Below are 71,912 nucleotides of genomic sequence, written 5' to 3'. Positions count from 1 at the left end.
TCTGATGCCGCTGGGGCTATTCTGAAGCCGCTGATGCCCCTGGGGCTATTCTGAAGCCTCTGATGCCTCCGAGGCTATTCTGAAGCTTCGGATGCCTCTGGGGCTGTTCTGAAGCCTGTGGGGTTATTCTGACGCCTCTGATGCCTCCGGGGCTATTCTGATGCCTCTGGGGCTATTCTGAAGCCTCTGATGCCCCTGGGGCTATTCTGAAACCTCTGATACCTCCGGGGCTATTCTGAAGCCTCTGATGCCTCTGGGACTATTCTGAAGCCGCTGATGCCTCTGGGGCTATTCTGATGCCTCTGATGCCTCCGGGGCTTTTCGGATGCTTCTGGGGCTATTCTGAAGCCTCTGATGCCTCTGGAGCTATTCTGAAGCCTCTAGGGCTGTTCTGAAGCCACCTCTGGGGCTGTTGTTAAGCTTCTGGGGCTATTCTGAAGCCTCTAATACATCTGGGGCTATTCTGAAGCCTCTGGGGCTATTTTGAAACCTCTGGGGCTATTCTAAAGCCTCTAATGCCTCTGGGGCTATTCTGGAGCCTCTGGGGCTATTCTTAAACCTCTGGGGCTATTCTGAAGCCTCTAATGCCTCTGGGGCTGTTCTGAAGCCTCTGGGGCTATTCTGAAGCCTCTGATGCCTCTGGGGCTATTCTGGTGCCTCTGGGGCTATTCTGAAGCCTCTGATGCCTCTGGGGCTGTTCTGAAGCCTCTGTGGCTATTCTGAAGCCTCTGATGCCCCCGGGGCTATTCTGATGCCTCTGGGGATATCCTGAAGCCTGTAATGCCTCCGGGGCTATTCTGATGCCTCTGGGGCTATTCTGAAGCCTCTGATGCCCCCGGGGCTATTTTGAAGCCTCTGATGCCTCTGGGGCTATTCTGATGCCTCTAGGGCTATTCTGATGCCTCTGGGGCTATTCTCAAGCCTCGGATGCCTCTGGGGCTGTTCTGAAGCCTCTGGGGTTATTCTAAAGCCTCTGATGCCTCCGGGGCTATTCTGATGCCCCTGGGGCTATTCTGACACCTCTGATGCCTCTGGGGCTATTTTGAAGCCTCTGATGCCTCTGGGGCTATTCTGAAGCCTCGGATGCCTCTGGGGCTATTCTGATGCCTCTGGGGCTATTCCGAAGCCTCTGGGGCTATTCTGATGCCTCTGGGGCTATTCTGACACACCTGGGGCTGTTCTGAAGCCTCTGGGCTGTTCTGAAGCCTCTGGTGCCTCTGGGGCTATTCTGAAGCCTCTGGGGCTATTCTGATACCTCTGGTGCTATTCTGAAGCCTCTAAAACATCTGGGGCTATTCTGAAGCCTCTGGGGCTATTCTGAACCCTCTGATGCCTCCGGGGCTATTCTGAAGCCTCTGGGGCTATTCTGAAGGCTCTGACGCCTCTGGGGCTATTCTGAAGCCTCTGGGGCAATTCTGAAGCCTCTGATGGCTCCAGGGCTATTCTGAAGCCTCTGGGGCTATTCTGAAGCCTCTGATGCCTCTGGGGCTATCCTCAAGCCTCTGATGCCTCCGGGGCTATTCTGATGCTTCTGGGGCTATTCTGGAACCTCTGATGCCTCTGGGGCTATTCTGAAGCCTCTGATGCCTCTGGGGCTGTTCTGAAGCCTCTGGGGCTATTCTGAAGCCTCTGATGCCTCTGGGGCTATTCTGATGCCTCTGGGGATATCCTGAAGCCTGTAATGCCTCCGGGGCTATTCTGATGCCTCTGGGGCTATTCTGAAGCCTCTGATGCCCCCGGGGCTATTCTGAAGCCTCTGATGCCTCTGGGGCTATTCTGATGCCTCTAGGGCTATTCTGATGCCTCTGGGGCTATTCTCAAGCCTCGGATGCCTCTGGGGCTGTTCTGAAGCCTCTGGGGTTATTCTGAAGCCTCTGATGCCTCCGGGGCTATTCTGATGCCTCTGCGGCTATTCTGAAGCCTCTGATGCCCCTGGGGCTATTCTGACACCTCTGATGCCTCTGGGGCTATTTTGAAGCCTCTGATGCCTCCGGGGCCATTCTGATGCCTCTGGGGCTTTTCTGAAGCCTCGGATGCCTCTGGGGCTATTCTGACACATCTGGGGCTGTTTTGAAGCCTCTGGGCTGTTCTGAAGCCTCTGGTGCCTCTGGGGCTATTCTGAAGCCTCTGGGGCTATTCTGATACCTCTGGGGCTATTCTGAAGCCTCTAAAACATCTAAGGCTATTCTCAAGCCTCTGATGCCTCCGGGGCTATTCTGACGCTTCTGGGGCTATTCTGAAGCCTGTAATGCCTCTGGGGCTATTCTGGAACCTCTGATGCCTCTGGGGCTATTCTGAAGCCTCTGATGCCTCTGGGGCTGTTCTGAAGCCTCTGGGGCTATTCTGAAGCCTCTGATGCCTCTGGGGCTATTCTGATGCCTCTGGGGATATTCTGAAGCCTGTGATGCCTCTGGGGCTGTTCTGATGCCTCTGGGGCTATTCTGAAGCCTGTGATGCCTCCGGGGCTGGTCTGAAGCCTCTGGGGCTATTCTGAAGCCTGTGGTGTCTCTAGGGCTGTTCTGCAGCCTGTGGTGTCTCTGGGGCTATTCTGAAGCCTCTGATGCCTCTGGGGCTATTCTGATGCCTCTTGGGCTATTCTGAAGCCTGTGATGCTTCTGGGGCTGTTCTGATGCCTCTGGGGCTATTCTGAAGCCTCTGATGCCTCCGGGGCTATTCTGATGCCTCTGGGGCTATTCTGAAGCCTCTGATGCCCCTGGGGCTATTCTGAAGCCTCTGATGCCTCCGGGGCTATTCTGAAACCTCTGATGCCTCTGGGGCTATTCTGATGCCTCTGGGGCTATTCTCAAGCCTAGGATGCCTCTGGGGCTGTTCTGAAGCCTCTGGGGTTATTCTGATGCCTCTGATGCCCCCGGGGCTATTCTGATGCCTCTGGGGCTATTCTGAAGCCTCTGATGCCCCTGGGGCTATTCTAAAGCCTCTGATGTCTCCGGGGCTATTCTGAAGCCTCTGATGCCTCAGGGGCTATTCTGAAGCCTCTGGGGCTATTCTGATGCCTCTGGGGCTATTCTCAAGCCTCGGATGCCTCTGGGGCTATTCTGATGCCTCTGGAGCAATTCCGAAGCCTGTGATGTCTCCGGGGCTATTCCGATGCCTCTGGGGCTATTCTGAAGCCTCTGATGCCCCTGGGGCTATTCTGAAGCCTCTGATGCCTCCGGGGCTATTCTGAAGCCTCTGATGCCTCTGGGGCTATTCTGATGCCTCTGGGGCTATTCTGATGCCTCTGGGGCTATTCTCAAGCCTAGGATGCCTCTGGGGCTGTTCTGAAGCCTCTGGGGTTATTCTGACGGCTCTGATGCCTCCGAGATATTCTGATGCCTCCGGGGCTATTCTGAAGCCTCTGATGCCTCTGGGGCTATTCTGAAGCCTCTGATGCCTCCGGGGCTATTCTGAAGCCTCTGATGCCTATGGGACTATTCTGAAGCCGCTGATGCCTCTGGGGCTGTTCTGATGCCTCTGAGGCTATTCTGATGCCTCTGATGCCTCCGGGGCTATTCGGATGCTTCTGGGGCTAATCTGAAGCCTCTGAAGCCTCTGGGGCTATTCTGAAGCCTCTGATGCCTCTGGAGCTATTCTGAAGCCTCTAGGGCTGTTCTGAAGCCACCTCTGGGGCTATTGTGAAGCTTTAGGGGCTATTTTGAAGCCTCTAATACATCTGGGGCTATTCTGAAGCCTCTGAGGCTATTTTGAAACCTCTGGGGCTATTCTGAAGCCTCTAATGCCTCTGGGGCTATTCTGGAGCCTCTGGGGCTATTCTTAAACCTCTGGGGCTATTCTGAAGCCTCTAATGCCTCTGGGGTTATTCTGGAGCCTCTGATGCCTCTGGGACTATTCTGAAGCCTCTGGGGCTATTCTGATACCTTCGGGGCTATTCTGCAGCTTCTAATGCCCCTGGGGCTATTCTGAAGCCTCTGATGCCTCTGGGGCTATTCTGAAGCCTCTGGGGCTATTCTGAAGCCTCTGATGCCTCTGGGGCTATTCTGAAGCGTCTGGGGCTATTCTGAAGCCTCTGGTGCCACTGGGGCTATTCTGATGCCTCTGGGGCTATTCTGAAGCCTCTGGGCTGTTCTGAAGCCTCTGGGGCTATTCTGAAGCCTCTGATGCCTCTGGGGCAATTCTAAAGACTCTGATGCCGCTGGGGCTATTCTGAAGCCTCTGATGCCTCCAGGGTGGGGCTATTCTGAAGCCTGTGATGCCTCTGGGGCTATTCTCAAGCCTCTGATGCCTCCGGGGCTATTCGGATGCTTCTGGGCTATTCTGAAGCCTGTGATGCCTCTGGGGCTATTTTGGTGCCTCTGAGGCCTCTGGGGCTATTCTCAAACCTCTGATGCCTCTGGGGCAGGTCTGAAGCCTCTGGGGCTATTCTGAAGCCTCTGATGCCTCCGGGGCTTTTCTGATGCCTCTGGGGCTATTCTGAAGCCTGTGATGCCTCTGGGGCTGTTCTGCAGCCTGTGGTGTCTCTGGGGCTATTCTGAAGCCTCTGATGCCTCCGGGGCTATTCTGATGCCTCTGGGGCTATTCTGAAGCCTGTGATGCCTCTGGGGCTGTTCTGATGCCTCTGGGGCTATTCTGAAGCCTCTGATGCCTCCGGGGCTATTCTGATGCCTCTGGGGCTATTCTGAAGCCTCTGATGCCCCTGGGGCTATTCTGAAGCCTCTGATGCCTCCGGGGCTATTCTGAAACCTCTGATGCCTCTGGGGCTATTCTGATGCCTCTGGGGCTATTCTCAAGCCTAGGATGCCTCTGGGGCTGTTCTGAAGCCTCTGGGGTTATTCTGATGCCTCTGATGCCCCCGGGGCTATTCTGATGCCTCTGGGGCTATTCTGAAGCCTCTGATGCCCCTGGGGCTATTCTAAAGCCTCTGATGTCTCCGGGGCTATTCTGAAGCCTCTGATGCCTCTGGGGCTATTCTGAAGTCTCTGGGGCTATTCTCAAGCCTCGGATGCCTCTGGGGCTATTTTGATGCCTCTGGAGCTATTCCGAAGCCTCTGGGGCTATTCTGAAGCCTCTGAAGCCTCTGGGACTATTCTGAAGCCGCTGATGCCTCTGGGGCTATTCTGATGCCTCTGATGCCTCTGGGGCTATTCTGATGCCTCTGATGCCTCTGGGGCTTTTCTAATGCCTCTGGGGCTATTCTGAAGCCTCTGAAGCCTCTGGGGCTATTCTGAAGCCTCTGATGCCTCTGGAGCTATTCTGAAGCCTCTAGGGCTGTTCTGAAGCCACCTCTGGGGCTGTTGTGAAGCTTCTGGGGCTATTCTGAAGCCTCTAATACATCTGGGGCTATTCTGAAGCCTCTGGGGCTATTTTGAAACCTCTGGGGCTGTTCTGAAGCTTCTAATGCCTCGGGGGCTATTCTGGAGCCTCAGGGGCTATTCTGAAAGCTCTGGGGCTATTCTGAAGCCTCTAATGCCTCTGGGGTTATTCTGGAGCCTCTGATGCCTCTGGGGCTATTCTGAAGCCTCTGGGGCTATTCTGATACCTTCGGGGCTATTCTGAAGCTTCTAATGCCTCTGGGGCTATTCTGAAGCCTCTGATGCCTCTGGGCCTATTCTGAAGCGTCTGGGGCTATTCTGATGCCTCTGGGGCTATTCTGAAGCCTCTGGGGTGTTCTGAAGCCTCTGGGGCTATTCTGAAGCCTCTGATGCCTATGGGGCAATTCTAAAGACTCTGATGCCGCTGGGGCTATTCTGAAGCCTCTGATGCCTCCAGGGCTATTCTGAAGCCTCTGGGGCTATTCTGAAGCCTGTGATGCCTCTGGGGCTATTCTCAAGCCTCTGATGCCTCCGGGGCTATTCGGATGCTTCTGGGCTATTCTGAAGCCTGTGATGCCTCTGGGGCTATTCTGGAGCCTCTGAGGCCTCTGGGGCTATTCTCAAGCCTCTGATGCCTCTGGGGCTTGTCTGAAGCCTCTGGGGCTATTCTGAAGCCTCTGATGCCTCCGGGGCTTTTCTGATGCCTCTGGGGCTATTCTGAAGCCTGTGATGCCTCCGGGGCTGTTCTGATGCCTCTGGGGCTATTCTGAAGCCTGTGATGCCTCTGGGGCTGTTCTGATGCCTCTGGGGCTATTCTGAAGCCTGTGATGCCTCCGGGGCTATTCTGATGCCGCTGGGGCTATTCTGAAGCCGCTGATGCCCCAGGGGCTATTCTGAAGCCTCTGATGCCTCCGAGGCTATTCTGAAGCCTCTGATGCCTCTGGGGCTATTCTGATGCCTCTGGGGCTATTCTCAAGCCTCGGATGCCTCTGGGGCTGTTCTGAAGCCTGTGGGGTTATTCTGACGCCTCTGATGCCTCCGGGGCTATTCTGATGCCTCTGGGGCTATTCTGAAGCCTCTGATGCCCCTGGGGCTATTCTGAAACCTCTGATACCTCCGGGGCTATTCTGAAGCCTCTGATGCCTCTGGGACTATTCTGAAGCCGCTGATGCCTCTGGGGCTATTCTGATGCCTCTGGGGCTATTCTGATGCCTCTGATGCCTCCGATGCCTCCGGGGCTTTTCGGATGCTTCTGGGGCTATTCTGAAGCCTCTGATGCCTCTGGAGCTATTCTGAAGCCTCTAGGGCTGTTCTGAAGCCACCTCTGGGGCTGTTGTTAATCTTCTGGGGCTATTCTGAAGCCTCTAATACATCTGGGGCTATTCTGAAGCCTCTGGGGCTATTTTGAAACCTCTGGGGCTATTCTAAAGCCTCTAATGCCCCTGGGGCTATTCTGGAGCCTCTGGGGCTATTCTTAAACCTCTGGGGCTATTCTGAAGCCTCTAATGCCTCTGGGGTTATTCTGGAGCCTCTGATGCCTCTGGGGCTATTCTGAAGCCTCTGGGGCTATATTGATACCTTCGGGGTTATTCTGAAGCTTCTAATGCCTCTGGGGCTATTCTGAAGCCTCTGATGCCTCTGGGGCTATTCTGAAGCCTCTGGGGCTATTCTGAAGCCTCTGATGCCTCTGGGGCTATTCTGAAGCCTCTGGGCTGTTCTGAAGCCTCTGGGGCTATTCTGAAGCCTCTGATGCCTCCAGGGCTATTCTGAAGCCTCTGGGGCTATTCTGAAGCCTGTGATGCCTCTGGGGCTATTCTCAAGCCTCTGATGCCTCCGGGGCTATTCGGATGCTTCTGGGCTATTCTGAAGCCTGTGATGCCTCTGGGGTTATTCTGGTGCCTCTGATGCCTCCGGGGCTGGTCTGAAGCCTCTGGGGCTATTCTGAAGCCTCTGATGCCTCCGGGGCTTTTCTGATGCCTCTGGGGCTATTCTGAAGCCTGTGATGCTTCCGGGGCTGTTCTGCAGCCTGTGGTGTCTCTGGGGCTATTATGAAGTCTCTGATGCCTCCGGGGCTATTCTGATGCCTCTGGGGCTATTCTGAAGCCTGTGATGCCTCTGGGGCTGTTCTGATGCCTCTGGGGCTATTCTGAAGCCTGTGATGCCTCCGGGGCTATTCTGATGCCTCTGGGGCTATTCTGAAGCCTCTGATGCCCCTGGGGCTATTCTGAAGCCTCTGATGCCTCCGGGGCTATTCTGAAGCCTCTGATGCCTCTGGGGCTATTCTGATGCCTCTGGGGCTATTCTGATGCCTCTGGGGCTATTCTCAAGCCTCGGATGCCTCTGGGGCTGTTCTGAAGCCTCTGGGGTTATTCTGACGCCTCTGATGCCTCCGGGGCTATTCTGATGCCTCTGGGGCTATTCTGAAGCCTCTGATGCCCCTGGGGCTATTCTAAAGCCTCTGATGTCTCCGGGACTATTCTGAAGCCTCTGATGCCTCTGGGGCTATTCTGAAGCCGCTGATGCCTCTGGGGCTATTCTGATGCCTCTGATGCCTCCGGGGCATTTCTAATGCCTCTGGGGCTATTCTGAAGCCTCTGAAGCCTCTGGGGCTATTCTGAAGCCACCTCTGGGGCTGTTGTGAAGCTTCTGGGGCTATTCTGAAGCCTCTAATACATCTGGGGCTATTCTGAAGCCTCTGGGGCTATTTTGAAACCTCTGGGGCTATTCTGAAGCCTCTAATGCCTCTGGGGCTATTCTGGAGCCTCTGGGGCTATTCTGAAACCTCTGCGGCTATTCTGAAGCCTCTAATGCCTCTGGGGTTATTCTGGAGCCTCTGATGCCTTTGGGGCTTTTCTGAAGCCTCTGGGGCTATTCTGATACCTTCGGGGCTATTCTGAAGCTTCTAATGCCTCTGGGGCTATTCTGAAGCCTCTGATGCCTCTGGGCCTATTCTGAAGCGTCTGGGGCTATTCTGAAGCCTCTGGTGCCACTGGGGCTATTCTGATGCCTCTGGGGCTATTCTGATGCCTCTGGGCTGTTCTGAAGCCTCGGGGGCTATTCTGAAGCCTCTGATGGCTCTGGGGCAATTCTAAAGACTCTGATGCCGCTGGGGCTATTCTGAAGCCTCTGATGCCTCCTGGGCTATTCTGATGCCTCTGGGGCTATTCTCAAGCCTCTGATGCCTCCGGGGCTATTTGGATGCTTCTGGGCTATTCTGAAGCCTGTGATGCCTCTGATGCCTCTGGGGCTGGTCTGAAGCCTCTGGGGCTATTCTGAAGCCTCTGATGCCTCCGGGGCTATTCTGATGCCTCCGGGGCTGTTCTGCAGCCTGTGGTGTCTCTGGGGCTATTCTGAAGCCTCTGATGCCTCTGGGGCTATTCTGATGCCTCTGGGGCTATTCTGAAGTCTGTGATGCCTCTGGGGCTGTTCTGATGCCTCTGGGGCTATTCTGAAGCCTGTGATGCCTCCGGGGCTATTCTGATGCCTCTGGGGCTTTTCTGAAGCCTCTGATGCCTCTGGGGCTATTCTGAAGCCTCGGATGCCTCTGGGGCTATTCTGATGCCTCTGGGGCTATTCTCAAGCGCCGGATGCCTCTTGGGCTATTCTGATGCCTCTGGGCTATTCTGAAGCCTCTGATGCCCCTGGGGCTATTCTAAAGCCTCTGATGTCTCCGGGGCTATTCTGAAGCCTCTGATGCCTCCGGGGCTATTCTGAAGCCTCTGGGGCTATTCTGATGCCACTGGGGCTATTCTCAAGCCTCTGATGCCTCTGGGGCTATTTTGATGCCTCTGGAGCTATTCCGAAGCCTCTGGGGCTATTCTGATGCCTCTGGGGCTATTCAGACACATCTGGGGCTGTTCTGAAGCCTCTGAAGCCTCTGGGACTATTCTGAAGCCGCTGATGCCTCTGGGGCTATTCTGATGCCTCTGATGCCTCTGGGGCTATTCTGATGCCTCTGATGCCTCCGGGGCTATTCTGAAGCCTCTAGGGCTGTTCTGAATCCACCTCTGGGGCTGTTGTGAAGCTTCTGGGGCTATTCTGAAGCCTCTAATACATCTGGGGCTATTCTGAAGCCTCTGGGGCTATTTTGAAACCTCTGGGGCTATTCTGAAGCCTCTAATGCCTCTGGGGCTATTCTGGAGCCTCTGGGGCTATTCTGAAACCTCTGGGGCTATTCTGAAGCCTCTAATGCCTCGGGGGTTATTCTGGAGCCTCTGATGCCTCTGGGGCTATTCTGAAGCCTCTGGGGCTATTCTGATACCTCCGGGGTTATTCTGAAGCTTCTAATGCCTCTCGGGCTATTCTGAAGCCTCTGGGGCTATTCTGAAGCCTCTGATGCCTCTGGGGCTATTCTGAAGCGTCTGGGGCTATTCTGAAGCCTCTGGTGCCACTGGGGATATTCTGATGCCTCTGGGGCTATTCTGAAGCCTCTGGGCTGTTCTGAAGCCTCTGGGGCTATTCTGAAACCTCGGATGCCTCTGGGGCAATTCTAAAGACTCTGATGCCGCTGGGGCTATTCTGAAGCCTCTGATGCCTCCAGGGCTATTCTGAAGCCTCTGGGGCTATTCTGAAGCCTGTGATGCCTCTGGGGCTATTCTCAAGCCTCTGATGCCTCTGGGGCTATCCGAATGCTTCTGGGCTATTCTGAAGCCTGTGATGCCTCTGGGGCTATTCTGGAGCCTCTGGGGCCTCTGGGGCTATTCTCAAGCCTCTGATGCCTCTGGGGCTGGTCTGAAGCCTCTGGGGCTATTCTGAAGCCTCTGATGCCTCTGGGGCTATTCTGATGCCTCTGATGCCTCCGGGGCTATTCTGAAGCCTCTGATGCCTCTGGGGCTATTCTGATGCCTCTGGGGCTATTCTGATGCCTCTGGGGCTATTCTCAAGCCTCGGATGCCTCTGGGGCTGTTCTGAAGCCTCTGGGGTTATTCTGATGCCTCTGGGGCTATTCTCAAGCCTCGGATGCCTCTGGGGCTATTCTCAAGCCTCTGGGACTATTCTGAAGCCGCTGATGCCTCTGGGGCTATTCTGATGCCTCTGATGCCTCCGGGGCTATTCTGAAGCCTCTAGGGCTGTTCTGAATCCACCTCTGGGGCTGTTGTGAAGCTTCTGGGGCTATTCTGAAGCCTCTAATACATCTGGGGCTATTCTGAAGCCTCTGGGGCTATTTTGAAACCTCTGGGGCTATTCTGAAGCCTCTAATGCCTCTGGGGCTATTCTGGAGCCTCTGGGGCTATTCTGAAACCTCTGGGGGCTATTCTGAAGCCTCTAATGCCTCGGGGGTTATTCTGGAGCCTCTGATGCCTCTGGGGCTATTCTGAAGCCTCTGGGGCTATTCTGATACCTCCGGGGTTATTCTGAAGCTTCTAATGCCTCTCGGGCTATTCTGAAGCCTCTGGGGCTATTCTGAAGCCTCTGATGCCTCTGGGGCTATTCTGAAGCGTCTGGGGCTATTCTGAAGCCTCTGGTGCCACTGGGGCTATTCTGATGCCCCTGGGACTATTCTGAAGCCTCTGGGCTGTTCTGAAGCCTCTGGGGCTATTCTGAAACCTCAGATGCCTCTGGGGCAATTCTAAAGACTCTGATGCCGCTGGGGCTATTCTGAAGCCTCTGATGCCTCCAGGGCTATTCTGAAGCCTCTGGGGCTATTCTGAAGCCTGTGATGCCTCTGGGGCTATTCTCAAGCCTCTGATGCCTCTGGGGCTATCCGAATGCTTCTGGGCTATTCTGAAGCCTGTGATGCCTCTGGGGCTATTCTGGAGCCTCTGGGGCCTCTGGGGCTATTCTCAAGCCTCTGATGCCTCTGGGGCTGGTCTGAAGCCTCTGGGGCTATTCTGAAGCCTCTGATGCCTCCGGGGCTATTCTGATGCCTCTGATGCCTCCGGCGCTATTCTGAAGCCTCTGATGCCTCTGGGGCTATTCTGATGCCTCTGGGGCTGTTCTGATGCCTCTGGGGCTATTCTCAAGCCTCGGATGCCTCTGGGGCTGTTCTGAAGCCTCTGGGGTTATTCTGATGCCTCTGGGGCTATTCTCAAGCCTCGGATGCCTCTGGGGCTATTCTGAAGCCTCTGGGACTATTCTGAAGCCGCTGATGCCTCTGGGGCTATTCTGATGCCTCTGATGCCTCTGGGGCTATTCTGATGCCTCTGATGCCTCCAGGGCTATTCTGAAGCCTCTAGGGCTGTTCTGAATCCACCTCTGGGGCTGTTGTGAAGCTTCTGGGGCTATTCTGAAGCCTCTAATACATCTGGGGCTATTCTGAAGCCTCTGGGGCTATTTTGAAACCTCTGGGGCTATTCTCAAGCCTCTAATGCCTCTGGGGCTATTCTGGAGCCTCTGGGGCTATTCTGAAACCTCTGGGGTTATTCTGGAGCCTCTGATGCCTCTGGGGCTATTCTGAAGCCTCTGGGGATATTCTGATACCTCCGGGGTTATTCTGAAGCTTCTAATGCCTCTGGGGCTATTCTGAAGCCTCTGATGCCTCTCGGGCTATTCTGAAGCCTCTGGGGCTATTCTGAAGCCTCTGGTGCCTCTGGGGCTATTCTGAAGCGTCTGGGGCTATTCTGAAGCCTCTGGTGCCACTGGGGCTATTCTGATGCCTCTGGGGCTATTCTGAAGCCTCTGGGCTGTTCTGAAGCCTCTGGGGCTATTCTGAAGCCTCTGATGCCTCTGGGGCTATTCTCAAGCCTCTGATGCCTCTGGGGCTATCCAAATGCTTCTGGGCTATTCTGAAGCCTGTGATGCCTCTGGGGCTATTCTGGAGCCTCTGGGGCCTCTGGGGCTATTCTCAAGCCTCTGATGCCTCTGGGGCTGGTCTGAAGCCTCTCGGGCTATTCTGAAGCCTCTGATGCCTCCGGGGCTATTCTGAAGCCTCTGATGCCCCTGGGGCTATTCTGAAGCCTCTGGGGCTATTCTGAAGCCTCTAGGGCTGTTCTGAAGCCACATCTGGGGCTGTTGTGAAGCTTCTGGGGCTATTCTGAAGCCTCTAATACATCTGGGGCTATTCTGAAGCCTCTGGGGCTATTCTGAAACCTCTGGGGCTATTCTGAAGCCTCTAATGCCTCTGGGACTATTCTGAAGCCTCTGATGCCACTGGGCTGTTCTGAAGCCTCTGGGGCTATTCTGAAGCATCTGATGCCTCTGGGGCTATTCTGAAGCCTCTGATGCCGCTGGGGCTATTCTGAAGCCTCTGAAGCCTCTGGGGCTATTCTGAAGCGTTTGATGCCTCCAAGGCTGGTCTGAAGCCTCTGATGCCTCCGGGGCTATTCTGAAGCCCCTGGGGCTATTCTGGTGCCTCTGGGGCTATTCTGAAGCTTCTGATGCCCCCGGGGCTATTCTGAAGCCTCTGATGCCTCTGGGGCTATTCTGATGCCTCAGATGCCTCTGGGGCAAATCTGAAGCCCCTGATGCCTCTGGGGCTATTCTGAAGCCTCTGAAGCCTCTGGGGCTATTCTGAAGCCACTGGGGCAATTCCGAAGCCTCTGATGCCTCTGGGGATGTTCTGAAGCCTCTGGGGCTATTCTGAAGCCTCTCATGCCTCCGGGGCTATTCTGAAGCCTCTGGGGCTATTCTGAAGCCACTGATTCCTCTGGGGCTATTCTGAAGCCACTGATGCCTCCGGGGCTATTCTGAAGCCTCTGGGCTGTTCTGAAGCCTCTGGGGCTATTCTGAAGCCTCTGGGCTGTTCTGAAGCCTCTGGGGCTATTCTGATGCCTCTGGGGCTATTCTGAAGCCTCTGGGCTGTTCTGAAGCCTCTGGGGCTATTCTGAAGCCTCTGATGCCTCTGGGGCTGTTCTGAAGCCTCTGATGCCTCTGGGGCTATTCTGAAGCCTCTGAAGCCTCTGGGGCTGTTCTGAAGCCTCTGATGCCTCTGGGGCTATTCTGATGCCTCTGGGGCTATTCTGATGCCTCTGGAGCTATTCTCAAGCCTCGGATGCCTCTGGGGCTGTTCTGAAGCCTCTGGGGTTATTCTCAAGCCTCTGATGCCTCTGGGGCTATTCTCAAGCCTCGGATGCCTCTGGGACTATTCTGAAGCCGCTGATGCCTCTGGGGCTATTCTGATGCCTCTGATGCCTCTGGGGCTATTCTGATGCCTCTGATGCCTCCGGGGCTATTCTGAAGCCTCTAGGGCTGTTCTGAATCCACCTCTGGGGCTGTTGTGAAGCTTCTGGGGCTATTATGAAGCCTCTAATACATCTGGGGCTATTCTGAAGCCTCTGGGGCTATTTTGAAACCTCTGGGGCTATTCTCAAGCCTCTAATGCCTCTGGGGCTATTCTGGAGCCTCTGGGGCTATTCTGAAACCTCTGGGGCTATTCTCAAGCCTCTAATGCCTCGGGGGTTATTCTGGAGCCTCTGATGCCTCTGGGGCTATTCTGAAGCCTCTGGGGATATTCTGATACCTCCGGGGTTATTCTGAAGCTTCTAATGCCTCTGGGGCTATTCTGAAGCCTCTGATGCCTCTCGGGCTATTCTGAAGCCTCTGGGGCTATTCTGAAGCCTCTGATGCCTCTGGGGCTATTCTGATGCCTCTGGGGCTATTCTGAAGCCTCTGAAGCCTCTGGGGCTATTCTGCAGCCTGTGATGCCTCTGGGGCTATTCTCAAGCCTCTGATGCCTCTGGGGCTATCCAAATGCTTCTGGGCTATTCTGAAGCCTGTGATGCCTCTGGGGCTATTCTGGAGCCTCTGGGGCCTCTGGGGCTATTCTCAAGCCTCTGATGCCTCTGGGGCTGGTCTGAAGCCTCTCGGGCTATTCTGAAGCCTCTGATGCCTCCGGGGCTATTCTGAAGCCTCTGATGCCCCTGGGGCTATTCTGAAGCCTCTGGGGCTATTCTGAAGCCTCTAGGGCTGTTCTGAAGCCACATCTGGGGCTGTTGTGAAGCTTCTGGGGCTATTCTGAAGCCTCTAATACAGCTGGGGCTATTCTGAAGCCTCTGGGGCTATTCTGAAACCTCTGGGGCTATTCTGAAGCCTCTAATGCCTCTGGGGTTATTCTTGAGCCTCTGATGCCTCTGGCGCTATTCTGAAGCCTCTGGGGCTATTCTGAAGCCTCTGATGCCTCTGGGGCTATTCTGAAGCCTCTGATGCCGCTGGGGCTATTCTGAAGCCTCTGAAGCCTCTGGGGCTATTCTGAAGCGTTTGATGCCTCCAAGGCTGTTCTGAAGCCTCTGATGCCTCCGGGGCTATTCTGAAGCCCCTGGGGCTATTCTGGTGCCTCTGGGGCTATTCTGAAGCTTCTGATGCCCCCGGGGCTATTCTGAAGCCTCTGATGCCTCTGGGGCTATTCTGATGCCTCAGATGCCTCTGGGGCAAATCTGAAGCCCCTGATGCCTCTGGGGCTATTCTGAAGCCTCTGAGGCTATTCTGAAGCCACTGGGGCAATTCCGAAGCCTCTGATGCCTCTGGGGATGTTCTGAAGCCTCTGGGGCTATTCTGAAGCCTCTCATGCCTCCGGGGCTATTCTGAAGCCTCTGGGGCTATTCTGAAGCCACTGATGCCTCTGGGCTGTTCTGAAGCCTCTGATGCCTCTGGGGCTGTTCTGAAGCCTCTGATGCCTCTGGGGCTATTCTGAAGCCTCTGATGCCTCTGGGGCTATTCTGAGGCCTCTGGGGCTATTCTGAAGCCACTGGGGATATTCTGAGGTTGCTGGGGCTATTCTGAATCCTCTGGGGCTATTCTGAAGCCTCTGGGTATATCGGGGCTATTCTGATGCCTCTGGGGCTATTCTGATACCTCCGGGGCTATTCTGAAGCCGCTGATGCATCTGGGGCTATTCTGAAGCCTCTGAAGCCTCCGGGGCTATTCTGGAGCCTCTGATGCCTCTGGGGCTGTTCTGAAGCCTCTAATGCATCTGGGGCTGTTCTGAAGCCTCTAATGCCTCCGGGGCTATTCTGAAGTTTCTTATGCCTCTGGGGCAATTCTGAATCCTCTGGTGCCCCTTGGGCTGTTCTCAAGCCTCTGATGCCACTGGGGCTATTCTCAAGCCTCTGATGCCTCTGGGGCTATTCTGAAGCCTCTCATGCCTCCGGGGCTATTCTGAAGCCTCTGAAGCCTCCGGGGCTATTCTGAAGCCTCTGATGCCTCTGGGGCTATTCTGATACCTCCGGGGCTATTTTGAAGCCTCTGAAGCCTCCGGGGCTATTCTGGAGACTCTGATGTCTCTGGGGCTGTTCTGAAGCCTCTAATGCCTCCGGGGCTATTCTGAAGTTTCTTATGACTCTGCGGCAATTCTGAAGCCTCTGGTGCCCCTGGGGCTGTTCTCAGGCCTCTGATGCCACTGGGGCTATTCTCAAGCCTCTGATGCCTCTGGGGCTATTCTCAAGCCTCTCATGCCTCCGGGGCTATTCTGAAGCCTCTGAAGCCTCCGGGGCTATTCTGAAGCCTCTGATGCCTCTGGGGCTATTCTGATACCTCCGGGGCTATTCTGAAGCCTCTAATGCTTCTGGGGCTATTCTGGAGCCTCTGAAGCCTCCGGGGCTATTCTGGAGACTCTGATGCCTCTGGGGCTGTTCTGAAGCCTCTAATGCCTCCGGGGCTATTCTGAAGTTTCTTATGACTCTGGGGCAATTCTGAAGCATCTGGTGCCCCTGGGGCTGTTCTCAAGCCTCTGATGCCACTGGGGCTATTCTCAAGCCTCTGATGCCTCTGGGGCTATTCTCAAGCCTCTGATGCCTTGGGGCTATTCTGAAGCCTCTGGGGCAATTCTGAATCCTCTGATGCCCCTGGGGCTATTGTGAATCCTCTGGGGCAAGTGTGTAGAAATCATTAACAAATAAATAACTAAGCCTCTCCAGAGAGGCCTCCAATCAGCGGCGACCAATCCCAGTCAGCAGGCTGACAGCCAATCCGAAGCAAAGGTGCTTATCAGGAGAAACCAATGGGAGTCAGCAGGCTGTCAGCCAATCCGAATATGCAAGTGGAGCAACTCCTCCAGGCTTCAATCCGAGCCGGGGACAGTGGGAGCCTCAGGTTTGAGAGCCTTGGACACTATTGAGAGCCTCGGACAGTGAGAGCCCTGTACACTGGTGACAGCCATGGACAGTGAAAGCCTCGGACAGTGAGAGCCTCGGACATTGGTGGAAGCCTCATACAGTGAGAGTTTTGGACACTGGTGAGAGCCTCAGACACTGGTGGGAGCCTCGGACACTGGTGGGAGCCTCGGACAGTGAGAGGGAGCCCCGTACACTGGTGAGGACCTGTACAGTGAGAGCCTCGGACACTGGTGGGAGCCTGGGACAGTGAGAGCCTGGGACAGTGGGAGCCTCGGATACTGGTAAGAGCCTCGGACACTGGTGAGAGCCTCGGACAGTGGGAGCCTCGGACAGTGAGAGCCTCGGACAGTGAGAGCATCGGACACTGGTGACAGCCATAGACAGGGAGAGCCTAGACACTGGTGGGAGCCTCGGACACTGGTGAGAGCCTCGGACACTGGTGGGAGCATCGGACAGTGAGAGCATCGGACAGTGAGAGCATCGGACACTGGTGGGAGCCTTGGACATTGGTGGGAGCCTCGGACATTGGTGAGAGCCTCGGACATTGGTGAGAGACTCGGACATTGGTGGGAGCCTCGGACAGTGGGAGCATCGGACAGTGAGAGCCTTCGGACACTGGTGAGAGCCTCGGACAGTGGGAGCCTCGGACTTGAGAGCCCCGTACACTGGTGAGAGCCTCGGACAGTGAGAGCCTCGGACAGTGAGAGCTTCAGACACTGGTGGGAGCCTCGGACACTGGTGGGAGCCCCTTACACTGGTGACAGTCATGGACAGTGAGAGCCTCGGACACTGGTGGGAGCCTCGGACAGTGAGAGCCCCGTACACTGGTGAGGGCCTCGTACAGTGAGAGCCTCGGACACTGGTGGGAGCCAGGGACAGTGGGAGCCTCGGATACTGGTGAGAGCCTCGGACACTGGTAAGAGCCTCGGACACTCTTGAGAGCCTCGGACACTATTGAGAGCCTCGGACACTATTGAGAGCCTCGGAAACTATTGAGAGCCTCGGACACTGAGAGCCTCGAATCTGAGAACCTCGAACACAGCAGCCCGGACACTGGTGGGAGCCTCGGACAGTGAGAGCCCCGTACACTGGTGAGGGCCTCGAACAGTGAGAGCCTCGGACACTGGTGGGAGCCTGGGACAGTGAGAGCCTGGGACAGTGAGAGCCTCGGATACTGGTGAGAGCCTCGGACACTGGTGAGAGCCTCGGACACTGAGAGCCTCGAACACTGCACCCCGGACACTGGTGAGAGCCTCGGACACTGGTGGGAGCCTCGGACACTGGTGGGAGCCTCAGACACTGGTGGGAGCCTCAGACACTGGTGGGAGCCTCAGACACTGGTGGGAGCCTCGGACACTGGTGAGAGCCTGGGACACTGGTGAGAGCCTGGGACACTGGTGAGAGCCTGGGACACTGGTGAGAGCCCTGTACACTGGTGACAGCCATGGACAGTGAAAGCCTCGGACAGTGAGAGCCTCGGACATTGGTGGGAGCCTCGGACACTGAGAGCCTCGAACACTGCGCCCCGGACACTGGTGAGAGCCTCAGACACTGGTGGGAGCCTCAGACACTGGTGGGAGCCTCAGACACTGGTGGGAGCCTCAGACACTGGTGGGAGCCTCGGACACTGGTGGGAGCCTCTGTTGGACTTGGCCCTTCTGGCAGGTTCACCCCTGGACTTTTTGGCTTTTTATTGGTGACTTGGTATGGTGATTGTTTGGTCTCTGCGCACTTTCCCTGTGTCACAGGGTAAAGTGCGTGCGTGCTCTGAGTGCATGTGGTGAGATAGGCCTGCCCTCCCATAGGAATGCATGGGGAATGTATGTGTCCCTAGTAGTTCCTGATGCGTGGGGTGTGCAGGCCCGAGTTTGGTATGTGCGGACTCGGGGGAGTGAATGCTGCGCGATGATGTGTGCGGCGTGCATGTACCTAGTGTGGAAGTGCCACTTCTAGAAGTGGGCACTTCTGTGTGCAGTGTGTCTGTCGCGTGATTGGCTGGTCGTGTCATGTGACGGGCTAGGGATTCCCCAGTGTCAGGATGAGTCACCCAGTGGTGAATGGGGAGATCAGCAGCTAGATGGGTGGGAGGAGTCCACCTGGGTCCTGAATAGGACAGGGTTTTCCAAACACAATGCTGGCCCCGCCCCCTGTGGTGCGACTGACGACCCTAGCCCTTCCAGTGAATAGAGTGAGGGGCTGAGCACATCAAGGGTGCTCCCCAACCAGCTGCGACTGGTTTTCCCCCTCACCCTGACCCCAGAACAAAGGGTTTGCATGTATAAAAATGGGGCTGTGTCCCCACAGAAACTGTTCTTTGCCAGGATTCTGCCTGAGGGGGGCTGCTGCTGCTGCTGGACCAGAGGACCGCCACCTGGACTACCTCCCTGCCTGGAGGCCCAGTGAGCTGGCTCTGGGTCCAGCCTTGCCCCCCACCCCTGCCCTGCTGCATGCAGGGGAAAACTCTGCTGGACTTTGCTACTGGCACCCTTAACGCGCTGGGAGCGCTTTATTTGGATCTCTAAGCGCCTGGAAGCGCTGAACTGGCCTTGAGCGCTGGGAGCGCCCTCCCTTGCTTTCCTTAGCGCTTGGAGCGCGCTATTTCGAAAAGCCGGTGCCCACCCGGCGTGTGCCCCGTTCTCTGCAAATCCTAAAGTCCCCTGGCAGGTGCCCACCCTGCCAGGGACATTGCCGCAATATCGAGTGCCCACCTCGATTTATTGGATTATAATAGCGCCGGTGCACACCCGGCATTTGCCCCGTGAATCGCCCTCCGGCGCCCGACCAGGAAGTCAGGCGGGCCGGGGGCGGGCCTCCGGGACAACCGGAAAAGGAAGTAGGAGGGCGGGAGCCTACCCCGCCTCCCTCCGAAAGTCCGTGCTGGTCTATGCCCTCAAGACCCAGGCGGGAGCCTACCCCGCGCTGGGCCGGTCCGGAGCGAAGACGTGACCCCCGCGACCCAGGCTGGGCCGAACGCCGGAGAAGAAGGAAGGCCCCGAGGAGGATCCTCCCCACGCTCCCCTGAAGGAAGAAGGGACCGGGTGAAGAGGAATCCTTCCCCCAGAGGCCCGGTAAGTCCTGGCTCCAAGGGGAGGGGGGGCAGCGAGAGAGAGGCACCAGTGCCGGTGCCGACTTCCTGGGCGGCCCCGTCTAGCAGCGGGCCGCCCCAACGTCCGGGCACAGTGTGTTACGAGCCTGCGAGGCTCGCGAGTCCCTGAGAGGGACTCCAACGAAGGGGGCAGAGAGGTTAAAGAGCCTAGAGGGCTCCAACGTCCCCCAGATCGTTTGTTGGGGGCCTATTGTTTTCAGAGCCCACGAGGCTCCACCGAAGTCCGGGGGCATCTCCTTGGGGACCACGAGCCCCGTGAGGCTCCAACGAAGGAGCGCATTATTGATCAGAGCCTGTGAGGCTCAGGGGGCCACAAGTGTTTTCTTAGAGCTCAGAGGGGCCCCACGTGACTGTGATCCGTGTTCAGAGGGCACAGTGGTGCCCACGTTCCTTTTCCCAGCTGCCCAGCACTTAGTGGGCAGCTGCAACGTTTAGGTTGTGACCTCTGCGTTTGGTTGTGCGCTTGGCTGGCGCAGCTGGCGCAGCCGTGCCCTAACTTCTCTGGACATAGGGCGTCCTTACCCCTCCACGGCCAGCTGGCCCAGGGACTGCCACAGATAGTGGCTAATGTGAGTTTTTGCGCCATTGTACCTTTCCTGCGCCTCTGAATGTGTTTATTCGTCATGTGCTTTGCTTTACACCTCTGAATGTTATGCATCATGTGTTTAGGTGCTTAGACCCCTACAGGTATACTTACCTAATGCTAGTGTGATGACGCTGAGGTCATTATTGCGCCAGTAGTTACTGGTTGGGTGCTACATGTTCTATTTTAGTGCTACAGTGATTGTAAGTGATATGGTCTAAAGTATTATTCCTATTTCTAAAAAGTGCTAATTCCTGACAGTGGTCCAGGTGGCCCTGTCCCCTGTATATATAATCCCTTGTAAATTCTGCCCGTGCCTGTTGGCACATTGTAGAGTGTGTGTTTTTATCTAATGTGTTGTGTATAATACAAAGGCTATTTTTATAGAATACCTTGTGTGGAGTTTCCTTTGTGGTGGGCCTTGGGTGTTGTTGCTGGGTGCGCGCGCAAACGCTTTACACATCGCCTCAGAGATAAGCCTGACTGCTCGTGCCAAGCTACCAAGGGGGTGAGCAGGGGTTATCTTTGGCGTGTAACTTCCTTGCCCTGACTAGAGTGGTGGTTTCTGCCTGACTTTGGCGCAAGCCTTAGCCAACCAGAAATCCCATTTCTAACAGCCTCGGACAGTGGGAGCCTCGGACACTGGTGAGAGCCTGGGACACTGGTGAGAGCCTCGGACAGTGAGAGCCCTGTACACTGGTGACAGCCATGGACAGTGAAAGCCTCGGACAGTGAGAGCCTCGGACATTGGTGGGAGCCTCGGACAGTGAGAGTTTTGGACACTGGTGAGAGCCTCAGACACTGGTGGGAGCCTCGGACACTGGTGGGAGCCTCGGACACTGGTGGGAGCCTCAGACACTGGTGGGAGCCTCAGACACTGGTGGGAGCCTCGGACAGTGGGAGCCTCGGACACCGGTGAGAGCCTGGGACACTGGTGAGAGCCTCGGACAGTGAGAGCCCTGTACACTGGTGACAGCCATGGACAGTGAAAGCCTCGGACAGTGAGAGCCTCGGACATTGGTGGGAGCCTCGGACAGTGAGAGCCTCAGACCGTGGTGAGAGCCTCAGACACTGGTGGGAGCCTCGGACACTGGTGGGAGCCTCGGACAGTGAGAGGGAGCCCCGTACACTGGTGAGGACCTCGTACAGTGAGAGCCTCGGACACTGGTGGGAGCCTGGGACAGTGAGAGCCTGGGACAGTGGGAGCCTCGGATACTGGTAAGAGCCTCGGACACTGGTGAGAGCCTCGGACAGTGGGAGCCTCGGACAGTGAGAGCCTCGGACAGTGAGAGCATCGGACACTGGTGACAGCCATAGACAGGGAGAGCCTAGACACTGGTGGGAGCCTCGGACCTGTGAGAGCCTCGGACACTGGTGGGAGCATCGGACAGTGAGAGCATCGGACAGTGAGAGCATCGGACAGTGAGAGCATCGGACACTGGTGGGAGCCTTGGACATTGGTGGGAGCCTCGGACATTGGTGAGAGCCTCGGACATTGGTGAGAGACTCGGACATTGGTGGGAGCCTCGGACAGTGGGAGCATCGGACAGTGAGAGCCTTCGGACACTGGTGAGAGCCTCGGACAGTGGGAGCCTCGGACTTGAGAGCCCCATACACTGGTGAGAGCCTCGGACAGTGAGAGCCTCGGACAGTGAGAGCTTCAGACACTGGTGGGAGCCTCGGACACTGGTGGGAGCCCCTTACACTGGTGACAGTCATGGACAGTGAGAGCCTCGGACACTGGTGGGAGCCTCGGACAGTGAGAGCCCCGTACACTGGTGTAGGCCTCGTACAGTGAGAGCCTCGGACACTGGTGGGAGCCTGGGACAGTGGGAGCCTCGGATACTGGTGAGAGCCTCGGACACTGGTAAGAGCCTCGGACACTCTTGAGAGCCTCGGACACTATTGAGAGCCTCGGACACTATTGAGAGCCTCGGAAACTATTGAGAGCCTCGGACACTGAGAGCCTCGAATCTGAGAACCTCGAACACAGCACCCCGGACACTGGTGGGAGCCTCGGACAGTGAGAGCCCCGTACACTGGTGAGGGCCTCGAACAGCGAGAGCCTCGGACACTGGTGGGAGCCTGGGACAGTGAGAGCCTGGGACAGTGAGAGCCTCGGATACTGGTGAGAGCCTCGGACACTGGTGAGAGCCTCGGACACTGAGAGCTTCGAACACTGCACCCCGGACACTGGTGAGAGCCTCGGACACTGGTGGGAGCCTCGGACACTGGTGGGAGCCTCAGACACTGGTGGGAGCCTCAGACACTGGTGGGTGCCTCAGACACTGGTGGGAGCCTCAGACACTGGTGAGAGCCTGGGACACTGGTGAGAGCCTGGGACACTGGTGAGAGCCTCGGACAGTGAGAGCCCTGTACACTGGTGACAGCCATGGACAGTGAAAGCCTCGGACAGTGAGAGCCTCGGACATTGGTGGGAGCCTCGGACACTGAGAGCCTCGAACACTGCGCCCCGGACACTGGTGGGAGCCTCAGACACTGGTGGGAGCCTCAGACACTGGTGGGAGCCTCAGACACTGGTGGGAGCCTCGGACAGTGGGAGCCTCGGACACTGGTGAGAGCCTCGGACACTGGTGAGAGCCTCGGACAGTGAGAGCCCTGTACACTGGTGACAGCCATGGACAGTGAAAGCCTCGGACAGTGAGAGCCTCGGACATTGGTGGGAGCCTCGGACAGTGAGAGTTTTGGACACTGGTGAGAGCCTCAGACACTGGTGGGAGCCTCGGACACTGGTGGGAGCCTCGGACACTGGTGGGAGCCTCAGACACTGGTGGGAGCCTCAGACACTGGTGGGAGCCTCAGACACTGGTGGGAGCCTCAGACACTGGTGGGAGCCTCGGACAGTGGGAGCCTCGGACACCGGTGAGAGCCTGGGACACTGGTGAGAGCCTCGGACAGTGAGAGCCCTGTACACTGGTGACAGCCATGGACAGTGAAAGCCTCGGACAGTGAGAGCCTCGGACATTGGTGGGAGCCTCGGACAGTGAGAGCCTCAGGCACTGGTGAGAGCCTCAGACACTGGTGGGAGCCTCGGACACTGGTGGGAGCCTCGGACACTGGTGGGAGCCTCGGACACTGGTGGGAGCCTCGGACACTGGTGGGAGCCTCAGACAGTGAGAGGGAGCCCTGTACACTGGTGAGGACCTCGTACAGTGAGAGCCTCAGACACAGGTGGGAGCCTGGGACAGTGGAAGCCTTGGATACTGGTGAGAGCCTCGGACAGTGGGAGCCTCGGACAGTGAGAGCCTCGGACAGTGAGAGCATCGGACACTGGTGGGAGCCTCGGACACTCGTGAGAGCCTCGGACAGTGGGAGCCTCGGACAGTGAGAGCATCGGACAGTGAGAGCATCGGACACTGAGAGCATCGGACACTGAGAGCATCGAACACTTGTGGGAGCCTCGGACATTGGTGAGAGCCTCGGACAATGGGAGCCTCGGACAGTGAGAGCCTCGGACACTGGTGAGAGCCTCGGACAGTGGGAGCCTCGGACTTGAGAGTCCTATACACTGGTGTGAGCCTCGGACAGTGAGAGCCTCGGACAGTGAGAGCTTCGGACACTGGTGGGAGCCTCGGACAATGGTGGGAGTCCCGTACACTGGTGACAGCCATAGACAGTGAGAGCCTCGGACACTGGTGAGAGCCTCGGACAGTGAGAGCCCCGTACACTGATGAGGACATCGTACAGTGAGAGCCTGGGACACTGGTGGGAGCCTGGGACAGTGAGAGCCTGGGACAGTGGGATCCTCGGATACTGGTGAGAGCCTCGGATACTGAGCCTCGGACACTGGTGAGAGCCTCGGACACTGGTGAGAGCCTCGGACACTATTGAGAGCCTCGGACACTATTGAGAGCCTCGGACACTATTGAGAGCCTCGGACACTGAGCCCCGTACACTGGTGAGAGCCTCGGACACTGGTGAGAGCCTCGGACAGTGAGAGCCTCGGACACTGGTGGGAGCCTTGGACAGTTGGGAGCCTTGGACAGTGAGAGCCCCGGACAGTGAGAGCCCCGGACAGTGAGAGCGTCGGACTGCGGTAGGAGCCTCGACAGCAGCAGCTGGTAGGTAGCTCAGCGGGTTAATGTCCGCGCTGGGGCCCAGGGGATGGCAGGGCCCCCTCTGTGGCCCTTGCGGTTTACCCCCGTCTGATAAACAAAGATGCAAAGACCACACTTGGGGGGGGGGGGCAGCCCTCCCATACAGTCCTTCCCTGGAAGTCCCCTGCCCCTCCCATGCGTGGCAGGCCTCAGAGGGGCCCCTCTGTTTCCAGGGCAGGAGGGGGCGGGCGGGTTAGACCAGCAGAGCGGGGTGCAGCGCTATCTCTTCCTCCCAGCCCAGCGCTATCTGCCAGCACGGCGGGGGCAGCTGCCCGGGCCCCCGCCTGCATGAGAGGCCTCAGTATCCGCCCTCCTAACCCCCCAGGGCCCGTCCCCGGTCACATCAGAACCGTGGAGGGGGAGGGTGGGGCAGCCCCTCCCATACAGACCAGCCCTGAAGCCCCCTGCCACTGAGCGTGGCAGGCCACGGAGAGGCCCCTCTGTGCCAGGGGGGGAGGAGGGGGCAGCCGGGTCAGGCTGGCAGGAGTGCAGCGCTCTCTCCCAGCACAGCGCGGTCGGCGCTAGGCGGGGTCACCTTTAGTGTATGAGGCCTTAGTACACGTCTTCCCACCTGCCTCCCCAGGGCCCCTTCCCTGTCACAGCAGGGGGGGGGGGGTGCAGCCCCTCCCAAGCAGACCTGCCCTGAAGCCTCTAGCACACGCAGCCCTTTAATGGGAGTGGGGGCCAGGGCCCAGTCCCGGCGTGGGCTCTCAAACCCGTGATTCTGGGCAGATCATGACACCTCCCAGTGCCTAAAAGCCCCCAGACCTTTTGTAATGGGACTGGTGCTCCTGTAAAGAGCCCAGAAACCTGGGGCCGAACTCGTGGCACATAAAAAGTGCAAAAAAAGGAACAACAGCGCCATGTCACAGTCCTCTCACGTCCTGGCACTGTGTATAAGGCATGACCTGTGAACCCCCTGCTGAATGCATGGCTGGATGGGATAAGTGATGGGTGGATGGATGAGTGAAAGGATGGATAGATGAGGAAACGGATGGCTGGATGGGATTACTGATGGGTGGATGGATGGAGTGAAAGGGTGGATAGATGAGGAAACGGATGGGTGGATAGGATTACTGATGGGTGGATGGATGGAGTGAAAGGGTGGATAGATGAGGAAACGGATGGGTGGATGGGATTACTGATGGGTGGATGGATGAGTGAAAGGATGGATAGATGAGGAAACGGATGGCTGGATGGGATTACTGATGGGTGGATGGATGGAGTGAAAGGGTGGATAGATCAGGAAACGGATGAGTGGATGGGATTACTGATGGGTGGATGGATGAGTGAAAGGATGGATAGATGAGGAGGTGGATGGGATTACTGATGGGTGAATGGATGAGTGAAAGGGTGGATAGATAAGGAAACGGATGGGTGGATGGGATTACTGATGGGTGGATGGATGGAGTGAAAGGGTGGATAAATGAGGAAACGGATGGCTGGATGGGATTACTGATGGGTGGATGGATGGAGTGAAAGGGTGGATAGATGAGGAAACGGATGGGTGGATAGGATTACTGATGGGTGGATGGATGGAGTGAAAGGGTGGATAGATGAGGAAACGGATGGGTGGATGGGATTACTGATGGGTGGATGAGTGAAAGGATGGATGGATGAGGAGGTGGATGGGATTACTGATGGGTGAATGGATGAGTGAAAGGGTGGCTAGATGAGGAAACGGATGGGTGGATGGGATTACTGATGGGTGGATGGATGAGTGAAAGGATGGATAGACGAGGAAACGGATGAGTGGATGGGATTACTGATGGGTGGATGGATGAGTGAAAGGATGGATAGATGAGGAGGTGGATGGGATTACTGATGGGTGGATGGATGGAGTGAAAAGGTGGATAGATGAGGAAACGGATGGGTGGATAGGATTACTGATGGGTGGATGGATGAGTGAAAGGATTGATAGATGAGGAGGTGGATGGGATTACTGATGGCTGGATGGATGGAGTGAAAGGGTGGATAGATGAGGAAACGGATGGGTCGATGGGATTACTGATGGGTGGATGGATGAGTGAAAGGATGGATAGATGAGGAGGTGTATGGGATTACTGATGGGTGGATGGATTGAGTGAAAGGGTGGATATATGAGGAAACGGATGGGTGGATGGGATTACTGATGGGTGGATGGATGAGTGGATGGATAGATAGATGGATAGAGTGAAAGGGTGGATGGACGGAGGACTGGATGGTTACGTGGAAGAATGGCTGGATTAAAGAAAGGATGGATGGATTGAAAGGATGGATAGACGAGGAAATGGATGGGTGGATGCCTGGGGGATCACAGATCAGCATCACAGAGAATGCTGCTGCCCGCGTCCCACGCAGGGGGACATCAGCAGGGCAGCTCTCTAGTGGCCACTCGTCGGAGCCTCCTCCCCTCCCTCCCCCCTGTTCCATCTCTCGAGAGAGAGACCGCGCCTTGGGGAGGGGAGCCCCCCAATGGGCATTGCTGGGGGAGGCGGCCCACTGGGCTGGGCGGGGCCAGGCCCTATTTAAGCCTCCTGCCCCCGGAGATCGCCCTCTGCTTCCTGTGTCCACTCCTGGCCGCTCTATCGTCATACTTATGTTGTATGAAATAAACCTGCAGCAGTTCTTCACCCATAACGAATGTGTCAGTGTAATCTTTGGGTGACGTCTGTGCATACGTGTTGAGTGGAGCGGATGACCGTGTGGTCACTAAAGGTATCAACTACTTTACTCCCAAAGCTGCCAAACCTGCTCCTCGCAGCCTCTGGGTTCAGTGGCTTCGTCTCTGAAGTCTTTATTTCACTCTTGTTTTACTGAAGGGCGCCCTTTCACGCCAGCAGCCGCCCTCTCCAGACCTTCGCGTCCTTGCACGCCAGCAGCCGCCCTCTCCAGGACACCCTGGCGCCCTTTCACGCCAGCAGCCGCCCTCTCCAGGACTCCCTGGCGCCCTTTCACGCCAGCAGCCGCCCTCTCCAGGACACCCTGGCGCCCTTTCACGCCAGCAGCCGCCCTCTCCAGGACACCCTGGCGCCCTTTCACGCCAGCAGCCGCCCTCTCCAGGACACCCTGGCGCCCTTTCACGCCAGCAGCCGCCCTCTCCAGACCCTCGCGTCCTTTCACGCCAGCAGCCGCCCTCTCCAGGACACCCTGGCGCCCTTTCACGCCAGCAGCCGCCCTCTCCAGGACACCCTGGCACCCTTTCACGCCAGCAGCTGCCCTCTCCAGGACACCCTGGCGCCCTTTCACGCCAGCAGCCTCCCTCTCCAGGACACCCTCGCGCCCTTTCACGCCAGCAGCCGCCCTCTCCAGGACACCCTGGCGCCCTTTCACGCCAGTAGCCGCCCTCTCCAGGACACCCTCGCGCCCTTTCACAGCAGCAGCTGCCCTCTCCAGGACACCCTGGCGCCCTTTCACGCCAGCAGCCGTCCTCTCCAGGACACCCTGGCGCCCTTTCACGCCAGCAGCCGCCCTCTCCAGGACACCCTGGCGCCCTTTCACGCCAGCAGCCGACCTCTCCAGGACACCCTGGCGCCCTTTCACGCCAGCAGCCGCCCTCTCCAGGAAACCCTTGCGCCCTTTCACAGCAGCAGCCACCCTCTCCAGGACACCCTGGCGCCCTTTCACAGCAGCAGCCGCCCTCTCCAGGACACCCTCGTGCCCTTTCACGCCAGCAGCCGCCCTCTCCAGGACACCCTCTCCCCCTTTCACGCCAGCAGCCGCCCTCTCCAGGACACCCTGGCGCCCTTTCACGCCAGCAGCCACCCTCTCCAGGACACCCTCGCGCCCTTTCACAGCAGCAGCCGCCCTCTCCAGGACACCCTCGCGCCCTTTCATAGCAGCAGCCGCCCTCTCCAGGACACCCTCGCGCCCTTTAACGCCAGCAGCCGCCCTCTCCAGGACACCCTCGCGCCCTTTCACAGCAGCAGCTGCCCTCTCCAGGACACCCTGGCACCCTTTAACAGCAGCAGCCGCCCTCTCCAGGACATCCTCGCGCCCTTTCACGCCAGCAGCCGCCCTCTCCAGGACACCCTGGTGCCCTTTCACGCCAGCAGCCGCCCTCTCCAGGACACCCTCGCGCCCTTTCACGCCAGCAGCCGCCCTCTCCAGGACACCCTCGCGCCCTTTCACGCCAGCAGTCGCCCTCTCCAGGACACCGTGGCGCCCTTTCACGCCAGCAGCCGCCCTCTCCAGGACACCCTGGCGCCCTTTCACACCAGCAGCCGCCCTCTCCAGGACACCCTCGCGCCCTTTCATGCCAGCAGCCGCCCTCTCCAGAACACCCTGGCCCCCATTCACAGCAGCCGCCCTCTCCAGGACACCCTGGCGCCCTTTCACGCCAGCAGCTGACCTCTCCAGGACACCCTGGCGCCCTTTCACGCCAGCAGCCGCCCTCTCCAGGACACTCTGGCGCCCTTTCACGCCAGCAGCCGCCCTCTCCAGGACACCCTGGCGCCCTTTCAAGCCAGCAGCCACCCTCTCCAGGACACCCTGGCGCCCTTTCACGCCAGCAGCCGCCCTCTCTAGGACACCCTGGCGCCCTTTCACGCCAGCAGCCGCCCTCTCCAGGACACCCTGGCGCCCTTTCACGCCAGCAGCCGCCGCCGCCCTCTCCAGGACACCCTGGCGCCCTTTCACGCCAGCAGCCGCCCTCTCCAGGACACCCTGGCGCCCTTTCACGCCAGCAGCTGCCCTCTCCAGGACACCCTAGCGCCCTTTCACGCCAGCAGCCGCCCTCTCCAGGACACCCTGGCGCCCTTTCACGCCAGCAGCCGCCCTCTCCAGGACACCCTGGCGCCCTTTCACGCCAGCAGCCGCCCTCTCCAGGACACCCTGGCGCCCTTTCACGCCAGCAGCCGAACTCTCCAGGACCCCCTGGCGCCCTTTCACGCCAGCAGCCGAACTCTCCAGGACACCGTGGCGCTTTTTCACGCCAGCAGCCGCCCTCTCCAGGACACCCTGGCGCCCTTTCACGCCAGCAGCCGCCCTCTCCAGGACACCCTGGTACCCTTTCAAGCCAGCAGCCACCCTCTCCAGGACACCCTGGCGCCCTTTCACGCCAGCAGCCGCCCTCTCCAGGACACCCTGGCACCCTTTCACGCCAGCAGCCGCCCTCTCCAGGACACCCTGGCGCCCTTTCACGCCAGCAGCCGCCCTCTCCAGGACACCCTGGCGCCCTTTCACGCCAGCAGCCGAACTCTCCAGGACACCATGGCGCTTTTTCACACCAGCAGCCGCCCTCTCCAGGACACCCTGGTGCCCTTTCACGCCAGCAGCCGCCCTCACCAGGACACCCTGGCGGGTGCTGGGGCGCTTTACAAATACATATAAGTGCAGCTGCGTGCCACTCCCCAATGTACCCCAGTACCCCAACACTGACCCGTCCAGGTTAGGCACCCACGGGATACCCCAGCAGAGATAGTGTGCTATACATATGAGTGCATCCATGTGCCAATCCCCAATGCACCCCTGTACCCCAACACTGAGCTGCCTCGGTCAGGCACCGGCGCCCACAGAATACCCTCACGCCTGAAACTGTGCTTTACAAATACATATAAGTGCAGCCATGTCTGACTCCCCTAATGCACCCCTGTACCCCAACACTGACCCGTCCAGGTTAGGCACCCAAGGGATACCCTCGCAGATGATAGTGTGCTATATATATAAGCGCATCTGTGTCTCACTCCCTAATGCACCCCTGTACCCCAACACTGACCAGTCCAGGTTAGGCACCCACGGGATACCCCAGCAGAGATAGTGTGCTATACATAGAAGTGCAGCTGTGTGCCCCTCCTCTAATGCACCCCTGTACCCCAACACTGACCCGTCCACGTTAGGCACCCACGGGATACCCTCGCAGATGATAGTGTGCTATATATATGAGCGCATCTGTGTCTCACTCCCTAATGCACCCCCGTACCCCAATATTAACCCACCTGGATTAGACGCTGGCACCCACAGGTTAACGTCACGGGTGATAGTGTGCTATACATATCAGCGCAGCTGTCTCCCTCCCTTAATGCACCCCTGTACCCCCACACTGAGCCGCCAAGGTTAGGTGCCAACAGGACTCCCTCGCGGGTGATGAGGCGCTTTACAAACCCATGCAATGTTAGTGCAGCCTTGTCTCACGACCCTAATGCACCCCTGTACCACAACACTAAGCCACATGGGTTAGGTGACGGCACCTAGATTGTGGAAATAACCCCAAATGTCTCTCAAGTCCAGAAAAAGTTCCAACAAGATGAGCTGATGAGACTGAAGTAGGCGATGTCACTAAAGTGAATGCATTAGTGCTTAATTTGAACCAGTGGTCGGAACCAACACTTAATTGTCAACACTGGCGCTTGCGACAGTCTGCCACAGGGAGACGCTGTGTGGCTACTTTAGAGATAGCCACAGCAACAGTCAATTATTAATTCAATATACATGAAAAATCATAAATGACAATTACCTTCAGCACAAGCCACTCCTATAGCTTTAGGGGCCTGGAATAGTCAGAATTGTCGCTCTTCTTGGAGTGTGATGGTTAGAAGTTGTGTTGTTACTATATTTGGCAAGCAAAAGACACACAATTGATGGACGGAATGCAGAACAAATGAAACCATTCACCCCCAGTCAAGAGATCTGGGTTAAATCCATCATTCTTTAGCCCACTCTGCCACCCCAGTTCAGACCTGGCCATATGCATATCAGTCTTGACCCTGTGCCTCATGGGAACAGTCCAGCCCGAACTGCTAAACCAGGTCCTCCCTGGACCGGAAACAAGCATCCTAGGACCTGTTTCGGGGTTTCACCCCTCTTCAGCCAGGATAGCTTGAATCCAGTGTGAGGGTGGGTGCAAACAACCACGTCTGTCTGTTTTAGAGGGTCCCTTTGGCTGCAAATGTTGAGGCTTCGTGTCTGTCATCCTGGCTAAGCTTAGCAGCTCTCCTCTTAGTAACTCCACAACCATTTTCCATCTTACCTGCCGCTCCCTAGCCAAACATTTTGCTGATGTTCATGATCTCCTGGAAGCTGAGTCTCCCGATGTCCTGTTCCTCACAGAGACCTGGCTCTTGGAGGCCATGGTCGCGGAGCAAGTACTTGCACTCCCAGAAGGCTATAAGATACATACCCTCATCAGGGCAACGAGAGGAGGGGGCATTGCGGTCATTCTTAAAACCGGCTACCTTTGTACTTTTATAAAGCAACCCGTTGCCGATTTCGAATGTGCCCACTTCAAAATCACCCTCAATCCCAACTACACTATGACCGGCTTACTAATCTATCGACCCCCGGGTCCCTCAAAAGTGTTCAGAGGAGCTCTCACGAGACAGTCAGCGCCCTGGCGGTCAATGCTTCTAATTTCACAGTTACAGGAGATCTTAATTTACACCTGGATAATCTCTCTGACCCCGAAGTGACTAACGTTTTGGCAGATCTTGCAGCTTGTCAGCTTGATCAACGAGTCTTAGGTCCTACGCACTCAGCTGGCCACCTATTAGACCCTGTTTTAACAAATATACTGTTGTAATCTCCTACTTGGTACGTCCCTTTTCCCCCCCCTCCTTCTTCTCCCCTTGGTTCGCCCCGTTCCCTGTCACCAACATTCTATTGCACCCTTCCTCCGTTATGCTGGATCCTGTGGTGGTGAATGACCAATAAAGAAGAGTTCCTCCTTACCTGCCTTTTGGTCCTTTCATTATAACACTGGCGACGTCTTGCTGTGTGGGGACGGCTCACCATCACCCCCAATTTCTTCTTCAACTCCAGCTATCGGCAGTCGTGAGCACCTCGCTGTCCTTAACAGGGGAGACTCTGCTGCTTCAAATTGACAAAGTAAGACTGAGGCTGTACTGATAATAGTGGCGCTTTTACCACCTTCGCTTCGGCTTTGAGAGCCTCAATGACCTGGTGACACTTTCCTTAGTTTGGCCCCCAGCGCTACCTCTCCCATTTCTGCGTGACTCTGCCCGCTGCCTACGGGGGATTGGTGACTGCTTCCAGCTTTGTGAACTCCTCTGCTGTAGCCTCTTTGTGGAGTGCCTTGGTAACGGGGTCATCTTTTGCTCTTCCTTCACTTAGTGGGGCTCCTCAGTGCCGTTCGGCATCTCTCCCTCGCTACCTCAGCGCTGCCCGCTACCTGTGGCTGGCTGTCATCTGATGTCCTGTGAGCGCCGCTTCGGTGTTGCCTCCTGAGAGGTTGGCAGTCCTGTTTGCGTTGTGGACAGGGGCGAGGGAGTCCCTATGGTTATTCTTCCTGTCAGTGGCCCACTTTCGGCATGGTTACATCTTCCTGACTAGAGCCGCCGCATTCCAACTCGAGCGCCTGCAGCTGTTCTGTCACAATTACACCCCTCAGCTGAGGTAATAGGGGGTGCGTTTCCGATTTAAGCCACCAGGTGGCAGCGTGGCTCTTCCAATTGCTCCGGTTGTGGACAGATATTCATTTAAACAGCTCCGGGTTGTCTCCTACGTATTTGCAACACAAAGCAACCAAGAAGCTACGAAATTCCTCCATCAAGTTTCGGTTCTGTTCTTTTCGCTGATAGGCACAGCTCTTGAGGTTTCCCTGCCTGTCGATTCACGCTGATGGGCACAGCTGCTCTTAGAGGTCGTCACGGATGGGCAAAATTGTTATTAACTTGGTTATGCCTGTCTGCTCACGCTGACAGGCTCAGCTTGTCCGTGGCTAATATATCAGTCACACGCTTTTTAGGTTTTTCCTGGCACTTTCTACAGTGACTGCAGTGTATATTGGGGGATTCTGTTCTTTGGTCGCTTGCTCAATGTCCAAGCTTGTACCTTGATAATTTCATTTACTGCTCCATTCTGTTGATGTGTGCAGGGGGTTTTGAAAAAAGGGGGGGGGGGGGGGATTACAAAGCTATTGCGTGAATATTGTTTATGTTCCTCTGCATACAGACTAATTTTTGCATTGTCTTGTGGTGGTATCTTACTGCTCTCCATCCAGTATTGTTAAATTATGGCAGCTGCTAATATGTCGCAGCCCCCACCTTTCCTTAACGAGGCAGGAGAGCCTACTCTGCCTTGGAAACAATGGTTTGGGTTACTGGAGTCATATCTAATTGCTATTGGGGGGGAGAAATTTTCCCATTTACGTAAGTTACACACCCTGTTACACAATTTGGGCATTGAGGGACGCAAAGTCTACGATGACATTTCTACTAATGCTGAAGGTGGAAGTGACAGTGATGAGGATGAGAATGTGTATATGGTGGCAGTAAACAAACTACAAAAACATTTCAGTAAGAAAATAAACGTAGTGTTAGAGAGACACAAGTTCTTTTCAAGAACGCAGGGCAAAAGTGAGAAGGTTAAACCATTTATTGCAGCGTTAAAGGGTCTAGCGAACACATGTGAGTTCGAGTCACTTCAGGATTCCCTAATCAGGGACCAATTGGTCAGGTGCACCAACAATCATAAGATTCAGGAGAGGCTCCTGGTGGCCAATCCCAACCTCAAGGAAGCCATTGATATAGCAGTAGGGATTGAGCACACGGCAGATTGTATGGTTGAAATGAAAGGTGAAGGGGGCAAAACAATGGAGGTCAATGCCATAAACAAAGATCACAATAGTAAGATAGCGAAAACCCCTCTTCAGGGAAATAAACTCAAGTGTTATAGGTGTGGGAGCCCAACACACCTAGCCAATAACCCTATATGCCAAGCACGTTCGGTGGTCTGCCACAAATGTGGGAAAAAGGGACATTTGACCAGGGTTTGTCATGATCAACGCTCCAAAGCGGTGTTGGAGATCGAGCCTCAATTATTTCCTGATCCCAAGTTAATTTTTCAACTGAAAGACAAGTACAATACTGATAAATTTCCCTCTTGCAACATTACCCTGGACAACAAAACCCTATCTGTCTTTGCTGATTCATGTTCCCCTTACACCCTTGTTGATGCCACGGTATTTTCTCAACTGTTTCCCTTATGGGAAGAAACTGTACAGCCTCCTGACATCCAACCAGGAGGCTACAATGGGGACCCCATACCACTATTAGGCATGACTACTAAGGAAATAGGGTTCAAAGGAAGGAACACGGTGGGCAAGATATACATTACCCAAAAGGGGTCCAATTTGTTGGGATGGAAACACCAGAGGGAACTCGGGATTAAGTTAGACCCCAACAGTCCCGATCAAGTCCTCTTAGTGGATCCCTCGGTGGGAGGAATGGAGGTTTGCAATGATTTCCCCAAAGTGTTTTCTGATGACCTAGGTTTACTTAAGAATTATCAACATTCCATCAAATTGAAATCCAATGCCAAGCCTGTAGCACACAAAGCCAGACCCATACCACATTTAATGCAGGTTCCCCTTCAAAATGAGCTAGACAGATTGCTGTCGTTGGGGGTGATCGAACCCATAGAGTGTTCACAATGGTTGGCCCCCATTGTTCTTACCACCAAGGCCACCAGTAAGGACATCAGGCTGTGTGTAGACCTCAGGGACCTTAACCAGAACATATGGGTAGACAGGCACCCCCTCCCACGTATTCATGAGGTGCTTACTCTCATTAATGGGGCGAGTTGTTTCAGCGTTCTCGACTTATCCTCTGCCTATCACCAGGTGGAGCTTCATCCTAACTCACGGCATCTCACGTCCTTTGTGACACCCCTGGGTGCCTTCCAATTCCGTCGCATGCCTTTCGGCTTGGCTTCAGCTGCTGCTGCCTTCCAGAGGATCATGCAGCATGTCTTGAAAGACCTTCCCAGAACTCTCTGTTTTCAAGACGACATACTAATCTACGGGAAGGACTTAAACGAACATAATGTCACCCTCAGGATGGTCTTGTCCAACTTGGAAAAATCAGGGCTCACTCTAAAAAAAGAGAAATGTCGCATTGGGGTGGGATCGGTTGAGTATCTAGGACACACCATCTCTCAAGATGGTATCAAACCCAAAATAGACCTAGTTAAGGCGATTAGGGACACTGAGGCCCCTAAAGGTGTTCAAGACCTTAAATCATTTTTGGGCCTTTCCGAATATTATTCAAAATTTGTGAGGAACTATTCCTCAATAGTGGAACCTTTACGTAACTTACTCAAATCCAGGACTTCGTATGTGTGGTCCGATGCCTGTCAGGAGGCCTTTGATCTTGTCAAAGAAAGCATAATTTCTGCACCATCGCTGGGTAGGTTTGACCCTAACAAAACCACTATCCTTTGCACTGATGCAAGCAATAAAGGGTTGGGGGCCAGCCTCACCCAAATGGGGGAGGGTAAGGAACACATTGTGGCCTTTGCTTCTCGAGCTCTAAAGGGTGCTGAAATCAACTACTCAGTGGTAGAGAAAGAAGCACTAGCTTGTTTCTGGGCGATCAAACACTTCCGCTTCTTTCTGTGGGGTATTCCTTTTACTGTGAAGACGGACCACAAACCACTAATGTTTGCTTTCACCACCAAAGGGGCCAACAAAACCACCCCCAGAATTGCTAGATGGATTTTGGGACTGGAAGGCTACAATTTTTGTGTGAGATATATGCCAGGTCATCAAAACACTGTTGCTGACTTCTTGTCACGGTCTCCATCGGAGGGAGATAGTGCTCCTGTTAGCTGTGAATGTGATGATGTGATTTTGCAACTTACATGCTTAAAAAAGGAAGAATGGAATGACAGTATGCAAAATGATGCAGAGATGTGTTCAATCAAAGAGTTCATCAAGAATGGTTGGCCCGAAAACAAGAATGATATTCCTACCAGTTTAAGTAAATTCTGGGATGTCAGAGTAGAACTCAATATACAAGGTAATGTGGTTTGCAGAGGGGAGAAAGTGATTCCACCGGAGAACTTGAGAGAGAAGATTGTGGGACTTGCACACGTAGGACACTTAGGACGTAGCCTAACCAAGAATAAAATCAGACTGGAATATTGGTGGCCAGGTATGGACGCCATGACGGAACAGGTGGTGAGAAATTGTGTAGACTGTAGCCGGAGTGACAAAACTCACCAGACTCGCAGGCCCCCCCTTTCTCCTGTCGAAGTGCCTGATCGTCCATGGTCAAAGTTAGCCTTGGACATCATTGGTCCCCTCAACCTAAGAACATTGAAGGAACGTTTCATCCTGGTGCTAGTGGACTATCACTCAAGGTGGTTGGTCTACAAATGTGTCCAGCAAATCGACACAAGAGTCCTCATACAATTCTTAGAAAGTGTGTTCTTTGAGGAGGGGTTACCTGATACCCTTATAACAGACAATGGAGTACAGTTCACTTCGGACAATATGAAAGAATTTCTGTATCACCGGGGTATCACTCACCTCAAATCTGCTTTGTACTGTCCCCGTGCAAATGGGTTAGTGGAAAGGATCAACCGGTTGTTCAAAGAATGTTTGCAGAGGGCAGAAGTAATGGGGACACCAGCTAATTCAGCGCTAGTGGAAACAGTATGGGCCTATCGCACTTCTCCAAACAGTGTTACTGGGGTTTCTCCGTTCACCTCTCTCAAAGGAAGGATCCCGAAGACTAAACTAACTCCACCAGTAGGGCCAAGAAAGGACGCTGGTGTAGTAAACAGAGGTGAAATCTCAAGAAAAGTCGAAGAACACCAAGCTAAATACAAAGTCAGATACGACCAGACCAAACATGTAAAAACACAAAGGTTCAATGAAGGTGATTGGGTCCGGGTGGATTTACCAAAAGCACGCAGGAAAGAAGCGTCAAGATTTTCGGATCCGTACAAAATAATTAGTGTTGGTAAGAATGTAGTCCATCTGGACAATGGCCAAACATGGAGCATGGACAGAATCATTCCTTATGGGCAAGGGGGTGGCTTCGACAACGATAGTAACCCAGAGACAGAGTCACAAACTCTCAGTCACAGAAGATCTCTGAGAACAAGGAGATCACCGGTCTGGACCAGGGACTACTGTGTAAATTGATATAGTGTAAAATGTTCTTGTGTTCCCTCTTAGCCTGGCTGTTTTACTGCTTACATTGTTATGGTAGTGACCTTTCGCTGCCTGTTGATACTGATACTGTCCCGTCCCTGATAACCATCTTTTTCTCTTTCCCTTTCTTCGCCCTACGCAGGGAGGTGTGTTGTAATCTCCTACTTGGTACGTCCCTTTTCCCCCCCCTCCTTCTTCTCCCCTTGGTTCGCCCCGTTCCCTGTCACCAACATTCTATTGCACCCTTCCTCCGTTATGCTGGATTCTGTGGTGGTGAATGACCAATAAAGAAGAGTTCCTCCTTACCTGCCTTTTGGTCCTTTCATTATAACATATACCTTCTCTCACTCTCCCACACCCTGTCCCGATGGGTTAGTTGGATCATTATCTAGTCCCCATGTCCATTCAGGGCGTCACGCCGGCGCGTAATTCAGTGACAACATTCGATCTCAAACGTCCCCGGCATAAACTGAATTGGGACCAATTCCAAAGCCACCTCATCGCTACCTCCCCAGCTTTCCTGGCTGACCCCAATGAGGCCACTTCGGTCTTTACCAATTGGATCAGTCAGCCCTTGGATAGCCTAATTCCAGCTAAATTGTCCATGAAAGTTGTCAATCCAAATCGAACCCATGGTACAACACCAAATTAGCTGCTTTGCGTAAAATCTGTAAAAAGCTGGAGGGAACCTGAAAAGGGATTATGATCTGACCTCTAAGAATCTTTACTGGGCTGCCGTAGGAGATACCACAGGGTCATCCAAGTTGAGAGCGTAGCACACTATGCTGAGCAAATCAGCAAGAGCACTAATCCGGCAAAGAGTATCTTCTCGATAGTCTCAGACCTTAAAACTCAGAAGGACGCTGCAGGACCGCTGATCATATCTGATCAGCAGTGTGAAGAGCTTGCCGCCTACTTTGTCAGGAATGTAGAAGGCATTTATAAAAGCTTCCCTATGGTCCAGCCCGGCCCCCTTGAGACATCTTGCAATCACATTAATGGTACACTAGAAGCTTTTTCCCCTATTCCCCAAGATGTATTATACACACTTTGCTCTAAAGTCAAGTCGGGCTCTCCAGTTGATCCTCTGAAGCCCGACCAATTCCGGAAAATTCTACCCACTATCTTACATCCTTTGGAACAGGTGATCAACGGGTCCCTCTGTGCAGCGGTCGTGCCTACAGCTTGGAAACAGGCCAGGGTGATACCGCTGTTCAAAAAACCTTCTTTAGACCCTAAAAAGCCATGAAGCTTCCAGCCTATCTCCTTGCTACCTTGGGCTGCTAAGATCACAGAGGGCTACGTTAACTCTCTCCTCACGGAACATCTTAATTCTAACAACAGGCTCGACCCTTCCCAAAATTTTTGCACCGGCCATAGCACTGAGTCAGCGCTTCTGGCCGTGTCTGAACATCTCTGGAAAGCCATAGATGCGGGGCAAACATCAGCACTGATCCTTTTGGATCTTAGTGCCGCGTTCGACACGGTATCTCACGCCATTTTGCTACGACGCCTGGTAGAGGCAGGAGTCACTGGCTCAGCCTTGAAGTGGCTGGCATCTTTCCTTGCGGACAGGATGTTTCAGGTGATAGCTCCCCCCTTTACCTCTAGCAACCTTCCTATAGGTCAAGGGGTACCACAGGGCTCTTACCTGAGCCCTCTGCTTTTCAATCTTTACGTTCAACCTCTGGCTGAAGTTGCCAAGAGCAGAGGGCTGTCCATGGTCTCCTATGCCGACGACACACAGTTGGTGGTGGCTCTCTCGAGCGACTCCAAGCAAGGATTTATTGAACAGTCTTGTTTCTCGTGTAAGAGATATGAGCTGTTACAATCACAAGACAGTATGCGAGATATATTATGTACAGCGAAAGCAGTAGAAAGAAATAATACTGCGCTAGCATTATCTTTTAGCTATGACACATATATTCATATACATAAATAACATAAGCTAAAAATGCTAGTACTCATAAGATGCTTCTCTAACTAGTTCTACCCCAGTGTACTTAACCTAAGTGTAGTACAAGGTAAGAAGTAGGTAATGTATTCTATAGTATGGTAGGCTATAGTTTAGTATGCTAAGTCTGGTATGCCAAGTCTGGTATGCCAAGAGTCCCTCTAGGTTCTAGTCAGCTCCATACCTTGAGAATGAGAGAGGTGGGAATCTCTTTGAGGGTCTCGAACTCTAACACCCCGTGAAGGGAGTCAGAACACTGGAAGCTGGATTCTCTGCGAGCAGGGATGACAGCGTCTTTTGTCAGTGCATCAGGCCGGGACACGGGATCCTCTAAAGTCGAGGTCTCCTCCTACTTGGTGGGCAAGTGAAGGTATATTTATACCCGGTAGGTGCCTTGGAATGTTAGCATTGACGTAAAGTCAGGCAGAGGAAGACGTCAGGAATGAACCCTTAAGGAATAGTGGTTCATGCATAATAAATGAGTTCTTGGAGAAATCAATAATCCTGTGCTAGGGGAACTCCCAAGAGCTTAACCCCTTCCCTGCGGGGGTAATTCATGACTCACAGTGGAGCTGTGCACATGATGAGCTGAGCTCGTCACGACCCCGCCCACTGATTAATTCTCCCGCACAGGCGGGGAATTAATCGCGCGTGGGCGGGCCGCGGCCGTTATGGCGAGCTTAGCTCGTCATGAGCACAGCTCCACTGTGACACATGACGAGCTGAGCTCGTCATGAGCACACAACGGGTTAAGGGTCTGGTTTCTGAGAACTCGTTGTGACGTTGGGGTGGACGGATGTAGGTGACCATGCCTGTATTTGGGTAGCATGGCTAATGCCTAAATGAGGACTGGGATCTTATGCCTATATAAGGGCAATGCAAATTGTGCCTATATAAGGACATGTATCATGAAAACCTATATACGAACACCTAAAGCGGAATACAACAGGGGGGAATGTATGACATTGTTCTGCATACTGTCCATCAACTGTTGATTTTGCGTTACTATACTTGGCAGCATGGCATTGACAATGTGTGGTGCAAGCTGAAGTGGCCTCCTGACGAGAGCACTTATTTATTTAAAAATTAAGCACTGGAATGCAGGCGGGTTAGTGCCCCAGCCTCACCCATGCCCTGGTCTGTAACTCTGCCCGGGGGAGGGGGAGTGGGACCCTTCTTTTGCGCTGTGCAAATCTGCTTCGGTTTTGTTTCCTCTTTTGAGTGAGTGAAGCAGCCTCACTGATTTTAAATTACAATTCAGGAGCTTCAACAGACCGTCCAAACCAAAGACAGGTGACGGGGAGCTTCAGGTGTGGGGGGTGGGGGCGGTCTCCCCAACCACAGACAGCCCCAGCTGAGTGGCAGACAGACACTGATACACATACCTTATTTATTTTCTTAATTCACCTTTTCCCCACTTTCTTCCAGGTGTAATCCCATTCTTCGTTCCCCTTTTGTTCCTCTTAGCCCCCCTTTTGTTTGTATATTGCTCCTGTTTTCCTTTGCCCTTCATCTCTATGTATCCTTTTTTTTCTTGTTCTAAGTCTCCTTTACATCTGTTTAGAAATAAAAGTATTTCCCCTCGTTGTGCCACTCTAAGTCCTCCTTTCCAAAAGTTCTAGTTTTTGGCACGGCCTCAGATTTACAGATCGTTGTAAATGTGGGTGTGTGTCAAAATGCAATGGGTGTTGCGTGGGTACATCCACAGCAACATCCATTGCAAACCACGGAGGTGAGGGGACCCATATTTAGAAGGCGGTGCTTAGTGCTGCCTTGTAAATATGGAACAGGGCATTGCGCCCCCAGAGCGTCGGAAAAAGTGACGCTCCAGTGGCGCAATGCCCTAGTAAATATGCCCCCTAGTATTTCATATTTTGTAGTTGTGTGTTTAGTCTTTGGTAGGGGTGCTTTGAGTCTAGTTTGTTGGAGGTTGCTACTTTGTGATGGTAAAAAAACACCTGGGATCCGTGGCATGATTTCCCTGTCTTTTGGACTCTACCCGCCTGTATTTTTGACTGTGTGCGGGAATTTGTTTTTGCTGGTTTGTGTACTCTGTGCACTTCACCACTCCTGATCAGTGGCAAGTGCAAATGCTCCCTGTGTAAATTGTGATTATGATTGGTTAGCCATGATTGGCAAATTTGATTCACTAGTAAGCTCCTAGAAAAATGAGCCTGTGTGCGCCCAGGGCCTGTCAATCAAATTCTACTAGTCGACCTGCATCACTGATCGTGCCACCCACATGAGTAGCCTATAAAGCGTGTCTCAGATCTGCCACTGCAGTGTCTGTGCACAGTTTGTAACTGCCATGTCGACCTGGCAAGTGCACCTAGTTTCCAGGCCCTATCCTTCCCCTTTTTAGGTCTCGCCTATGCAGCGTGCATGCGCTGCTTACGAGGGCCTTTAGCCGTCGCTCTGCTAATTTTCAAGCACACACTCGTGCTTGTGGTGGCATCCACCTTGCGGGAGCAAGCAGCGACGTGCCAAAAGCATGAGTGCAGTGCTTGAAAATGAGCAGACTGCTCTCCCAAGCACGCGCGCGCGCGCGCACCACTCGCGGGCTCACCTCCTGCTCCAGCATATGACCCCTGACGATGGACTGTCTTCAGAGTTCCTTTGGTGCACCTTACGCTGAATCTGTGTGGCTCGGAGCTGCAGTTCTACCTGCTACTATCCCCAGAGGGAATAAAAAAAATATTATTGAGTGGACAGTACTGTGCCCTTGCATAGCAGACTCGTTAAAAAAAAGGCTGCTTCTTTTTCAGCCTAAAGCAGCCACTGGAGGACTCATACCATACTCAACCCTCTAGGCAGCCCACGGCAGACCACACACCACCTCCCCCCACACCACACACTTAACCAGGCATCTCCTGCCCGTTTTCCTCCCCTCACCCGAAGGTATTCTAGGACCAACTTTCTCTCCTTTCTATCTAGTATTCCATAGCAGACTTGCCCCTCTCTCCCCAAGGTAGCCCCAAGAAAAATAAACTTCATTTGCAAAGCTCTGGCGGAAACCTCCCTAAGATAGCCATCTCTCGTGGAAGCAGCCACTGACAGCTCCCATCAAAAGCATCTCCTGGCAGACTTCCATCCTCACTCCCTATTGCAGCCTCTGGCACACTTGCACCCCCTCCTCCTTTACAAAGAAGCCACGGCAGTCTCCTGCTGCAGTTCACTGCACGAACCCCCCTCACACCCTCTTTTACAGGCAGCCCGTACACAAAGCAAACTCCTAATATACTACACAAGTAACCCTGGCAGTCTTCTGCCCCTGTTCCCATTAAAAAATATTTGTTAAAAAAAAATTGTAGATCCTACCCCTCTGCAAACCTGCCCTGGTGTACGGCAGCTGTACAGAAGCCAGCACATGAGCGCACTCTGTATCCTGTGGCAGCCAGCCCTACTTTACATACTTTACCACGCTCCCCTGAGGGCACTTCTGTCAGTCTCACAGGATGCAACTCTCATTGCCCCCGGCATCAATTAGAGGAGCTACCCCCGAGGGCCGACAGACGAGGGCCAGGCTCTGTCACATGAGACTGCTTGCGGAGCATTAGTGAGGGTGATGGAAAGGCGGGGTGCAGCTTTAATGTAATCAGTTGCAACTACAACCGCCAAACACGCTTAATGACTTAATCCGCATCTGCACGGGGTTCGGAGTCTGCGCGCCCTTATTTACGCCCGTGCATTGGAATTTCATACAGTACCGCACTTCGGCGGGTTAATGTGCCTGCTGCACAAAAGGGTATATCATTTCCCTATCATATTTGAATCTAGTTGAGACCGAGTCACCGTTTTATCTTAGTCATTTGTGTTTCTGTGGGAGGAAGAATGCGTGAACTGGAATTGGGGCCTGAGGTGATTCAGAGAGTGGCGCGTGGGACACCTGGATCCAAAAACTTATGGGAGGGAGATTTTTGTTGTCTCAGCCTCAAAGTGGCAATGATGACGCACAAAGCAGGAGTTGGGGGACAAAGCAGAGGCTATTTCAGGCGTGCTCATCACATGTCTATCCTTTTTAGGTCTCGACCTTGCTATCGCGTAAGCGATCGCAAAGCGAGACTATAGAAAGCGGGTCTGAAAAGTGCTCCCAAAAAGCGGATTGCATGGCTAGCACGCGCACAATCGCGCGCATCGTGCCGCCATGCAATCCGCCTTTTGGGAGCACTTCAAAGGGTCCGCTCCCCCGCCCCCAAGCACGCGGGAGCACTTCAAAGGGTCCGCTCCCCCGCCCCCAAGCGCGCGTGCGCCACTCTCCGCCGGGCTTGTTACTTTTGAATTTATACACCGTGTTGTCGACTGCAGTAAGACATTCACTCTCTTCCGCTTCCTCTTAAATCCTCTTCATTATCTGGAGCCGCTCCCAAACTCTTCCTCACTCTGCCAATTCTGATCACGCCATCAGTATTACTACGTACTATTTTTACCACAAGTTGCTCAGCAGCTTCCGGTCACAGACGTCACTCGCAGCGGCAGCTGGCTGTCACTCGGAAGGGCCACCAGCACCCTCAGATGCCTGTCAGCATTTACCTGAGAGCTCTGTGCAGCTTTCTCTGTTCTGTTCGCCAATTAAACAACTGTTTGCACTTGTATGGAACCCGCTTCAAAGCCACGACCTCTTGCCTGCTTTACTCTCCATAGGCGCTTGGGCACTGCGCCCTCCAACAGCTGTGTTTTAAATAGCGCTGTGTCAACAGTGTGAGGAGACGGGCTTCCACCCCTGCGGAGAGAGATGCAGGCCCAAGGTCCAGCACACAAAACACTTAACACACAGGGCGCTTTCATCTGGCTGAACACTACAGGGCAGAAGTGATGAAACATTAGAAGATCGGAGATGGGACCTCCAGTGCAAAAGGGAGCACTCAACAGATGATAAAGGACGGCCCCTACGTCAAACAGCGACGCCTTCTCCTCCATCTCTACCTGTTGTAATAGTAACATTCTGTCATGATGGCATCAATGGGGTGGAGGGATTCTGACAGCTTTAGCATGCTATTTTTTGCTGCAGTTTTATATAGCGCAAACTCAACCCGAAGAGTTTGGAGCGCTTTACATGAGCAACAGTTACGTTTCACAAGGATACATTCATTTTTTAATAGGCGCAGGGAGATTAAGTGATTTGCCCAAAATCACAGGACGTTAAGCCTTCCCCCGATATTGAAACCTTCCCCATGTCCAATGTCGGCAGCTCTGACCGTTAAGTCACATGCTGCTTCCGCTACTCGTATGTTAATTTTTGTTTCTAGCTCAAATGGATGTAAGTCACGTAAAACGCAGTGACACGCGTTGATGCGCTGTGGAAACCCCTTCGCAAATGTTTACTGGTCACACCTTTCTTTGGTTTATTGCTGTATTTGAGTGTTACACTGGTACTTGTGAATAGCCGAACAGTGTAAGTATGTTAATTTTGTATGTGTACTGCAAGGCAGGAGGCAGCTGCCCACGTCGCTGGTCTGTTGTAGGTAGGTAGTGTTCTACTACATTCAGATTTCTGTTTGTCCTTTTAGATTTTAACCCTCATGAAACCGCTCACTTAACAGCAGATATAACCACATTGGTATTAGTAATTCACTCAAACCCTCTATTGTCCTAAGTGACAAGGTGTGCACCATTCCTGATCGATATATTATTTGTTGCTATAAATAAATACATCAATAATTGCAAATATTCTCAGTAAAGAGCTTCTTGGAATTACGTCAATGAGATCCCCCAAAAAATAAAAACCATTAAAAAGGTGAGTTTTTTCCAAAACAACTTCTGGCTATGATAATTCTAGTTGCGTGTTTGCCATATGCGGAATTTCTCATCAATCTCGAACGAACACTGCAAACGGCGAGCAGGACGTGTGTGTGTTGTTCCACGCTGGGAATGGCCTGGAGTCCTGGTGCAGAGCTCCGGGTTTATTTAGTTGTAAATCATGTTGTGTTGATTCTGTGCCACATGAAAGGCCTGCTCTGCTCACACTCATTCATCCGACCCTACTCCTGTGCACTGTGACGTCAGGCCGTCGCACTTGCAAAGATTACTTTGTCTAGCCATTGCTTGTGTGCTTGTGTGCGCGTGTATGTGTGTGACTGAGCCATGGTGGCAGCGTATCTGTGTCTAACGCAATCAATAATTTGATTTTAATGAGTAACTTGAAACCACACATATTGGCCTAATTATCTTCTCATAAAAAAAGCGTAAGTTGTGTACTGAGTGGGAATTTAAAGTACCAACGACAAGCACAAAGGGCAGCTGGGCAGGTCTGGGTCTACCGTTTTGTGTCTAGCTGGCATATCTTTTAAATGGATGGTGTTCACTTTTTGTTTCACACCAGAAGTCATGGACATTAAAAAGAACAACACTATACACACACACACAGTCACACACACACACACTCACGTCTGCGCACGCTCGCGCGCACACACTCACACACACAAACAAACATTCCCCTTGTAAACCGAAGGAATCCGCCTGATTGAAGCACGCGCCCATCCGTCTAACAAAGGGCCACGGCCTGACAACGAGCACGATGGACGAGAAACAGAGCAACCCTCAATGTGTTTCACATTGCCTCATAAAGTGTATTTACACAAGGCCAGGACTGTGGGAAGGAATAAAGCCCTCGGTCCGAGTTGTATATGTCCCCGCATGGATTACAAGGTAATTTACTGTTATCGTCAGGGGCCATTGGCTTCACATACTCTGCAGTTTACAGCCTTAAATCACGAGCTGTCATTCTTCCATTTTATATACATTATGTCGGCAACTAAGTTTATGCAACTTGAGACAATCCAGCGCCTTGGTCCTGTGCAACAGTTACAGACTTGATAGCCCTGGAAGAAAAATACAAAAGCACAGGGCACTCACGTTCGTTAATTCTCCAGCAGGGGAGGAGCTGAGGGTGGAATTTAGGGGCGCAGAAAGAGGTGGTGGTGGACAGCACAGTTCTTAATCTACCCTGTTATGTCTGCACACTTCAAGGCTGCAGCCAGGGCAACAGTCCTAAACAAGCATTTGCAATGCAATAGGTCTCGCAGTTACACGAGTTAAAGCTATTGGCATTGCCTTTTATTTATGTTTTTAAAACGAAAAAAAATATAATAGGCATTGCCATTTGCAATGTCAATAGCTCAAACTTGCGTAAATTCGAGACTTATTGCATTGCAAATGCTTGTTGCATGTAGACGCCAATCCCTGTGCAGGAGCGACCCCAGATCCAAATGTAAAATATTCAACCTAAAGCTACTTCCAAGTCATATGTTTACAACTATATAAAACCCTAATTCCTAAATAAACGTTTCAAAGGTTAATTAATTTTTTAAGTAAGGGTTTCCGGCTATTTTTAAGTGCTTCTGATTTTGGCAGACATGGAAACCGGGGCACGGAATCGCACTGCTTTTCTGCTAGCGATTACGTGTCACTTAAAGTGTCCCACAAGCCGTGCAAACGCCACACGTGGGTACACAGCAACTATAGAAATGTCAGACATGCACAAAGAGAATGTGGCAGCTGTGAAGCTCCTACAACCCCGCCCACCCCATATCAACTTCTCTGCTTCCTTGTATCTGTGCTGAGCGACTTCCCCACACCCTCCTTCCTAGTCTCCCTACGTCCCTTTATATTGCGCTCCAGCCACCATTTCCTGCCTTCGTGACCTCACTGCTTCCCTTTAGCTACCCTTAGAGACCCCCCATCCCTCCGTGACATCACTGCTTACCTTTAGCTTCCCCTAGAGACCAGCCTGCTCCTCCATGACCACAGCTGATGGCTTTTGAAAGTGATTGCCTGTGACCTCCATTAGTGGCGCGTTCAGGATTAACAAGCATTGGCATAGCCAATAGGTCTCGCCTTTGGGACCTTATAAGTGTTTAGCCATGTAACAGTTGATGTTGTTGCACCAAGGATATTGTGCTGCATAACTAAATACTTATAAGGTCCCAGAGGTGAGATCTATTGGCTATGCCAATGCTTGTTCTACATGTAAGGCACCCTTAAGGTAGGCCCCAGGTAGCCCCCATTGGCAGGGTGCAGTGTATGTGAAAGCAGGGTTGGATTGGGATTAAAAATGTGGCCTGGGCACGCTAAGAAAATATGGCCCTCATTTGCATATTGCCTTTCTGCAAAAAGCTGCTTTGGCGAAGTTTTATAGAAAGAAGGGGGGGCCTCTGACAGAGGCATGTTTTCTGAACTTTACTTAGATAAAAAAAAAAGCACGGATTAGTTCACACTGGTGAAACACACCTGAAAACAAGTGAGGCCACTTCTGCTCAGGCCCCCTGCCCCCACTCACTATGCAAACATTAATGGGTCAGCCCAGCGAGAGAAATGGACACCTCTGCCCGTTGATAAAAGGGAGGTAATAGACACCCATCTACCTCCAGAAAGGCCACTCAGGCACCCACTGGGCCGCTGGCGGCCTCCAAACAACACAGACACCGCCCAAATCGGCCCCCCAGGCAGCCCAGAAAAGCAGCCTACAGCCGGAACTCAGATACCGGCCCCTTGGCCATTGCCCGAGCGGCCGCCCTGTGTGAACGGTAGGAAACGTACTGGTGGGGTTTACATGTCCTGATAGTGACAAACAAAATTGGCAGTATTTCACTATTGCAAGGACTGTCTCTCTGTAGGTTGTAATATTTTACAAGTGTAGCTTTCAATTAGGAAGGGAGAGAGATTAGGAGTTTGTGTTCCCTGACCTCAGAATTTAAAAATACATCTTTCTGTGAAGGTGGTTTTTAAATTGTGTTGAAAAGTGCCACTTTTAGAAAGCGGACATTTCCTTGCTTTACCATGTTGTGCCTTTACCTGTGGAATAAACGCCTGGTTAAGACGGACAGGGGCTGTTTGTGCATTCCCACTAGACAGTCACACTAAGGGAGCGGAGGCTTTCCCTTCATATCCTGATGGCCCATCACCAGGCTAATGGCTCTTCCTGGGCTAGAGTTGTCACTGCCACATGTATAGGGCTGTGCCTGGCCTCTCACAATGCTGTCTCCACCCTCCTGGAATGTGTCTGGAGCCAAGACCGGGCAAGGCAGGATCTGTGCATTTCAAAGACTACCCTTTGAAGTAGGCCCACTTCAAAGGCCAAAGGTGGTATACGTATTGGACCTAAAACCCCAGACTTTTCGAATACTTCTGCATTGAGAGGAGACTGCCGAGAGGAAGAGCTGGAGGGATGTCAGGAGGAGTCCTGCCCCTTTGCTGGGTTGGCCTGCAGTGGCTGCTTCTGCCAAGGAAAGGACAACGACTGGACTTTGCTGTGCATTCTGCTTGAAAAGATTCTGGGAATTCTGTCCTGCCAAGTGATGCCAACTCCAGTTCTGGGCCGTTGGAGGTACCTACTAAGCTGTAGCCTGCAAGTAAAGAATCTCCGATGCCATTGCCTGCACTAACGCCATTGTCCCTGCTCATTGGTAGAGCGCAGCACTGACCCCACCAACAGCACAGCCTTGGTCTCACCGACAGCACCGCTTTTCGCTGAACATCTGCACAGCACTGTGGCCACAGTTACCCAACTTTGACCGCACTGCCTGACTCACCGATGACACCACCTAGGCGCCATCACTAACTCCACTAGTTGCACCGCATTCGGGTTCAGCGCCTTGCTGCACCGCTGCAATGAAACTCCATCCCCGACTGCTTATGAGTGGCGTTGACTCCACCACCAGCACTCCACACCGACGCCACAACACCGCCTCGTGAAGTGCATGAAGTTAGTGCTCCTAACATCTGGCATCGCAGCAAAACATGAATGCAAACAACAAGAAAGATAATGGAGAATAAGCAAGAGGGGCATCAACCGGGTTACATACAAAAACCACCCTCAAAAACCACCACTGCCAGCTCAAAGCCAGGAAAAAGAAGGCCCTCGTACAGCGCACCACAACCAGCACCAAGCGAACCAAGGAACTCTTCACAATCATCAGAGAATTATCCAGCCCCATAGCAACAGAAAACTCAATTCTGCTCTCCCAAGAACTCTACTACTCCCTCGCCGACCACTTCCACAACAAGACAGTGACCATCTACACGAACTTTGAACCCCAACCCTCCAACATCCTCTGCAACCTATCGACAACAACCCCCAACCACAGGATCACCTCTTAGGAACTACTCAGCAAACCAGCAACCACCACCCAGATGAAATCCATCCACTCAGGGGCCCCCACTACCCCCACAGTCTCTTCAAACTTGGATGCAACAAAATTAGCCACCAACTCCTCACAATCACCAATGCCTCCATAACCACAACTACTTTCCCTGATGCATGAAAACTCGCGGAGCGAACCCTAAAGGCCCTCCAATCCACCGCCTGATCTCCCTCATCCCGTTCCCCACCTGAAAAAGGCCATCAGCATCCAACTCACCAAAACACCTAGAAAGCAAAGACCTACTAGACCCCTCCCAATCAGTCCCCCGGGCCAACCACAGCACAGAGACGGCCCTCATCGCAGCAACAGATGACACCCGAGTCCTACTAGACAGAAGCAAAACCGCTGCCCTCCTCTTCATCTTCCTCGGCCTCTCCACTGACTTCAAAATGGCGTCACACCACACATTCATCCAACGACTTTGCCAGAGAGGAATCGTAAGCAATGCACTCAGATGGATAGCATCCTTCCTCACAGGACGCACCCAGAGAGTCTGCCTCTCCCCTTTGTCTCGCACCCTAGGCCTATCATCTGCTTAGTACCCCAGGGCTCATCCCTACATCACTCCTCTTGCAGGCATAGTCAGATCTCAGAACATCAGCATCATCTCCTATGCCGACGACACCCAACTCGTCCTCTCTCTCTCTGCGAACACCACCCAGACTAAGGCCAACTTCCACAACTGCATGAGGAACCTAGCAAAATGGATGAAAGACATCTGTCTCAAGCTGAACAAAGACAAGACGGAAATCCTCACCTTCAGCAGACACATCTTCCTCTGGAATGACTCCTGGTGGCCACCTGAGCTCCGACCACCCCCACACCAAGAGACCACGCTCACAAACTCTGCATCTTACTGGACAGCGAGCTCACCATGAGCCGCCAGGTCAACTCTATCGCACCAACCTGCTTCAACACCATCCCCATGCTCTGAAAAATCTTCAGATGGCTCGCACCAGCACCAGAAAAACAGTGACACAGGCCCCCATCACCAGCCGACTCGACTACAGCAATGCTGTCTATGCTGGCATAAACTCTGAACTCGTGCAAAGACTCTAGACGATGCAGAACGCAGCAGCCAGAGTGATTCTCAAACTACCCAAGGGAACACTCATCACCTCCAGGACCTCCAAAGGCTCCCGTCCACAAGAGTCCAATCCAAACTCCTGACTCACGCATACAAGGCCCCCCACAATATCGGACATGAACCGCCGCTTGACCTTCCACCAACCCACCAGGAGCCCGTGCTCCGCACACCTCCCCCTCGCTCAGACTACACGCATCAGCCTCACCAGAGGTCGCTCGTTGTCTTACCTTGCTGCCAAAACATGAAACTCCCTCCCTCGCAACCTACGCAGCGCACCTTCGCTCAGCCACTGCAGGAGAGAACTCCAGACCTGGCTCTTCAACTGAAACCTGCAGCACAGTTCCTGGACCCCCCCGGGTTGATAAGCAGCGCTTTAAAAATATTACTTGATTGAGCTTATGGAGATCGAAGTCAGTCAGCCAATCTACCAAGCGTGTGTCTCCAAGGACTCGCCGACTCCTGCACCGACGTGCAGCACAGATGACTCACGATTTCAGTGACGCCGCCTCACCGCTACACTTCACCGCCAGGTCTTCTGGGCCATCTCAAGGTACTGTTTGCGGGTCTTTCACGACATCGTAGCCGGCCTCGACTTCATCGAGATCGGACTGAACTATTGGATTTGTTGGTTATGACGTCATGCTATCCCAGATTGGCTTTGTCGACTCTAAGGAACTGTTTTTAAAGATATTTTTGCACAATAAAAATCTTGTTCTATGTTGGATTTTAGTTGTTTGGGCTTGTTTGGTGTACATAAAGATTGATTATTTTTCTAAGCTGGTGTGTAGTCCATTTGTAGTGTTTTCACTGTATTACTGTGTGCATTCCCTCTTCCCTCCTCACCCTTCACCCTTCTCACCTCTCCCCCTCCTCGGCCCCCTTAGCCCTCTCCTCACCCATCAGACTTCTCCTCAGCCCTCTCCCCCTTAGCCCTCTCCTCACCCATCAGACTTCTCCTCAGCCCTCTCCCCCTCAGCCCTCTTCTCACCCATCAGACTTCTCCTCAGCCCTCTCCCCTCCTCAGTCCTAAAAACCCGGGAGTGCTCGAGTTCTACAACAAAAGCAGTTGTATCCTTGACAAATGTGCATCCCTGCATATGTGCGAGACCGTCAATGGTAATGCGACTGCAGAGTGGGTGGGTGGCAGCAGCTTGGGGAAGATGTCTCAAGGGTGACTGAGGCCCCGTTGTCAGTAGGGCAGTTGTCTCGAGGGTGGATGCTGTCTGCAGAACAGGGAGGTTCTCTTCATTCTGGGCTCTTATCTGGACAGGAAAGGATGCTGTCTGCATTCTCTCGCAGTGCCAGGCCGTGGCTCTACGAAGGAGGGCTGTCTGCTGCTTTCCAGATGTAAATTGTACTGCAATGTACGCCTACTTGATGAGGGCACCGGACACAGCGCCTAGACTCCCTGTCCATAAACGTCTACACCACGCAGGCCTCCCTTGAGGGCACTGGACACAGCGCCTAGACTCCCTGTCCATAAACGTCTGCACTGCACAACCCTCCCTTGAGGGCACAGGACACAGCACCTAGACTCCATGTCCATAAACGTCTGCACCACGCAGGCCTCTCGTGAGGGCACCTGACACAGCGCCTAGACTCCCTGTCCATAAACGTCTGCACTGCACAACCCTCCCTTGAGGGCACTGGACACCGCGCCTAGACTCCCTGTCCATGAACGTCTGCACTGCACAACCCTCCCTTGAGGGCGCCGGACAGAGCGCCTAGACTCCCTGTCCATAAACGTCTGCACTACACAGGCGTCCCTTGAGGGCACCGGACACAGCGCCTAGACTCTCTGACTATAAACGTCTGCACTACACAACCCTCTCTTGAGGGCACTGGACACAGCGCCTAGACTCCCTGTCCATAAACGTCTGCACTGCACAACCCTCCCTTGAGGGCACCGGACACAGCGCCTAGACTCCATGTCCATAAACGTCTGTACCACGCAGGCCTCCCTAGAGGGCACCTGACACAGCGCCTAGACTCCCTGTCCATAAACTTCTGCACTGCACAACCCTCCCTTGAGGGCACCGGACACAGCGCCTAGACTCCCTGTCCATAAACATCTGCACTGCACAACCCTCTCTTGAGAGCACCGGACACAGCGCCTAGACTCCCTGTCCATAAACATCTGCACTGCACAACCCTCCCTTGAGGGCACCGGACACAGCGCCTAGACTCCCTGTCCATAAACGTCTGCACTGCGCAGGCGTCCCTTGAGGGCACCGGACAGAGCGCCTAGACTCCCTGTCCATAAACGTCTGCCCCACGCAGGCCTCCCTTGAGGGCACCGGACACAGCGCCTAGACTCCCTGTCCATAAACGTCTGCACTGCACAACCCTCCCTTGAGGGCACCGGACATAGCGCCTAGACTCCCTGTCTATAAACGTCCTCACTGCACAACCCTCCCTTGAGGGAACCGGACACAGCGCCTACACTCCCTGTCCATAAACGTCTGCACTGCACAACCCTCCCTTGAGGGCACCTGACACAGCGCCTAGACTCCCTTTCCATAAACGTCTGCACCACGCAGGCCTCCCTTGAGGGCACCGGACACAGCGCCTAGACTCCCTGTGCATAAACGTCTGCACTGCGCAGGCCTCCCTTGAGGGCACCGGACACAGCGCCTAGACTCCCTATCCATAAACGTCTGCACCGCGCAGGCCTCCCTTGAGGGCACCGGACACAGCGCCTAGACTCCCTGTCCATAAACGTCCGCACTGCACAACCCTCCCTTGAGGGCACCGGACACAGCGCTTGTAATGAAAGGTCTCAGATCTCCCCGGGACCAAGGAATGTACCGTCACTTTACCAGGGAGAGAATATCAGTTCCAAACTCATGGAATATAACATATACACAGCACTTCCTAAGGTGGGCAAACTTTCAACACTCCCCCAAAGGCAAGGCAAGAAAACAATATAACATATGAGTCTCCTCTAGACCAAGGTAACACACACACCACTTCTCTAGAGCGAGATATACTTTGCACATCACTTGCCAGGAGTAGAACAACTTCCTATAACACAATTACCTGCTAGAAGGGAATTCACCCATCCTTCTACAACAGAATACTTGGCCAAGAAGAGTCCACACCTCCTGCTACAAGGAAAAGACAAATTGGTATATGTGGGATGTATTTATTAGTAAATAGCACCACACGGTAAGCCAAATGCACCTATCATAGCAGAGTCTAACATATCAATAGTATGATTGAAACACAATCAAGGCAAACATATATGTGTAGAAATATATATGTATGGATATAAGAATCTGAAAATAAAAAGGAAAGGAGAGAATCAGTAAAGAATCAAGAGACAGTTAGTAGCAGAGACACCTCACCTACTGCTCCCTCATTTCACCCCACTTCGCTCAAGGGGAGTCCATTGCTGGAACCGGGTGAAAGCTCAGAGGTGACACAAGCCTCCACTCTTCCGTGACAACACGTCTGCTCCACGGCGTGAACTTCCACCAGGCCAGTGTAGGCTCCCCTTTTTAATACAAATTCAAACGCAATGAAGCTCCTAGCAAGCCTCGCCCCCTCGTTCTCATGAGAGCCCGTACCAGCCTGCTCCAAGGCCACTGCATCGGTTGATCAGGCCTTTGCTATGGCTCCGAGACAGACCATGTGCATTCCTCTGATAAGAACCAGCTCTCTCTAGTCAGTTAAGTATGAAAAACAGGAGAAGAGCAAAACATGCCCTCCCCACCTACTGCTGCTTCGTGCAGGCACAGAAAATAGCTTCAGTCATGAAAATGGAGTTAGTTAAGCCATGCACACAAAGGCCCAAAGCAAGATGGAATCAAAAAAGCAAGGATGACATGAAACCACGTCAAAGGCAATAGTCAGCACTGCCATAAAGCAAGGTAAAGTCAGAAATCAGAATGACATGAAGCCATGTCAAAGGCAATAGTTCAACACATAATTCACATAACCCAAATAACACTATAGACTTTATCCCTCAGTATACAACATTGAGCACGTGTGTGCACCATCACCCACAACACTGCACCTCAACATCCCATACCTTCTATTCTTGGCAAGACTATTCTACTAAAAGACAGCAAGATTACAGGACAGAAGAGAAGCAGGCTTATGCAAACCCATCCTACATTAAGGCGAGGGTAACATAACACACTTAAGTCAGTACAAAATGGTGGTGGTTGAGGGTCATCATAGGGTGTCAGACCACAAAAGTGGCTCATTCACTACAAGCGCCTAGACTCCCTGTCCATAAACATCTGCACTGCACTACCCTCCCTTGAGGGCACCGGACACAGCGCCTAGACTCCCTCTCCATAAACGTTTGCGCTGCACAACCCTCCCTTGAGGGCACCGGACACAGCGCCTAGACTCCTTGTTCATAAACGTCTGCACTGTGCAGGCATCCCTTGAGGGCACCAGACACAGCGCCTAGACTCCCTGTCCATAAACGTCTGCACTGCACAACCCTCCCTTGAGGGCACCGGACACAGTGCCTAGACTCCCTGTCCATAAACGTCTGCACTGTGCAGGCGTCCCTTGAGGGCACCGGACACAGCGCCTAGACTCCCTGTCCATAAACGTCTGCACTGCACAACCCTCCCTTGAGGGCACCGGACACAGCGCCTAAACTCCCTGTCCATAAACGTCTGCAGTGCACAACCCTCCCTTGAGGGCACCGGACACAGCGCCTAGACTCCCTGTCCATAAACGTCTGCACCGCGCAGGCCTCCCTTGAGGGCACCGGACACAGCGCCTAGACTCCCTGTCCATAAACGTCTGCACTGCACAACCCTCCCTTGAGAGCACCGGACACAGCGCCTAGACTCCCTGTCCATAAATGTCTGCACTGTGCAGGCCTCCCTTGAGGGCACCGGATACAGCGCCTAGGCTCCCTGTCCATAAACGTCTGCACCGCACAGGCCTCCCTTGAGGGCACCGGACACAGCGCCTAGACTCCCTGTCCATAAACGTCTGCACTGCACAACCCTCCCTTGAGGGCACCGGACACAGCACCTAGACTCCCTGTCCATAAATGTGTGCACTGCGCAGGCCTCCCTTGAGGGCACCGGACACAGCGCCTAGACTCCCTGTCCATAAACGTCTGCACTGCACAACCCTCCCTTGAGGGCACCGGACACAGCGCCTAGACTCCCTGTCCATAAACGTCTGCACCACGCTGGCCTCCCTTGAGGGCACCGGACACAGTGCCTAGACTCCCTGTCCATAAACGTCTGCACTGCGCAGGCCTCGCTTGAGGGCACTGGACACAGCGCCTAGACTCCCTGTCCACAGCGCCTAGACTCCCTGTCCATAATTTCTGCACTGCGCAGGCCTCCCTTGAGGGCACCGGACACCCAACCTCCTTTAACCTGGGTCTAGAAACAAAACTCAACCAACAGAGAATAAACACAGACAGTGGGTTTCAGGAAGACTATATTCAATATTTCTAAATGCGACACTACTAAAAGATAGATACACAGTAGTGAATACTAAATCATGTGGGCATACATAGCAGTACAGATCCAAGCACTATTTACACCTGGAACACAACAGCCCTCCTTCGCAGAACCAAGGCCTGGTACTGCGAGAGAATGCAGACAGCATCATTCTCTCTCCAAAGAGGAGCCCAGGACCAGGAGAGCCTCCCACCCTGCAGACAGCACCCTTCCCTCTCCAAAGAGTGGCTCATTCACTACAAGCGCCTAGACTCCCTGTCCATAAACGTCTGCACTTCACTACCCTCCCTTGAGGGCACCGGACACAGCGCCTAGACTCCCTCTCCATAAACGTTTGCACTGCACAACCCTCCCTTGAGGGCACCGGACACAGCGCCTAGACTCCCTGTCCATTTGGTGGTGGTGGAGGAGGGAGGGAGGTGGTGGTGGAGGAGGGAGGAAGTCTGACATGATACAGAGGGTCCGAGTGCCCCAGGGGGCTCTCAAAGGCCAGTTTAAGTCAGGGCTCGAGTCTGAGTACCACGCGGGTGGACGGCGTCCCGCCACTTATTTTACACATTGAGCCCTTGGCACCTCAGTTTGGAGCCAGTTCTCTGCACATCACTCTTGACCCTGATCTTTTACTATTAGTCATTCCACCTTGCGGTCTCCCTCGAACTCACTCCCATAGCACGCTGCCGAGAAAGCCAAGTAAATATTTTTCTAGCCCAGATCTGTTTGAGAACGCTATACTCTGGCACTTAGCTTCCCATTTCCAGTTCCAGAAAAAGTTAGCACAAAGTCAAAAGTGGAAACTTCTTGCAGTCTCAGATTATTCAAAGTGAGTACAGCTTGAAGCTAAAAACTTGGTTAACTTTACTACTGCTCCTACGGTTTAAAATACAATGTTCGGAAAGTGGACTCTCTCGACCAATCTGCTGCTTTAAGGATATCTTCCAGACGACCTGCTGAAATAAAGGCTTGAGAACCCAAAGCTCCTCTGAATGAATGGGAGCCGAACGAGGTAATGTCTATGCCCACCTCTGCCATGACCCATTGAACCAATATGGCAAACGTAGAAGCAGATATGGGGGCATAATAAGATATCAGAGCAGTTGGGATACTGCTGAAGGGCAAACAGCAGCAGTTTGGGATTCATAACAACGAAAGCAAAAGAACACACATAACTTCTTACATTCATGGAAAGCAGTGTAAATAATTGAGGATGAATTTATTTGTGTTTCTACGTCTAGTTAGATAAAATGTTATCCCCTGTGGAAAAAAATATTTATTATCAACATCAAGTGCTTTAACATCAGAAACTCTTCTAAAAGATAATAAACACAAAAGGATTGTTAATTTTTTTGAAAATTGTTTAAGAGGCCAAGAAAGGAAGAGATTCAATACCACCTTTATATCCCAAAGAGATGAATATTCAAGTTTTGTGGAAGATTTGAGTCTGATTGGTTTTAGAACTCTACATAGGTTTACCTACCGGTTCTTCTTTCACAAGAATATGTCCAGCAGAAATAGCTGAGGTGTAAGAATCGTTTGTTCTCTAGGCTTTTCCAGCCACAAAAAAGGGGAACAAGGTAATTGACTACATCTACAGGAGATGCAGATATGGGATTCATCTCTCTCCACACTAGCTAACCCCGGAAACCCAGGAATATTTATAACTGGTTTGAGTGGAAGGAGCCCAGGAATTGTTGGTAACTGACAATGCGTCTGGCAAAAGTCCTGAGACCTGCCAGACTGACCTGAAATCTTCCAGGTCATCAGATGTGATGCAATTGCCCTTTGATGATGAAATCGCGAGGATGACCCTTAGGGTTCAAGAGTAACATGGGAAACGCGGGAATTATTCTTGGAAAGCCCACAGTGAGTTCTAGAAGCTGAGGGAACCACACTTGCGAGGGCCAGAAGGGAGGTACTGTTAATATTGTGGGGCCACTACCTTCTGACATGAAGGCGTGATCGAAGAATCATTGAAAAAGGAGGACGTCGTATACTTGGAGAGAGTGCGAGGGTTGGAGAAGAGCATCCACCGCTTCTGCTGCCAGATCTGGTCTCCAGGTGAAGACTCGAGGACGCTTGTGGTTGAGGCGGGATGCAAATAGATCTACTTGTAGGGGGCCCCAAAGATGGAGAATATTGTGGAAAACCTGAGGCTGAAGAAACCAATCATTGATGTCTACTATGAATCTGGAACCCCAATCTGCACTGAATTGGAAAGCCCTGGAATGTATTCTGCTTTGAGGCAATTTCTATTTTCTAGGCAACAGTGCCCAAAATCTTCGTCAAGAACTGCCAGGCCCTTGGACTTCACTCCACCCAGTTTGTTTAGGTAATGTTCCGTGGAGACTGTTAGACCTGGTTCCATTGGCATGAGCTTCCCTTCCATTTTTTCTGATTGCCTCCGCTGTTTTTGACATGTTTTGCTGGTTTAGATGCTTTGGGCACTGTGCCACTGCTACTCAGTGCAAGTGCTCCCTATGTTAAATTGATGTATTGATTAGTGACTCCATGATTGGCTGGTTTAGTTTACCTGTCAGACCCTAGTACAGTGCACTGAGTGTGCCCAGGGCTTGTAAATCAAATGCTGCTGGCGGGCTTGCAGCACTGGTTGTGCCACCCATAGAAGCAGCTTGTAAAGTGTGCCTCAGGCCTGCCATTGCAGAGCCTGTGTGCAGTTTCTGACTGCCATGTTGACTGGCCAAGTGCACCCACTTGCCAGTCCCTAAACCTTCCCTTTTCTTCATATCAGACACCCCTAAGGTAGGCCCAAGGGCAGGGTGCATTGTAAGCATAAGGTAGGACATGCCCTGGTGTGTGGCATGTCCTAATAGTGAATTACAGCCATTTTCGTTTTTCACTATTGCAAGGCTATCTGTTCCCCATAGGCCAGAATGGGCAGTTTGATTATTGCATCTTATAATCCTAACTGACTCAGGGAACATGGTAGAAATTCGAGTTTAGTATGCCTGAACTCAGAATGATAAAATTAATCTTTTAGTGAGGTTGGTTTTAACATTCTGTGTTTGAAAATACCACTTTTAGAAAGTAGGTCTTTTCTTGCTTAACTGTCCAAGCCTGCCTCTGCTAGGTTGTGTATTGTGTGTCTCATTTTGTGAGTGACAGGGGCTGGGGGATTCCAGGAGAGAGGGTGAGTCAGCACAGGGCTGAATAGAGAGATCTGCATGTAGATGGGTAGGAGGAGTTGCACCTGGGACCTGAATAGGGCTGTGCCTTCCCTCCACAATGCTGGCTCCACCTCCTGTGGTGCGTCTGATGTCTCTACCCTGCACTGTGAAAGGAAAGAAGGAGTCTTGTCAACAAAGTGCTCCAGGACTGACCAGAACTGGTTTGGACAAGACAAAGGCCTCTCTGCCTTCAGAGAACAAAGAGAACAGTAGTATAAATATGGGGACCCATACCCCAAGACTTTAGATCACTTCTGGAACAACAGGAGGATTCTCTGCCAAGGAGAAGAACCAAAGGAAGCTGTAGGAGTGGACTGCCCCCCCCCCCCTGTCAGTGTGCTGTGTTGCTGGGTTGGCCTACAGTGGTGTCTTCAGTGCCAAAGAGAGGAGAAGGAACTTTGTATGTACTTCATCATCTTGCAGAATATTTCTCCAAGGTCTTCAATCAATCAATCAAAGCCATTTATAAAGCGCACTACTCACCCGGTGGGTCTCAAGGCGCTTGGGGGGGGCGGGGGTGCCGCTACTGCTCGAACAGCCAGGTCTTGAGCTTCTTCCTGAAGGAGAGGTGGTCTTGGGTCAGGCGCAGGTCGGGAGGGAGGGAGTTCCAGGACTTGGCGGCCAGGTAGGAGAAGGACCTTCCTCCTGTTGTCGCTCTTCGGATGCGGGGGACGGTGGCGAGGGCGTGGCTGGTTGATCGGAGATGGCGTTTGGGAGCGTAGAAGTTGAGGCGGTTGTTGAGGTAGCTCGGGCCTTGGTCGTGTAGGGCTTTGTGTGCGTGGGTGAGGAGACGGAAGGTGATTCTCTTGTTGACGGGGAGCCAGTGCAGGTCTCTCAGATGTCCGGAGATGTGGCTGCTTCGGGGGATGTCGAGGATGAGTCTGGCTGAGGCGTTCTGTATCCGCTGGAGTCTCTTCTGGAGCTTGGCGGTGGTTCCGGCGTAGAGGGCGTTGCCGTAGTCCAGTCGGCTGGTGACAAGGGCCTGGGTGACCGTCTTCCTGGTCTCGTGGGGATCCACCGGAAGATCTTCCGTAGCATGCGCAGGATGTTGAAACAGGACGAGGAGACGGCGTTGACTTGTCTGGTCATGGAGAGGGAGGAGTCCAGGATGAAGCCCAGGTTTCGTGCGTGGTCTGTCGGTTTGGGTGCGGTGCCCAGGGCGGGGGGCCACCAGGAGTCGGCCCAGGCGGAGGGCGAGGAGCCCAGGATGAGGACTTCCGTCTTGTCTGAGTTCAGTTTCAGGCGGCTGGTCATCATCCACTCGGCTACGTCTTTAATCCCTTCGTGGAGGTTGGCTCTGGCGGTGGCGGGGTCGTTGGTCAGGGAGAGGATCAGCTGGGTGTCGTCTGCGTAGGAGATGATGTTGAGGATGTGTTGGCGTGCGATGGCCGCAAGGGGGCTCATGTAGACGTTGAAGAGGGTGGGGCTCAGTGATGATCCTTGGGGGACGCCGCAGATGACTTCGGTGGCCTCTGACTTGTACGGTGGTAGGCGGACTCTCTGTGTCCTTCCGTCGAGGAAGGAGATGATCCATTCCAGTGCCTTCTCCTGGATTCCGACGTTGCTGAGGCGCTGCACTAGGGTGCGGTGGCAGACAGTGTCGAATGCCGCGGAGAGGTCTAGGAGGATGAGGGCCGCTGTTTCTCCGTTGTCCAGCAGGGCTCGGATGTCATCGGTGGCAGCGATGCGGGCGGTCTCGGTGCTGTGGTTGGCTCGGAAGCCAGACTGTGAGGGGTCGAGGGATCCATTCGTCTCGAGGAAGGCGGCCAGCTGCTTGTTGACGGTCTTCTCGATGACTTTGGCTGAAAACGGGAGGAGCGAGATGGGGCGGTAGTTCTTGAGGTCGGTGGGGTCCGCTGTTGGTTTCTTTAGTAGAGCGCTGAGTTCGGCGTGCTTCCAGCTCTCAGGGAAGGTGGCGGCGTCGAAGGAGGTGTTGATGATGTCCCACAGGTGGGGTGCGATGACAGGGTCGGCCTTGTTGAATACGTGGTGAGGGCAGGGGTCGGTCGGAGATCCGGAGTGGATAGAGTTCATCGTGCGGATGGTGTCTTCTGTGTTGATCGGGGTCCAGGCGCTGAGGGTGGTGGTGGGGGGCGTTGGTGCGGTCGTGTGGGGCGTTGTTTGTGGGATGAAGCTGTTGTGTATGTCAGCGATCTTGTTGTGGAAGTAGGAGGCGAGGGAGTTGCAGAGGTCTTGCGACGGGGTGATGTCGTTGTTTCCGGCGTTGGGGTTGGAGAGCTCTTTCACGATGTTGAAGAGTTCCTTGCAGTTGTGTGCGTTGTTGTCCAGCCGGTCCTTGATGCGGCTTGAACTTGTGCTTGCCTCCTGCTGAAGTCTCAGGGAGAAAAGACTTCACCACCAGCTCCCCTCTGAATTTCCTTGCTGGGAATTCTATCTGCAGAAGCCTGCGTGTCGCTGGGAGCTGGAAGTGTGACGCAACAAGAAGAAGCATGTCGCCGCCGCAGCTGTAGTCGTCGCATTGCCGGAGAAGCGTGCCGCCGCCGCATCTCCCAGAAGCGTGTCTTCGTCGCAGCGGTCTGCTGTCGCATCACCGGAGAAGTGTGTCGCCACCATGAGGGTTGCCGTCGCATCATCGGAGAAGCGTGTCGCAGGGCCTGTCACGGCTCCAAAGTACAGAGTCGCCGCAAGACTGCCAGGGCGTGTACGCATCGTCTTCACATCGTCGCATCAAGGGCGCTATCTTATCAAATCACACCGGATTGTCACATCGCATCGAGGCGCCATCTTACCGCATCGCAACCGGGCTGCAGCACGAGAATCTACGCACCACCTCCTCTCCGGTAAGGATCAAGACGTATCCCCTACTCTGCGCAAGCATTGAGGCGTGACGCATCGTCTCCCCCGAAGCAAGGAACCGACGCATCTCCAATGCTGCGAGCCTTTTGTTTATTTTGCGTTATGCATCAGGTACTTTTGTGAGAACTGTGTCGCATTTATCATCAACTTGAACTAAGTTAATTCTACCATCTTTAAGTCAATTTTGAGTACAGTATTGTGGATTTTTGTCGTTTGTGGTCTTGTCTTCAGTCTATAAAAGAATACTTATTTTTATAAAACCTGTGTGGTGTCCATTTGTAGTGTTTTCACTGTATTACAGTATGTGTTCACAAATGCTTTACACACTGCCTCTGAGATGAGCCTGTCTGCTCGTGCCAAGCTACCAAGGGGGTGAGCAGGGGTTATCCAGTAGTGTAATCCCCTTTCCCTGATTTAGACGCAAGGGTCCCTGTTTGCCATTTGCAGAGGAATAAAACAATGTACTTTTGACGGAGCTCGGCTTTTCACAGCAAAGGAACCAGCAAGCAGCTCTAAGCGGTTTATATGATATTGCATTTCTTCTGGGGACCGTTTTCCTCCTGTTACAATATTTTCACATCGTGCTCCCCAGCCTGATCTGCTGGCATCCGATTCTAACTTGATATCTGGGGCCTGGCCAAAAATGGATCTTTCATTCCAGGCCTCCATCTGGGAGAGCCCCCACTCCAACTCCTCCTGTGCCTCTGCGGAAAGGGAAACTAACGCAGAGTAAGGGAGGCCCCTTTGAAGATGACGAGCCTTGAGGCGTTGGAGCGCTCTATGATGAAGAGTAACAGGAAAAATTGCTTCAATGGATGCGGAGAGAAAGCTGGTTTCGTTTTAGAACAGAACAAATCTCTTCTTGATTACTTTGATCTTCTTCAGAGCAAGAAAGAGAGATGATTTCTTGGAATCTATGAATAAAATAAAAAACTGAATTGTCTGCATTGGAATTAGAATTGGTTTCTTTTGATTTATTATAAATCATAGATTCTGGAGAAGAGATATTGCCCCCACTGCCTGTCTGTAGTAATTTCATGTAGTTGGCCATTATTAATATATTGTCCAGATATATAATTAATCGTACTCCATGAAGAGGTAACAAGAAGCCCTCAGCAGATCCTACGTACCTCAAGAGCTACCGACCCATCTCCCTCCTCCCCTTCGCAGCCAAAGTCACTGAGAAGACAGTCAACGCCCAACTAACGAAATTCATTGAATAAAACTTCACGACCCCTCCCAATCCGGATTCCGCAACAACAACAGCACTGAGACCACTCTACTTGCCGCTTCAGATGACATCTGCACCCTCCTCGACCAAGGATACACCGCGGCCCTGATCCTACTCGACCTCTCTGCAGCCTTCGACACCGTCTCCCACCGCACACTCACCACCAGAGTCCACAAGGCCAGCGTACAGGGAACTGCCCTTTACTAGCTCCGCTCCTTCCTCACCGGCAGAACCCAAACAATCAGACTTCCACCTTTCCTCTCCCAACCCACAGAGATCAACTGCAGAGTACCCTAAGGATCATCCCTCAGCCCTGCGCTTTTCAACATCTACATGGCCGCCATTGTCAGACAGCACGGACTCAGCATAGTATCCTACGTCAACAGCACCCAGATCATCCTCTCCCTCACCAAGGACCCCATCACCACCAGACTCAACTTCCAGGAAGGAATGAAGGATGTTGCATCCTGGATGGGCAGCAGCTGCCTGAAGCTCAATTCGGAGAAGACAGAGGTCCTCGAACCCTCCCGCCTGTGCATGGGAAAACACCTTGCAGTCCGCCACACTCAGCCACCCCCTACCCCGACAGACCACGCCTGGCACCTCAGCATCGTACTCTACTACTCCCTCTCCATGACCCGACAGGTCAACGCAGTCTCCTCCACCTGCATCAACATCCTCCGGAAGACCTTCAAATGTATCTCCCCCCCCCCCCCCGAATCAAGGAAGACTGTCACCCATGCACTCATAACCAGCAGACTGGACTACGGGAACGCCCTCTATGCCGGGATCAACAAGTCTCTGCTCAGCAAAGTACAGACCATACAAAACACCGCAGCCAGACTCGTCCTCTGTATCCCTCGACACGAACACATCATCCAACACCTGCGAAACCTCCACTGGCTTGCCGTTGAGAAAAGAATAACGTTCAGTATACTCACCCATGCCTACAAATGCCTCCACAACACAGGACGTCAATATTTCAACAATAGAATCTCTTTCCACGTACCCAAGAGAAACCTCCAATCCGCCACCCTCGCCAAACCCCGCGCATCCGCAGAGCAAGAACAGGTGGAAGAGCGTTCGCCTACATTGCGGCCAAGACCTAAAACGAGCTCCCGATCAACATCAGATGCGCTCCAGCCTGCACATCTTCAGGAAGACCCTCAAGACCTGGCTTTTCGACTGACCGGAGCTGCTCCCTCCCCCCCAGCGCCTTGAGACCCTCACAGGTGAGTAGCATGCTTAAAATTCCCTGATTGAAAGTTACCACTGGCTTCAGGAGTTTGGAGAAACAGTAGTGGGCTGAAAACAGGCTGAACGGTAATGAGAGGAATTGGAACTTGCAGCCTTGCCAAATGAATTGAAGATAATGAGAATGTAAATGACATGAGAATGGATAGATCAGCTTGCTTGAGATCTATTTTGATCATCAAGTTCTTCTTCAGAAAAGAGTCTCTTAGGCAATGTATCCCATCCATCTTGAAATGTCTGTACAAAACAAAACCGGAGTGGAATAAAATTCTATCCGATATCCTTGAATTGTTTGAAAAACCCAGTGGTCTGAAGTAATTTGCCTCCAGTTATTCAGAAAGAGACTGCCACCCAGCTTTCTCAGGGGGAGAGGGGGATTTAAAATAACATGACCTGCCTGTATTTGCACGGCTCTGTGAAAAACACGAGGGGTAAAGGCTTTCTTGAGGTTTTGTTGAGCCTCATCCAGAGAGCTGAAGGTTTTTACGTAGGCAGCTATGTCCTACTTCTTTAATTTTTTTTTATTTTTATTAATTTTTTGATAAACGTACATAACAGTCGTCACATCCAAGACAATTTTGCAGGAATAATTCAGTGCGAGGATCTATAAATCACAGTACCCAATTCCACACAGTCGAGCGGTCATCCGCACAGTAACATCATATAAACAATGCAAAAGACAAGTCAGCGATTATCTTGGAGTAAGATAGGGTGATCACGTAGGTATTCTGTAAGAGGCTCCCAAATGTGTGATGGTTTCTGGTGTTTGCCGTTAATGGCAGTACAGCCAATTTACTCCAGTTAATTAGTAATCCCGAGATGCGCCCATATTTTATATACTCCCGCAGTATTGGTGAGAGTTTCTTCCGGATTACGCAGATATAGCACCATAGCATCTGCATGTAGCAATATGATGATAGGTCGCTGACTGAATCGCAATGCCGCATGTGCATAGGTCTGACGTATTTTACAAGCCAGCGGTTCTAATGCGATGGAGAAAAGCATTGGGGACAACGGGCAGCCCTGTCTGGTACCACGTTATATTTCCAATGCATCCGATATGTGCATATTTACCTTAACACGAGCAGTGGGCTTGTTGTATAATAGAGCGATCCCATCGATGAGCTTGGTCGGTAGACCTATCGCTCGTAGTAACGTGAACAGATAAGGCCACTCGACAGAGTCGAAGGCCTTAGCGGCATCCAGAAGTACCACCACAGCCTGCAGTTCCGGACTCAGCTGATGTAGTAGGGCAAATATAGTGCGTAAATTATGTGCTGTTGAGCGTGCTGGTATAAAGCCAGATTGGTCAGGTAAAACTATTGTGGGCATAAGCGGCTGCAGTCTTGTGGCGAAAATTGTTGCCAGTATCTTCGCATCGGTGTTTATCAATGACAGAGGTCTATATGAGTCCACCTTGTCTGGGTTTTTGTCTGGCTTTAAGAGGGCAACGATGAGTGCTTCTCGTATAGGCAGCTATGTCCTTGATGAAGTGATCACCAAAAAGATGACCTTCTGCTTCAGAACCAAGTTTCTTCTGTCACACGTCCACCAGCTTCAGGTCTATTCTCATGAGGATAGATTTCCTCCTCTCTGCTGATAGAGCAGCACTGGCAATGCCCAAGAGGCAGATAGCTCGTTGGCTCCAATTTCTGAGAATAGGCAAATTGACAGGTGTCCCTGTAAGTGCAGCATCTTCTGATATTTCTAAAATTGAGTCAAAGGACACAGGATAACTAATCATTCATCCTGGCAGTGTCTAAGTGCTTTATCAATTCCTTTTTTGGATCTTTACCTTTTTTCTTTTTTTTTTTAAAGGAAGTCGCCCATAACTGGGTCAATGTCTGGAGTAGATACCAATTTATGAGGGAGAATAGGTCTGGAACACTCCATAATGGGGGCATGGATAAAATGTGCTTTTCGAAAAAGATGAGTAGATGACCGTGGGTGGCTGCACAATGGAGATGTGCATGGTGAGCATTCTGCTCTACATCAGCTGGCACCCAGGTCCCTTTACATCACATCTCCCTCAGATTCATTTTCTTCCTCTGCACCCTTCTTCCCTCCACAGGAACCAATGGTGCACGGGCTACTCCTTTCCTTTGCATTCTTCAAAACTCAGTTAATTAAATGTTCTCTTCCGCTCCTACCTTAATGCATACATGAGCATGGCTGGTTTGTGGAAACCATGTCTGTTGTGTCTAGCATGTGTGGAAGAGAGCTGGTGTGTTCCGAGAATGACTGATTGAGTGCAGTGTGACAAGAGTTCATCGTGTAGGGCAATGTGGTGGCAAATTTGGGGTTTCTTTTCAGTGCTTTAATATTGCAGAGTTTGTTATATAGCTTCCTTCACCCAAACGTATATGAGAAAGGCATGGACCCTGGTGGGCAACCAATAAGACCTCATCTTTTCTTATCCTGGTTAATTCACGTGATCGGAGAGAAACAGAAGTGTTAGGTTTGTGTTGTCTACTCATTCACAATGAACTGTGAATTTTCACTGTCTCTGTTTAACATAAAGCCTGATTTGGAGTTTGACAGGCAGGTATTCCATCGCAAACAAGACCGATATACTGTGGCTTATCACTACTTCATTATATCCTAATGCACTTATATAAGGTGGACCAGATACCTGTCAGGCGTGTGACAAGAGTGTCCATCCGTCCACCAAACTCTAAGTCAGGCCCATAGTCCTAGCTTATAATTCTGTAAATTGTTTTGCTCGTGCAGCACTAATGCCAGATTTCTTTTTTCATTCTGACAGGTGATTGAAACACAGGAAGAAAGTAAAAAAAAAGAACATTAAATCTTTGTAAAGAATTCCTCTGTGCCAAAAGATGTAAAGACACTGAACAAGAATCTGCACTAGCTTGCTTCTGGACATTCGTGCACTGTATAAATCTTAATAACACAACATAACATGATGTCAAGGGTTGAAGGAGACACTTCTCAGACATCAGAAACTACAGCCCCTTCGAGGAGAGCCATGATAAAAAAGTGTACTGAAACTGAAGATTATAATTTCCCAAAGATCATGGGTTTCTCATGGATATAAGAACATCTTCCAATGCAAAGAAGCTCATCCTGACACTCTCTGGCAGAGCGCACAGCGCAGCTGATATTTATATGTTTATGCCAACACTTTAGCAGGAAGTAGTGTTGGAGCTGTAAGCTGAACTGCAAAGAAAACCGGCCACATAAGTGTATTGAATGACTAAACTTTCACCATAAAGAGATATTAAATACTGTTAAATTAATGACAGAAGAGCTAGTATAACTGCACTGGATTAAATAACGATTTTATTAATGAAAGATGAACATTTGAGGAGATGTACAAAATGGAGGAAGTAAGAGTCCACCTAAAAGATTACACTGGTGAAAAATCATATCAGTGTTCTGAATGTTATAAGGGTTTTGCTGTAAGGCATCGTTTACTAGTCCATCAGAGAATTCATACAAATGAGAAGCCATTTAAATGTTCTGAATGCGACAGGGCATTCAAAACAAATGAATGTTTATTAATCCATCAGCGAACACATACTGGTGAGAAACCATATAAATGTACTGAATGTGACAAAGCTTTCGGTATAAAACAGCTTTTATCAATTCATCTCCGAACACATACTGGTGAGAAACCATATAAATGTACTGAATGTGACAAAGCTTTCGGTATAAAACAGATTTTATTAATTCATCTTCGAACACATACCGATGAGAAACCATTTAAATGTTCTGAATGTGACAAAGCTTTCAGGCAAAAGCGTTATTTATTAAGGCACCAGAGCATTCACACCGGCGAGAAGCCGTATAAATGTTCTGAATGTGACAAGACGTTCCGACTAAAGCATCATTTATCAGTGCATGAGCGAATACATACTGGTGAGAAACCATATAAATGTACAGAATGTGAGAGAGCGTTTGTTACAAATCATCAGTTATCAGTGCATGAGCGAATACATACTGGTGAGAAACCATATAAATGTACAGAATGTGACAAAGCTTTCAGTCATAAGGCAGATTTTTCATATCATCAGAGAACCCATACTGGTGAGAAACCGTATCTATGTCCTGAATGTGGCAAAGCTTTTATGATAAAACTGTTTTTAGCAGAGCATCAGCGAATACATACTGGCGAGAAACCATATAAATGTTCTGAATGTGGAAAAGCTTACAGACATAGTTCTGTTCTGTCAAATCATCGGAAAACCCATCAAAGGTTTTCACCTCAGATCCAAAGCTGAAACGATGTAATCAAAACTATACTATTGATAAACCATATGAGTGTTCTGGCATTTAATAAAAATTAGCATTTATCAATCCATTTGCTAACACTTAATGGCGAGAAACAACTTTAATCTTTTGAATGTGACGAGGCTTTCAAGTGAAAAATGTTTTTATTTCTACATTGGAAACGCCAGACTGTAAGCGTGAATATGCTGTCATTACATGTAATAGCAGCTGACATTGGTGAGGGAGAAATCACTGATGCTAAACTGTTGAGGAACATCTGATATAGCATCAGCTCAATCAAACTGTTGATAAAACATGCTTGTGATAAATATGACAGACTGTTGAACAGCAGTTATACGACACCATGAGCCCTGGGCACAGCTCTCCCGTGCTGCTGCTCCACTCTCCTTCCTCCCTGCTTTTCAGAGTTTTTTCTCCTGCTTTTCCCCTCGTTTTTCTTGCTGCTTTCTCTTTCCTTCCCCTCTCTGTGTTTCTGAGTGCTTTTCCTTTTTTTTTTTTTTTTACTTCTTTCTCCTTCCCCTCTCTGTGTTTCTGACTGGTTTTTCACTGCTTCTTACTGGGTTTTTTTCCCTCATTCGCTGCTCCGCCTGATGCCGGTTTGCCTGACTCCCGAACTAGAGTTGCCCACCACCTCCTATTGCCCATCCTTCCTCCCAGGACCTACTTAATGGAGGCTGCAGCGCTACCCCATTGTGCAGATTCCGGGTCGAGCTCTCCCGTGCTGCTGCACCCCTCTCCTGACTACTTGTTTTCTGAGTGCTTTCTCCTGCTTATGCCCCATTTTTACTGCATTCTCTGTGAAGCAGTTAGCAACTCTGGCGCTCTGAGACCCTCAGAGGTGATTTGCAGCGCTTTATATGTACTGACTGATTGAATACAAAGGCACCCAAGAACATTCTACTCGTGAACTCCAATTCACTAGAGGCTCTCGCTTGTACCTGAAAGAGCCAGCGTCAGAGACGGCCTGCCTCAGTTTGTTATACAAGTTTCATTTTCTAAGACCCTCCTAAAACTGAACCCAAACATAATTCACTTTTATCACAAATATAACAACACAAGCTCAGATGAAGTGCGTTACAACACGATTTTAGACACTTCACCACCTCTCAATGTAAAAGAAAAAACTATGTGCTTTACCATTGTCTTCTTCACTACCTTCTTCACCAAAAAACTGCAAATGTTTGGTGCGAGCTCCCTCCTTTGCAAGGATTTCTACAGCAGGGTCGAAAATGATGGCAGACTCTCACATGGATGGTGCCAGCGCCCAGCGCACTAACAACCCTGGCTCCCTGGCTCTACATTAACTCCACTGAAAAGAATGCTCGAGGCTGTTGATAGAGGATAAAAATATGATCAAATTTGTTCTAATCCAAATTAACACTGGCTGTTGCTCCAAATCATTAGCCTCTTCAAGACGTTCTACATCACATACAAAACAATGCCAAACAACGCTTCTCTTCTCCTGGCTGAAAAACGAACCCCGTCAGGAGTGAGGGCGAGGAGCAGCATCACAACATAAGACATCTGAACGTTACAAGTGAAGAATTAAAAAATGAACACACATCGTCCGTGCCGATGGGTCGCAACCGTGAAACTATTGGCTTAGCAAAGAATTTGTTTTTTAAAGAGCGAGGGTGGAAATTGATGCACTCCCATGGAGCACTCAAAGCTAATTAAAACAAGCATTTGCAATGCAATCGGTCTCTCATTTGCGAGAGTTAGAGCTTTTGGCGTTGTAAATGACAATGTATTTTACCCATGTGTTTTGGTTTGGAGTAGAGTGGATGTATGTTGTTTGAGGTGGAATTGTTAGTTGTGGAATTGTGTGGGGTGGAAATGTGTGGTGTGTAGTGGAATTATGTGAAATGGTGAATAGATAGGGGTGAGAGCTCCACAGAATAGATTCAAAGGCCTGCGAGCAGAGCGCCCGGCCCCACTGCGAGCAGAGCGCCCGGCCCCACTGCGAGCAGAGCGCCCGGCCCCACTGCGAGCAGAGCGCCCGGCCCCACTGCGAGCAGAGCGCCCGGCCCCACTGCGAGCAGAGCGCCCGGCCCCACTGCGAGCAGAGCGCCCGGCCCCACTGCGAGCAGAGCGCCCTGCCCCACTGCGAGCAGAGCGCCCGGCCCCACTGCGAGCAGAGCGCCCGGCCCCACTGCGAGCAGAGCGCCCGGCCCCACTGCGAGCAGAGCGCCCGGCCCCACTGCGAGCAGAGCGCCCGGACCCACTGCGAGCAGAGCGCCCGGCCCCACTGCGAGCAGAGCGCCCGGCCCCACTGCGAGCAGAGCGCCCGGCCCCACTGCGAGCAGAGCGCCCGAACCCACTGCGAGCAGAGCGCCCGGCCCCACTGCGAGCAGAGCGCCCGGCCCCACTGCGAGCAGAGCGCCCGGCCCCACTGCGAGCAGAGCGCCCGGCCCCACTGCGAGCACAGCGCCCGGCCCCACTGCGAGCAGAGCGCCCGGCCCCACTGCGAGCAGAGCGCCCGGCCCCACTGCGAGCAGAGCGCCCGGCCCCACTGCGAGCAGAGCGCCCGGCCCCACTGCGAGCAGAGCGCCCGGCCCCACTGCGAGCAGAGCGCCCGGCCCCACTGCGAGCAGAGCGCCCGGCCCTACTGCGAGCAGAGCGCCCGGACCCACTGCGAGCAGAGCGCCCGGCCCCACTGCGAGCAGAGCGCCCGGCCCCACTGCGAGCAGAGCGCCCGGCCCCACTGCGAGCAGAGCGCCCGGCCCCACTGCGAGCAGAGCGCCCGGACCCACTGCGAGCAGAGCGCCCGGCCCCACTGCGAGCACAGCGCCCGGCCCCACTGCGAGCAGAGCGCCCGGCCCCACTGCGAGCAGAGCGCCCGGCCCCACTGCGAGCAGAGCGCCCGGCCCCACTGCGAGCAGAGCGCCCGGCCCCACTGCGAGCAGAGCGCCCGGACCCACTGCGAGCAGAGCGCCCGGCCCCACTGCGAGCAGAGCGCCCGGCCCTACTGCGAGCAGAGCGCCCGGCCCCACTGCGAGCACAGCGCCCGGCCCCACTGCGAGCAGAGCGCCCGGCCCCACTGCGAGCAGAGCGCCCGGCCCCACTGCGAGCAGAGCGCCCGGCCCCACTGCTGTGCTGGAAAAGTCAAGGGATTTGGTAGGTCACGAGCACCTGCAGCAACCCGCTGACAGATGTTCATAGTTTACCGACCTTTTTTTGTCACTGGACCATCGACTACGCTCACAAAGCACAATTTGCAGAGACATTTATACTACCTGACAAGCACATAGAATACCAACATTTTAAAAGAGAAAAATGTAGGAGATTTGAAAAAATTAATTGGGAAAATATTTTCCTCATTGACTTCTATTGAAGGAAATGCAGTTTCAGATGGAGAGAGCCGAAGTAAAGCATAATGGGCAGCTTCCCGCCTGAATGCGGCGCGGACTGTTCCCATGAGGCACCGGGTCAAGACTGATTGGCACACAGCTGAGTGTGAACTGGGGTGGCGAAGTGAGCTAAAGAACGATGATGGATTCAGCCCAGATCTGTGACTGTGGGTGAGCGTCTGAAAAGTTTCCGCCCTCCGTTGATCATCGCCTCGTGTTTGCTTTGAATCGGGTTTATTGCCATGTATAGTTAACAATCTA

This window comes from Triturus cristatus, chromosome 6, assembly GCF_964204655.1.
Source record: "Triturus cristatus chromosome 6, aTriCri1.1, whole genome shotgun sequence".
NCBI classification, from domain to species: Eukaryota; Metazoa; Chordata; class Amphibia; order Caudata; family Salamandridae; genus Triturus; species Triturus cristatus.
Note: the sequence above shows the minus strand (reverse complement) of the source record.